This window comes from Capricornis sumatraensis, chromosome 15 (assembly GCF_032405125.1).
Source record: "Capricornis sumatraensis isolate serow.1 chromosome 15, serow.2, whole genome shotgun sequence".
In the NCBI taxonomy this organism is placed as follows: Eukaryota; Metazoa; Chordata; class Mammalia; order Artiodactyla; family Bovidae; genus Capricornis; species Capricornis sumatraensis.
Window position 1 is genome coordinate 71,387,502 of NC_091083.1, and position 72,089 is coordinate 71,459,590.

The following is a 72,089-nucleotide window of genomic DNA, read 5'->3' on the forward strand; positions in this document are numbered from 1 at the left end:
TGACACAGTGTTTGGCATGCAGTTTTAGCCAAATCAGAACACATCCTCTGTGGAGATAGAGCTTGGGAAAAGGCAAAAGGAGACTTAATTCTGTCGAGTGTAAAGATTCAAATACATGGCATGTATCCACATATCTAACCCCCTTCATTCTTTGCCCAAAACAGACATCACTGTCCGATCACAGAGCTAAAGAGCAAACAGTGTTCAAGGCAGCCACCACCCATGGGATTTGCCCACGAGATGAAATCAATTTGCCTACATTGTCCTTGTAATCTGAACACACCCCTCTGAAGTGGACTGATGGCTAAATCCAGAGCCTGCCCTCAGCCCATTGGCTCATCTGGGAGCTCCAACCCCAGCTGCAAGGTTCAGGGGGTGCTCTAGTTTTGTGATTCTATACAGAAGCTGCCAATAGGCCCCTCTTGGCCATTTCTAGTGGGATGGGTGGGTGAGGAGAACAGTGCTGCTCAGGCTTCAACAACAACAACAACAACAACAGAAACTGGTGAGAAACAGCCCTGAAATGCTTGAGAACTACTCAACTCTGGCATGTCAATATCTGCCTCGGCAGCATCCGTCTCTTCCACTGTTTTCTTTCTTCTACTTCTTCCGTGACTTTGGCAGATCATCCTTGGGCTTGTTAATGCTTGTTCTTCATCTCCTCCAGCCTTCCTTGCTCTAGACAACTCAGGCACATTTCCAGGTGGAAAGCAGTTGGCTAAAAGGAGCCAAAGATATTGATGTGTGTGCATGTATGTGCAATAACTTTTAACATGTGTCCATGATTCCACAGTTCACACAACAATTTCACATTGATCTCTTCACTTCTGCCTCACACAGTGGTGTCAGAAAGTTCTCATCTTTCTTATTTTATAGATGTGGAAACTGAGACCCTAAGGAGCTTGTTATATTTTCCTCTGTATTACACATTTTAGACACGAGGCTAAAGGGCAGATTGAGAATCTTGGCTCTGAAAAGATGTTGGTGTTTCACAGTTCTGGGTGTGCTTTAAGCTATGGAAACCTTTCTTTAAATGAAGGTTTATATTCATGGTCATTATCTAAAATTCTGGGTGAATTGAGATGGGAGGGTATGGTGTTCTGTCTACCATTAGTGTGTGGTAGGGGAAAAAGGAAGGTTGGTTTATGGAATCACTAGAACTTTGGGGAGCTCAGTTTAAAAACCACCGTGTTATACAAGCAGACACAGGGTATAATTTTACTAGCCTTGGGTATAATTTTACTCCTGAGAGTTTTGATAGAATGTCTGGGGAATCACTGATTATGGGAGTCTGTATTTCAAACCCACATTCTACTCATTAGAAATGTGAGACTTACTATGGGCTGGGAGCAGCCGTTAGGGTAAATGTGCTGGCTTCTGGGACCAGAGCTGAGCCAAGTTTAGACCTGCCAGATCTGCCCTGTCCTCATGGTGCCAGGCTTCAGCTGAGAGAGGAGTGAAGGAGAGAGGACTCCAAGCCTGCACTCAATAGCCTTGAGCTAAGGTCTTCACCCAAATAAGGCTGGGAATAATTGTGACGTCAGTGACAAAAGACAGAGATTCTTGAATATTTGCTTTCTCTGTGTTAAGCATTATGCAAAATACAGTTTAATTCCTACACAAACTGGAAGTAAGTATTTTTATCTCAGTTTTACAAACTATCAGGATGCGTAGGGCCAGGAAGAGATTAAACTGGAATTCAGACTCAGGTTTCCCCAGCTCTAGTTTCCACACTCACTTACGCATCCATCCTGACTCTTCCAGGCAATCCTTACCATAGTCCTTGAGATGGATATCTACCTCTATTTGCTCAAGGTCATTGGAAGGACTGTTGCTGAAGCTCCAATACTTTGGCCACCTGATGCAAAAAGTTGACTCATTGGAAAAGACCCTGATGGTGGGAAATATCAAAGGCTAAAGGAGAAGGGCTGACAGAGGATAAAGTGGTTGGATAGCATCACTAACTCAATGGACATAAATTTAGCAAACACCAGGACATCGTGGAAGACAGAGGAAGACAGAGGAGCCTAGTGTAAATGGCTAGGCTAGGTCTCAAAGAGGTGGACACAACTCAGTGACTGAACGCCACCACCCATGTAGGAAGGGAAAGCGCTTGAACACAAATGTATCTGATTCCAAATCATGGGCTTGATTGCCTCCAGAGAGGCGGGTAGTGCCTTGAGAAGGATATGTTGCTTCTGAGAAAGTCACCCATTTTATGGGGACTCTGGTTTACCCCCCTAAGTGTTGGTGAGAATGGTGTCTTTGTAGAAGCAGATGTAACCTCTGTTCTGCTATTTTCATTTGGGAAAGCAATGTATGTATGCATACATATATGTAAAAACACTCTGGATTAAGAAAGCTTCGTTTATGTCTCTATTTGTGTAGACTAGCATTCAGGCAGTCCTCTGGCAAGACTGAACAATAGGACAAGAAGAAAGGTAACCTTAACAGTATTGAAAATGAAAGGGGCATAGAGCTACAACTAAACAAGGGTTGTAAACAAGAAAATAATGGGAACAATGTTTTATCAATCAAATTGAAAGTCTAGATAAAAGAGGCAATTTTCTAAAAAGTTGTAAATTATCCAAATTATCTCCAGAGGAAATAGAAAGCATGAGTAAATTGATGTTTGTTAAACACATTGTACAGTAATAAAAATATTCCCACAAAAGTATTAGGCACAAATGATTTTATGGACATCTTTTATCAAATATTCAGTGAGTGGTTATTTCAGAGAATACAGAAAGTGGAAAGTTTTCCAACTAATTAAATGATGCAAATTAACATTGATATCAAGATGGAAAAGAATAGCAAAAGCAAAAGGGTGAAAAGTCAATCTCACTTATGAATATAGATGAAGAAACTTAAATAAAATATTAATAGACCAATCCAGCAAAATGATAGTAGCACTGACAATAAAGAACAAGACCAAGAACAATAAAACCACATCATGACTGAGTATACTTGATCATAGGAATTCAAGGATGGTTCAACATTGGAAAACCGATTAACGGAACTCATACTTTTATCAGACCAAAGAAGAAAAACACACGTTCATTAGTGTAGATGTTGAAAAAGGATCAGAGATATCTGATTTCATACTCCTCTCCTCTTTTTTGCAAGCAGCCTAAAACAACACAGAGAACCAAAACCAGAAGTATTCACTTTATCTCTGATGAAAGTAAAAGCTGTGTAATCATGAGCCATACAAGTTGGATAAAATGTGGACTGAAGTACAGTGAATGACTTAGCAGAGGAGAGGAAAGCCAGAGCTGAAGATGCCTGCGGAAGGAAGCTACACATAAAAAGCCAGCAGGACCACTATATGTTATTTATAGAAACATCCATATGTAGTATGTTTTTTCTTGATGTAAATATAAACAGATGTAGGAAAGTCTTAAAAACTCAGAAAAGAAGGCATCACCCCTGGATGTTGGTAAGTTTGGAGGCATAAAAAGAGGGAAAAGATGTCGTGGTGGAATGGGGAGTTTCTCATTTCAATTTGAAAAGTTTTATTTCTTAAAAAATTCGAAGCCAATGTGACAAAACAGTATTTGTTAAATGTGAGTGGTGAGTACCTAATTTTGATATATTTTCCCTCACGCTTATAAAAATGTTTCCAACAGGCCAAAGTAATTAACTTTAAAGTGACACATGCTCATAGTAAAAACCCAATAAGGAAAGCACAGAGCTGACAACAAAAATGTTCTGAATTTCTACTACTGATACTTAGCCCATATAGCCATTGCCATTTGTAGTATGTACACAATGTAGCAAAAATATATTTGTGACATCCACTGTTCAATAAAAGAAATTGATATATAATCTAATTACACGTAACTTAATGGTTAAGAGTTTAGGTTCCATAATCAAATGGCCTGGGTTCAAAAGGCATCTCTGTCACTTCCTAAATTTGATTCCTCTCTGATCCTCAGTTTTCCCATCTGCAAAATGGGGATAATGATAGTATTTATTATTATATAAATTCAATAATCCAATAAAGCACATAGCCCAACACATAATAGAACTTATGTTCTTTAATCTATAATAATATATACATAAATATATATATATAATATAAAAAGTGAGATTGACCTATGAGAACTCAATATAGATAGTAATCATTACTATTTGCATGCCAATTAATGCCATCTTAGGTGTAAGCATAGTGCAGATATTTTGGAAGAAAGTGGAGCTTTTACTAGTGTCTGGGCAGGGGATTGAAGGGGTCCTTAATGTAGTGAAATCACAATCCTGATCGGACTTGAGTCCTATGGATCAGCCATCAACTCTCAGTGGGGTCCAAGTATGGGGACTTGATAAGCCAGAAGAAAACTGGTGACCTGTTAGAGGATACCCAGCCATCATCCCATGATTGGTACTCCCCAGAGCAGACTTGCAGACTACATTTCTAAAAGTTGAGAGACAGGCTGGGGAGGATCTCTGTAGAACCAATCTTATTCACCTGCCATACTTGGGGTAAAGTTCTGGTAGGCAGGAGAAAGGAACACATTACTTGAAACTGGGATGTTGGGGGAGACTAGGGAATTCATTCAAGTTTCTTATGTATGAGGAGTAATGTGAAGCTTTCCTTCCCATTTCACTAGGGTGTTTTCAGTAAGATGTCTGGTTTCCATTAAAGCATTCTGCGTCTGGGTCTTTGGCAGGGCTCATCTGATGAAGTGTTAAGCATGGCCTTGAGATGGGTGTGGTGAAAACCTAGGGCACCTGAAGAATTGGCTCATTCATGTCTGTTTTTTTTCCAAGTACACAGCATGGAGTAAATGCTCGGTGAATAGTGCTGTTAATAGGAGCTACAGTTATGCTTGCCTCCTGGCTCCTCTTTCTCTTCCATACTAAGATCTTTGAGAGTGCAGGGGTTAAGTACCTGCTTAATTCACTTCTGGATTTGTACCATTGGCAGAATGCCTGGCCCAGAGCAGGGTTCCAATGAATATTCATTTTTGTGATTAAACAATTCATGTAATCTCTGTCATCAATGAAGTTCTATCCTGGGCTCTATTTCCTTCTTTTTCCACACACTTCCATCTTCAGAAAGCTCTCACTTTTACTGAGTAGGTTTCCACATCTGCAAATCCATTCCTGGCTTCTTTTAGTTCCCGTCTTAAATTTCTTGTATTAGGTTAAGCCATTTGGAGTTGATAATATTTAATGTGTTTGTTTTAAAAAAACAGAAATTTTGTAAGTTGCAAGGTAATGCTTTTGGGATTTCCATTTGAATGTTTTTACCTTCAACACGACACACCCACCCTGAGTTGAGTCACCTCTCTGTCTATGGGCTGTTGCTCTTACCAACCCTGATTTATAGGAAAATGCTTTTAGAATGGGAAGACATCACTCTATCCAAAAACATATTTTACCAATGGAATCCAGAAAGGGTAAGTGACTTGCCCAAGGTCACACAGTAAAATGGTAGGGAGGCAGAGTAAACCTCAGTGGTCAGGCTTTCGTTCTAGTTTTAGGTCCATCAAGCGCTGGGATTCTTCAAATTTCCAAGGCTTAAATCCCTAGCCTCCTCTTTGCTCTCACTTTCTGGCCATATTTAATTAGCCACCAAGTCCAGTGGAGCATCTTCTGTGTTTACACAGATCTACCCCAATCCATGGATGGCATGTTCAGTTCACTTCAGTTCAGTTTAGTTCAGCTGCTCAGTTGTGTCCGACTCTTTGTGACCCCATGAATTGCAGCATGCCAGGCCTCCCTGTCCAGCACCAACTCCTGGAGTTCACTCAAACTCACGTCCATCGAGTCGGTGATGCCATCCAGCCATCTCATCCTTGGTTGTTCCCTTCTCCTCCTGTCCCCAATCCCTCCCAGCATCAGAGTCTTTTCCAATGAGTCAACTCTTCACATGAGGTGGCCAAAGTATTGGAGTTTCAACTTCAGCATCAGTCCTTCCAATGAACACCCAGGACTGATCTCCTTTAGGATGGACTGGTTGGATCTCCTTGCAGTCCAAGGGACTCTCAAGAGTCTTCTCCAACACCACAGCTCAAAAGCATCAATTCTTCAGCTCTCAGCCTTTTTCACAGTCCAACTCTCACATCCATTCATGACTACTGGAAAAACCATAGCCTTGACTAGATGGACCTCTGTTGGCAAAGTAATGTCTCTGCTTTTGAATATACTATCTAGGTTGGTCATGCCATGTTAGTTCAGGTCCATCTCCTCTCACTTGAATGCCTGCAGAAGAACTTCATCGTCAATGTTGTCTCTGTTTTTCACCTAACGCCTTTCTAAAATCATGCACAAAAAATAAAATAAACAGCCAATATTTCTAAGTTAAACCAGCCAGTATTTCTAAGTTTAAGCAATGTTTTGTCCTAGGGAGAAAAATTTTATCACTTAAAATAATACTATATCATTTATAAATAATTATGATATATATTATCTATTTTTAATTTTTTGCTTAATAATTTCAGACATAGAAATATGGAAAAATAATAAAATGAATTCCTATGAATCCTCACTTTTATTTACCCAAATGTTAGCGTGTTCATATTTGCTTTATTTTCTCTTTATGAACAATTTTCAATTTTATTATTTCTTTATGAATCATTTTCACAGTAAAATGTGGACATAATGCTTCTTTACACCTAAAATGCCTTAGTTGCATTTTCTAAAAACAAGGGCATTCTCTTATGTTACCACAGAAGCATTATCAAAATCAGGAAATTGGTTAGCATTAGTATACAAAAATTAAATATTCTACAGACCTTATTAAAATGTTGCCGGATATCACTCTAATGTTCTTTATAGCAATAATAAATAAATAAACAATAAATAAATACACAATTATTTTGTATTGTATATATTGTATTTTTTGTTTGTATCCAGGATACAAACAAATACAGTTCATTGCATTCTGTTGTCATATTCTTTAGTCCCCTTTAATCTAGAATAGTTTCTCTGGGGTGGGAGGTGGGAGGGGGATTCAGGATTGGGAGCTCGTATACACCCGTGGCGGATTCATGTCAACGTATGGCAAATCTAATACAGTATTGTAAAGTAAAATAAAGTAAAAAAAAAAAATAGAATAGTTTCTCATTCTTTGCTTTGATTAACCTTGACATTTTAAAAGGAAGGGCATTTATTTTTCAGAATGTCCCTCAATTTATGTTTGTTTAATGTGTCCTCATGATTTTTATTAACTTCTTTAATTTTTAAAAAGTTAATATTTGCAAATTGCTTAAAGCAGAGTCTGGTACTTAGCTCTAAATGAGTATTCATTAAATATATTTTCATTTGTTCCTTCACAACTGAACATACAGTTGACCGATTTAAGAAAAGGGAGGAACTTGAAATGGAAGCTCTGCCTTGTTGAGAATGCCAAAGTATTATCATCTTTGCTTCAGTTGCTTCACTTTCCTGAAACCTGTGCTTCTTAGAATTGGAGGGAGGCTCAAGAATGAGGGGATATATGTATTGTTGTCGTGTTTAGTCGCTAAGTCATGTCCACCTCTTTGCGACCCCATGGACTGCAGCACACCAGGCTTTGCTGTCCTTCACTATCTCCCAGAGTTTGCTCAAATTCATGTCCATTGAGTTGGTGATGCCATCCAACCATCTTATCCTTTGTCACCCGCTTCTCCTCCTGCCCTCAATCTTTTCCAGCGTCAAGTATTTCCCACTGAGTTGACTCTTCACATCAGGTGGCCAAAGTATCGGAGCTTCAGCTTCAGCATCAGTCCTTCCAACAAATATTCAGGGTTTATTTTAGGACTGACTGGCTTGATCTCCTTGCAGCCAAGGGACTCTCAAGTCTTCTCCAGCACCACAATTCAAAAGCATCAATTCTTAGTTGCTCAGCCTTCTATATGGTCCAGCTCACATCCATACATGACTACTGGAAAAACCACAACTTTGACTAGATGGACCTTTGTTGGCAAAGTGATGTCTCTGCACTCATGAGTATAACATGATAAGGGCAAAGTGAAATATACCAGTAGGAGATGCTGGTGAGTGGCTGAAGGTGTAAATGCTGCCCAAGCTAAAGGATGGGTCACTGGGCAGGGCCATCTTGTCTTCAGCTGGAGGATCCAGACGTGGTGTCTAAAGGTGGTTAGAGTGTGCAGCAGCATGGACTAAAAATGTGAGTCCAGCCTATACAGGGTTCATATGGGAACCAATGAAATGTTTAATTTAATGCTCATCACAGAATAGGCTTTCAGGAAACCGTTTTGGTTTGTTGAATTACCTATTTACTCCTTCGTAGCACAAACTCTGGGGTTGGGGGCACTCAGCAGGCTAGACTCCTCATGCTCCCATGTCCCTGCCTGTGGATTTTTACCCTCATCGGTCCCATCTGGATGCCCCTTCCCCCAGCCCATCGCTGCCACCATCCTGCCCTGTTGTCCTTACAGCTCAGAATAGCCCCATCTCTACTGGAGCCTTCTCTCCTCAGCAGCTCCCTCTTCCTCCTCCTGTGGGATTTCCACTCTGCAACACTCAGTCTGGCAGGAAACAAGAGACTGATTTAATTCTAAATTAGCTGTTCTCTTCCTCATGGCTTATTTCCACCAATGGGCTGGCGAACTCTCTGAGGTCAGTATAATTGGAGATAGATTTAAAATGTTAAAACGCTGAATTTCTTTGACATTTGAAAGTTCAGGATATGATATTTAATTATGGAGCCGGAAAAAAGTTGTTTTCCCCCTTCATTTCCCTAAACATGGGCCTCGTGAAAGAGCCAGTATTTATTGAAAGACGACTTTCAACTATGGTTAGTACTTTATGTGTATGCTTTCATTTAATCCCTATAGGAATTCTTTGAGGTAGCTGCTGGCTACTGTTAAAATTCTTTTTATGAAGGAGGAAGCTGAAGCTCAGAGAGGTTAAGTAACTTGTCTAGGGTCACACTGCGATTAAGGGGGTAGAGTCAGAATTTGATTCTAATCAGCCTAGCGTCAGAGCCTTAGCTACTATGTTCGATGTCTCCATCATCATCAAAACGACAAAAGAGCATTTTTGAGGGAATCTCAGGAAAAATGGAGAAGGAAATGGCACCCCACTCCAGTACTCTTGCCTGGAAAATCCCATGGATGGAGGAGCCTAGTAGGCTACGGTCTATGGGGTTGCCAAAGAACTGGACACAACTGAGCGACTTCACTTTCTTTCAGGAAAAATAGGTTTATTTAGAATGAACTAATACTTGTTGAATGCCTCCCGAGTGCTGGACTCTGAAAAACACTTCGATATATATTATCTCAGATAATCTTCAGCACAATCCTAGAAGGGAAATATTCTATTCCTTAAATGAGGAAATCGAGGAACAGAGAGGTCAAGTGACTTACTCAAGGGAGCACAGCTCACAGGTGACAGATGTTTCTGGTATGTTAAGCTAAATCTAGTAACACAAAGCTCCAATCCTTTTTTCCTTGTCTTACAACAATGCCTCTGCTCTCAAATCGACTTTAACTCCACAGAGCAATTATTCTTGCACTGAATCCTTATTGCCTCATGGTGTCTTTTTGCTTCAGTGTCTCCTATAAGACCATCCCAGGACAGGCTTCTGGGAGAGTTTGTGAGAGAAGCAGGAGCCTGTATGTTCCTACCCTACCCTCTCCTCTGTCTGGCCCTTCCACACGCAAGTCCAAGGTTAAGGCAGCCCACCGGGGCCCGCTGTAGACTTCCTGTAGAGTAATGCTCTGCTCCGAGGTGATAGAGAGCTCTGTGGCTAGCCCAGCAGAGGTATTGGAGAAAGATCCATCACCTCTGAGTGATCGGTGACCCACAGGTACTGCTCGTGGAACCTAATGACCAGTCACTCAATTACAGGCTCAGTGACATGTTTATAAGGGTGAACTTTAGAGTGCTATTAGGGAGCAGACAGATGAACTATAGCTGTGCCTGCAGGGCTGAACTCACCCAGCCCAAATGCCTCTGCGGACCCATTACCCAGTAATTAGGGGATTTTTAAGTAGGAAGCAAGGAGTTAAATTATTGCTTAGATTATTGCTTCACTTGTCACTTGGAAAGTGCTGCTTTGGAGAAAGAAGGAAAGAAGAAAGGATGGAGGAAAAAACAGAGAGGGAGCAAGAGAGAAAGTGAGGGAACGGGGGAGAGTGAAGGCTCTGGAAAACGGGGATTTGAGATGAGCGCTCCAGTTGGTTGCTATAACCAGAAGCTGCCAAGGATGACTGAGGAGAGATGTAGACAGGTCTGGAGTCTGGGCCACCAGCTGTGGTTCCTATGAGTTACTGTGCCAGCAATATCCACTTGGTTCATGGTAGCTTACAGGGAAGATGAAGATAATTATGTCAATAGTTAATTGCGCGGTAAGGGCTTTGCTAAGCATCCTCCATGCATCAGTTCATCTGAGCCTCTTTATCCTGGGCAAGGGGGCTACTACTGTGATTCCCATTCATCAGGTGAGGACACTGGAGCACCTCTGTGCAACTAAGTAATGGAGCTGGATGACCTGCTTGATGCCAAAGTTCAGGCTGTTGAGTTCATCCTCTTGTGGCTCTGTGAGAGCCTCTGCAGATGCAAAGGATGCCCTGGACCGACTCTGCTTGCTCCAGACTTGCATCTGCCTAGCTCAGTTCCACCCTTTCTTCTCTGGAGCAAAATTGGCCACAGATATTAATTTTTAATGTGTGTGTGTAACTTTAAATTGTATGATGAAAAATATTAAGCAGAAATCAGGGAGGCAGGATTGTATAACACACCTCTATCCATGCACCCTTTGCTCTGCTTAAAAAATTATTAACTAGTGCCCAATCTTGTTTTTATGTAAGCTCTACACACTTCCTCTCTCCTCCTCGTATTATTTTGAAGCAAACTCTAAATATTATTTCCTCTCTAAATGCTTCAGTATATATATCTTTAAGATACAGACTGTTTCTTAAAAATAAACAAAACACTTTGATCATATCCAAATATATTAATAACCATTCTTTATTATCTAATCTGCTCAAATTCCCTAACCTTATTATATAATTTTGAAAGTAATTTGTTTGTTTGAATCAGTATCAAAATATGGTCTATATATTGCAATTAGTTCATAGGTATTTTAAGTCTCTTTTGACCTATTTTTTTTCCCCTTGAGATTTACTTGTTAAAAAAAAAACCAAACTGGGTTGTTTGTCTTAAAGAATTCCCCACCGTCTGCATTTTGCTGTTTGCATTTTAGTGGTGTGGTTTAACATGATGTTCCTTTGCCCCCTGGTTTTTCCTGTAAATTAGAAGTTAGATCTAGAATTCTGATCAGATTCAGGTTTTGGTTTTTGGCAGACATACTTCATACTTCATGGTACAGTGTACTGAATATTAGAAAGTCTGGTTGACTCTTCTGATGGTAGCAACCACCAATGATCGTTTTAATCAACAATACTTTTAACCCCATCATTCTTTCTCATTCATTTTCTGAATGTCTTTTTAAAGAAAAGCTTCTTCTCATCAACTATTTATCATCCAAAGATAGAGTTTATATGGGAAAGACAAGTTAATGATAGCCATTTCTTTCCCGTTATTTTCTAGTTTTCAAAATAATGAGCTGGTTCTCCAGCATTCAATGTGGGACACCAGTGAGCTTATTTTGTTATGACTCTCATTTTGCATGCATGGATTTGAAAGTATTGGATGGATTTCAACCCGTCACAGTTGTTCCCTCACTGAGATCAAATTCTCTTGCGGACAACGCTTTAAGTTCACTTCTGAGTCCTTCTGACATGACTGCATGATTTTCCATAGTTTCTTGCTGTCTGGTTTCATGATATAGTCCAGACTCATCTTGTATGGTTTCTCTTCCAAACTAGATAGTCCTTGTTTCTTTCAGTGAAGGATGACATTTAGACACCCACAATTTGGGTTTCAAGGTGTTCATTGCTATTGGGTTTACCATGGTTTCAAAGGCTTTTCGGTGAATGCATGTTGGGCATAACATACTTTTAAATGGAAAATACATCTTGAGTTTTCACTGAAACTTGGATCTAAGAAATGACATAATTTTTACTCACCTTTTTTGATCTTATATCTGCATTTCCTATTCCTTTTGTTGAATAATATTCCAGTTCCCAAAGGCAAACACATGTGTTTTATACCAACTCAACTGTCCCAGAATAACGCTTCCACCAATGGCATGATTATTGAATATACTCTAAATTTTATTTTATTTTTTAAATTTGCTTAGGCTGGGTATATCCCACAGGGGATGAAGAGTCTGATTACTGTATCTTAAAATCACTTGACATAGTTCTATCTGTGTGATTGTGAATGTACCGCTAGCTCAATACGTAGATGTATTTGCTTAATTTGTCTATTTTTTATAAGGATTGCCTTTAAAATTGCAACTGAAAATTATAACTTAATACATAAATAACACCCACTGATCTATAAAATTATTTATAACATTGTGTTATAATTATATAAAATGTCTTCACGGTTCCAAATCAAATCAACAAGACAGCATGTTCTACATGGACCCCTAAGTTCTCCAGAATTATGAAGCTCCAGTTACCCACCATGGAAACTTGCTTGAAAACCTACACTTACTGGCAGTTGTTTCTCCCCCATCTCACTTTCTCCTAGTCTTACTCATTTTCTGGGATTATCTCTCAAATAAACTGCTTGTATTCAAATCTTTATCTCCTGGTCTGCTTCTGAGTGTTAGTCACTCAGTCGTGTCTGAGTTTCTGTGACCCCATGGACTGTAGCCTTCCAGGTTCCTCTGTCCATGGGATTCTCCAGGCAAGAATACTGAAGTGAGTTGCCATTCCCCTCTCCAGGGGATCTTCTGGATGCAGGGATCAAACCCAGGTCTCCTGCATTGCAGGCAGATTCTTTACCATCTGGGTCACCAGGGAAGCCGCCCTTCTAGTGTAATCCAAATAAAAGTGCACACTTTTCTCTGGTTTTGATGTAAAAATGTGCCCTAAAGGTTGATCATTCCATGTTCTGTAGATCAGCACGGCTGCTGTTACTGAGGTTCCTTCCATGTTGCTGACAGGGACTTGAGGAACTGAAGTCTAGGCAGTCTCACTGGAGGAGACCCCACTGGAGGCCAGACTGTGGATCTGATGCAGTTTTTGCATAACGATGAACACCTGTTCTTTGTATAATAGGGCAATGGCTAAGAGACTTGCTTTTTGTGCCAGGTTGGTCTGGGTTTGGATCCTGACCCTGGTGGATATTGCTATGTGAGCTTAAGTTGCTTCACAACTCTGAACTTTGGTTTCCTCATTGGTTCAGTGAGCATAATGGTAGCACCTACCCTATGAGGTACATCGGTGTGAAGCACAAGAAATAAAGTGTATGGCACAGGCACACCTTCTGTAGATGTTAGCTCTTATCATCATCTGAAAATAAGAGACTTCTCTAATTCCTTTCTTCCTGAGCGCAGATCATCTCTTTTTCAGGATCAGAGTTCTTGGTTCTTTGACCAAGTCTTTGCACTATATATGTCCTAGACTCTCTCCATTTTGGTCTGCTGTAACCAGACCAAGCTGTACATCTACCATTAAGATGGCTTTAGGATATAGAAGCCATACTCCCAGTGTGATGCATCTCAGGGAACTCAGTTTTAATTGCCACTGATAAAATTTCCTCATTAGAAATTTGAGAGAAATTCCCCTATTTTGAATTTTCCTGGAGGTTCTCTGCCCCTCGAGATCAGGGGACTGTCTGTCTGCTCCCAGCTCCCCACTGGCCCTTCCTCATGTCCCCTGTCTGCCTTCCCAATAGCACAAATCTATCCTGGGTATCCCAGTAGAACTTTCCACTGTTTCTGAATTCTAGGTAGTTTCTCAGAATTGACCATGTCATGGTTGTAAGTGTTTTCATCCTTTAGTCTGAGTGGAAAGTCTGTCTTAAGGACTCGTTTGAGAAAGAAAGTGTGACATGACCTCTTTCTCGGGAAGCAAGCTCACCTGGGAGGCAGATAAGATGAAGGAATAAAAAGAAGAGTATTTACAAATCTAACAAGATGGAATGGAGTTTCCTTGCTTTGCCATAGTCTATCCTGCAGGTATTTTGAGGGTTGCATCCTTAGAGGGGTCTGTAGCTATCTGTAGGCCAGAGTTCTCAGACTGGGGAGAAGGTACCTCAGATACAAAGTGGGACCTCCTAGGGCTTTTGCAGACCCCATACCCCAAACAACACCCTCACATGCCAGAAGTGGAAGCAATCTAGAGTTTTAGCTAAAATAACTTCTCAGAGGCTGAGCAGGAGGCTTGAGAAATCATCCCCAGCAAGAAAGAGCTTTGCAATATGAAATAAATGCACAGTTGTTCCTGGGAGTGGGGGTTTTGGAAGTGGGAGTTTAGTTCGTAAGGGATGACAGTGGCCAGGCAGGACAAAGCCATTGGACATGTGTTTTATAAGATCTAAAGATTCTTTGGATAACAGATACAACACCCTAACACTCAGATAGATGAAAGGTGAACTCTTTGTTATTTATGGCTCCAAATAAGAAAAGGAGAGAAGGCTTCCATGTAGGGACACACGGGGGATTACACATGGGGGCAAAGTCACAGCAAGCTGGACCTGTAGGAGGGGCTTATGCATGGCAAGCGGAGTGGATTTTGAAAGCTTCCTGGAGATTGGATCTGTTGAGTAATTACAGGGGCACCTGGGCTTAGGGACTGTCCCTAGCTAGTTGGGCATCTGACCCTGGACCCCAGTAAGAGACAGGGTTGGTGTAGTTCTTATTACTGTTCAGTTGCTAAGTTGCGTTTGACTATTTGCAACCCTGTAAACTGCAGCACACCAGGTTTCCCTGTCCTTCACCTTCTCCTGGAGCTTGCTCAAACTCATGTCCACTGAGTCAGTGATGCCATCCAACCATCTCATCCTTTGTTGCTCCCTTCTTCTCCTGCCCTCAGTCTTTCCCAGCATCAGGTCTTCTCCAATGAGTCGGCTCTTCACACCCGGTGGTCAAAGTACTAGAGCTTCAGCTTCGGCATCAGTTCTTCTAATGAATATTCAGGGTTGATTTTAGGATTGACTGGTTTTATTTCTTTGCTGTCCAAGCAACTCTCAAGCGTCGTCTCCAGCACCACAATTCTAAAGCATCAATTCTTTATTGCTCAGCCTTCTTTATGGTCCAACTCTCACATCAGTACATGACTACTGGAAAAAACCATTGCTTTGACTATATGGAAATTTGTTGGCAAAGTAATGTCTCTGCTTTTTAATTCACTTCATGTAGAGGCTTAGCAAACTACCCATGAAGGGGAATTGAAAGTTTTTAGCCATGATTTCAAAACTAGGTCAAGGCAACACTTGTGAAATATTATATTATAGCATGTCAATTGGATTCAGGGCAGACTTTCTGCCTCTGGAGAAACTTAAGTTAACGTTGGGCTAAAACCCAGTCATAAGCCTTGGACCAAATTTTAGGAGTTAAAACAAGGAAACCAAATATGTGACATGTGGGCCATTACCACCCTTTCCCTTGATCGGAACAGACATTGCTAATCAAACACGACTTTGAGCAGTGAGCCTACTCAACACGGAATCCCTTTCAAATATCACCCCTGACAAGTAACAAAGTTGGCATGCAATTTGAAACCCACTAACCAGTCTTCATCAGAAGAAGATACTAGTTAAAGGGCAAGTAGATGTCTGGGTCTCATGTAATTTGAAATCGATGGATAGTGATATAATTTCAGTTCCCACCTGTTGGTGGGCTGAGTCCTTCTTCTTCTTAGCTTTGCTTAGGTGCTGAATAAGAAAAGGCTGGGCCCCATCCCAAAAGTTGTATGGAGCCAGAAAAGTCAGGGTCTAACACTCTTCAAGTGCGATGTCTAACCAAAAGAAAGTTAGCTCTAGTGGTGGAAATGTGGGCTGAGAGACCAGAGGTGGAGATCTTTTCAGAAGTCCATGCTCCCGCCACACAGACAGGCTAAGACTCATCTACAAAGCATGCTCTGGTGTGAAGTTTAGGCCAGCGTCTCAAGGTAGGAGAGAGGATATTTGATCTTTTTGGAAAACACAGCTGCCCAACCTCAACTTCTCCTCTAAGCTACGCTACATCTGTATCCTTTCCTGAACTATTTTATTAAACATTTCATCCATATTTCTTTTCACCTCAGACTTCAGATTTTGGTTTTCTCTGGTATTAATAGCAACACCTGTGGTTTCTCAAAGTGCAGAAGGCATGTTTTAGGATGAAGCTATTTTCATAGAGGCTGGCTGGATATCTGAGATCCACCAACAGGCAGTCAGTTGACTCAGGTGAAATGAAGCCAAAGGGAAACCAAGCTTTATTTTCTCAATTTCTTTTCTTGCAGTGAGAAAGGACACCACTGGTCAATTTCAACATACATCTCTTCTCCTTTAGTTATCCAGAGGTGATCAGTAAATATTTGTTAAGCCCCTACTATGATCCAGACTGTGTATGAAGCACTGGGATTACAATGCAGGAACGAGAGTAAATGTGGCTCCCACTCTCCTAGAGATCTCTCGGGAGAGAGAGACAGGTGAGTTAAATAATTCCAGAACAACATGTAAACTTGAGTCTGGTATTTTGAGAGAGAGGTGCATGGGGTTAAGAAAAATAGAGGATTTGATGTAGGGAGGGAAGACGTTCCGAAGTGAATGATGATGGAGACTGAAGGAGGATCTGAAGGAATCAGTGAAATGAAGAATTATGTAGTAGGGAAGAAACTCCAGGCAGGGGGCACAGCCTGTGCAAAGGTCTGATAATGGGAAAAACAAAAAGCATGAACATTAGGTGAAAACACAAAGGCTGAGTGGCTGGAGAAGACTGAACAAAGAGGGATGTGACAAGCAATGAGCTGGAACAGATAACCAAGGACTGTCAAGGCAGGACCTTGTAAGGTAATCAGATGGGAGTTTACTGAGAAGCTAGTAACGCTTCACTTTGGAGCCTCTTGTTTGCATGTTTTTCTTTTCCGCCAAAGTCCTGCTCCATGGATGTTGCTCATTCAAATAGCGCTTTACTTGTCGTACAGGAAAACTTTTGAAGATTCCTAAAATTTCATAGATCATATAGAAAATAACCTTGATAGAAGAATTCTCAAATTTATCAACAATCCAAAAATTTTTGGTGGCATTTCTAAGAAATCAGTAAAGCTGAAAGAATAACCCAGTTTCACTGTACCATGAGAGGGTGAAAATAATGCAGAAAGTCTGAGTTCACTTTGTTTTTTTCCCACAGAACTTATTATGTACTCATCAACATATGAAAAGGAGATCAAAGAATATGCAGCCAGCCAAAGTTAAGAATTATTGTAGTGTTGCATCTGTGTGCTATTTAATACAAATCTTATGTTATTTTCCAGCATTTTGTAATGTTGGTGTTATCTGTCACTTTTTAAAAAATGTAGTGTGTTGTAACTTATTTTTATACTCTAAATAACATGCAAGTTTGTGCCTAATTCTGAACCCAAGATTTTGTCTTCTTAGCTGATCTGCTCACTGTTAGTCATTGATCACTATTATCAACCTCCTTTCCAAATGCCAGGGTGACTGTGCAGGGTAAGTCTTTCTCAGGTCTTAAAATTGCTTGTGTTGAATCATACCCACCCAGAGATGGTCTATCTGTTTTCAGCTCTCAGAGCTGGTGGGTTCAGTCATTTGGAGCAGAGGGGCTTGGGGAAGACAAAGGCTGAGATGCAGGGTCTCTTTGTCTGGCCATCCCTATTTCAGGATCTTTCCAGCACATTTTGCTTTAAGCCAATAAAGACCCCTGAATGGGGTCCAGGAATCGACATTGGACTATAGATCTCAATTTGAAGTCTGGTTCTCTTACTTACCTTGCGGCCAAGTCTCTGAATGTGTCAATCTGACTAAAAGATGCTGTGATGTAGCTACGTGAAGACAGTGATTGACAGAAAGACAGCAACAGACTGCATTAAAGATATAAGATTTTCTTGATAGCAAGCGAAATGAAAGAATCTTTTTACTGAGGCAAGAAATACAGAGCAGGAATGATATGTAAGGTCCTTTTTCACTTTTGTAATGCGACATTTACAAAATTTAGTACATAAACATGCAGGTCCCTTTATTAGAGAAATTGTACCTATTGGTGAGTATGACCAGTACTCAGGCATATGGGTAAATTCTTTAACAATCAGAACCAATAATTAGGATAGATACTATGCTCTGCTTTCATTGTTTAGTGTCTGCTGCAGTTATAGTCTATGGTTGGAATGATGGTTTGTACACATTTCAAGAAAATTAGAAGATATATGTGAACACCCTTCCTTCCACACCAGTCTCAATGATTTTCTTCATCATCAGGCATGCCGGCCCAGCAGAACTGAACACACAGGAGGTGGTGGGTGGGCGATAGTGAAAAGTCAAAGAGTTATTCGCTCAGTCTTGTCTGACTCTTTGCAACCCCCATGGGCTGTAGCCTGAGAAGCTACTCTTTCCATTAAATTCTCTAGGCAAGGATACTGGAGTAGGTTGCCATTCCTTTCTCCAGGGGAGCTTCCTGACTCAGGAATTGAACCCGGGTCTCCTGCATCACAGGCCGATTCTTTACCATCTGAGCCACCATGGAAGATAGCAGTGATTTAAATGGTCACTGTTTTCTTCAAATGAACTTGACTTCACACGTGCTCAACTGATAAAGGCTGCTGTTGCTCACTGTGGCTCACCATGGCAGCTGTGGGATCTGGTAATACTTAGATAAGTGACGAAAAGGTCGTAAGTTCTGGTTTGCAAATGAGCACCATCAGTCTTAGCTCTATAAACTCCTACTGTTTTCCTTGCACTGAGGGAAACTTTATGCTTCCAGCAATCCGCTCACTCCATACTCTTCCGTCTCTTCAGCTTTCCTTACCTCCTCCTCCTCTCTCTCTCCTCACATAATGCTGAACAGACCTGGAGACTGAGACTGGTTTGCTGGTTTGCTGTCCAGGAATGGAATGGATGAGAAAGTAGAAGACAGAGAGTTGAGACACTGATGGGTTCTGACTTTGCAGTAGGACTTTTATTTAATCTTCACTCCTGAGAGAAGAAGGTACTCTTCCATTACGGATGAGAAAACTAAGAAGGGGGAGCTGACGTGAACAAGTTTGGATAACCACTAGGTGGCTGGACCTGGGTCCTAACCCGAGTTTTCTGAGTCTATATCTTAAGCTCCTTCTTCAATGCTGTGATTATTTCATCTTTTGGGCCCAGATGTCCCTATAAGGACTCAATGCAGACATTTCCAAACACATGTGTGCACATGTACACACATACACATGCATTCACACACATGTCACAACCTTACATACAAGCATATACACAATCATATGCACACTTATTCACATAACAGACAGACAGAAAGACACACACAATCGTACATTGTCTACGACTTGACACTTCCAGGCCTCTGATATCTGGTGTAAGGACCCTCTCCCTACACTATGAACAGGAAAGGTACCTGGCTTTTGCAGACTTGCACCTTTTCTTCAAGTACACTGAATTAACTAATTACTGCTTGTGAAGTCCTGGGGAAATACCAAGTGCTTGTTCAATCCTAAATATGGTTATTAGTGAAGTTTTGATTTTAGAGAACAGCTAGGGAGACCTGGAATAAGCAAATAATGGTTGTTCAGGGCGACTCGTAGATGACGGGTTTGCCACAGTGTATAATCAAATGCTGCATGGCTCTCAAAGGTGCTCCAGCTCATCGCTGCTACATATGTCTTCATGGGGCATTCACATATTTTCAGAGAAAAGGATGATTACTGTGCTGTGCTGTGCTTAGTTGCTCAGGCATGTTTGATGCTTTGTGACCCCATGGACTGTAGCCTGCCAGCCTCCTCTGTAGAATTTTCCAGGCAAGAATACAGGAGCGGGTTGCATGCTCTCCCCCAGGGGATCTTCCCAACCCAGGGATCGAATCCAGTTCTTCTGCATTGCAGGCCGATTCTTTACCTTCTCAGCCACCAGGGAAGCCCAAGAATACTGGAGTGTGTAGTGTATCCTTTATCCAGGGGAACTTCCTGACCCAGGAATTGAACCAGGGTCTCCTGCATCGCAGGCAGATTCTTTATGAGCTGAGCAACCAGGGACGCCCTATGCACTACTGATTGACTATTTTTCTGAAGACCCCTGTGCTTTACTTTTACAGGTCCATTTACCTTTTTTCTGTCCCTTCTGCTACTCCATTCCCTCATTCACAACAAATAAGTCTACTTCGCCTTTGGGAAATAGGGTCTCCATCTCAATTTATTACTGTCAGCCCTAAATGTTTCTATCATATGCCAGCTGTCCCTCCTGACCTTAGGTCTTAGAGGAACTGGCTTCCTGGGCATGTGACCTGGGCTGTCACAAAGGTCCCTTTGTTCAGATTTCTCCCCTTGTTTGGTTTAATTTTCTGCTGTCACCATCTTGAAATTCTTAATAATTAAAAATAAAAGTAGGGCTCTGCATTTTGCAGTGGGCCCCACCAATTACATAGCCAGTCTAACCTCTACCAACTGAGTGTTCGACGGGAGTCCCTCAAGTTGTACCTATGAATGTTGGCATGTATATACCATTTGGTGAGGAACATTTCCATTTGGGTTTTGATTGGAATTAAGCTTCGATTGACAGACTAATTTGGAGGTGATCTCTGTACTTCTTTCCAGAAAGGTGGGGAAAACGTGAACATCTTTTAAAAAAATATTAAAAAATTTTTTATTTATTTAATTTTGGCTAGGCTGGGTCTTCATTGCTGCGTGGCTTTTCTCTACTCATGAAGAGCACACTATTGGTCAGACAGGCAGATCTTGATTTCAATCTTCGCTCAACCACTTAGCAGCTGTGTGATCTTGGGAAAGACCAGTAACCTTTTAATCTTCAGTTCTTGCTACACAACAGAGTGTTAATGCCTGCTCAGCTGGTTGCTCAGTCATGTCTGACTCTTTGTGACCCCATGAACTGCAGCTTGCCAGGCTCTTCAGTCTATGAGACTTTTCAGGCAAGAATGTTGGAGTAGTTTGCCATTTCCTCCTCAAGGGGATCTTCCCAACTCAAGGATCAAACCCATGTCTCTTGCGTCTCCTGCACTGGCAGGAAGATTCTTTACTGCTGAGCCACCTGGGAATCCTGGGATGGGTGGGAGGGACTGGCAACTCTGAGGGAGGAGGCAGAGGGACACTGAGGCTGGGGCAGCAAGGAGGACCCAGGCTGGTCCCCACAGGGCCAGCTTGGCTCTGCCTTCCCAGGCAGTGACTTCAAAGCCCTTCATCGGAAGTGAGTCAAGATGTGTCGGTCCCTGGAGGTGTCCCTGGCCCTCGGAAGGCCTCTGCCAGGGTTTGATGAAGCACCTCCCGTGGCAGGTCTCATAATTAACTGTGGCCACGCAGTGTGTTCTTGCAGATGTAAATCATCGGCACATACTTTGGGGCTTATCTACTAATGAAAACTCCATGGCATTTCTGTAAGCATATTATGGTCAATTACAATTAATTCAGTTTGCATCGACTGCCTTTTTCCTTATGCAAAGATTGTGCAAATCAAGTGTGTTGAGCCGAGGGCTCCGAGGCCTGTAAAATCCATAAATGGTTAGTTCTCAGGGATGGTGCGGGGCGGGGGTGGGAGGGGCGGGGGTGGGTGGTGGGGGAGGGGGTGGGTGGACTAAAACCGTGGGTTGTTTGAAATTTAAATCAGAGCAAGGCTGGTCAATAGAAATGGGTTTGCTGCACTCACATTAGTGGGACCAGGATGTGAGGGGCTAGGAGGATGTTTTCCTGCTGCCTGAAGTTATAGTCACAGACTGTCCCCTCTTCCAAGCAGTTTTCTCCTTCGGGCTCCACCTCTGCATTCCTGGCGCAGACTCTCCAAGTCCCCAGGGACTCAATTTCCTGTCTGAAGACTCATAACCTCGTGATTCATGAGGACATATTACTGCTGCTCAAGGAGACATGAGGTTTCCTCTTTTTCTTTCTCATGGTTCCCAGAGCAAAGTTAAGAAAACAGCAGGTGTGAAATTAATTTTTGAAATTCTACTTTCTGGACCTGCTGCATTTGTTGAGTATTAACTCTGTGCCAAGGATTGTGCTCAGGGCTTTATGGGTGCTTTCTGAAAAGGTATGCGCATGTCATAGGAGCCTATGGGGTTCAGTTCAGTTCAGTTCAGTCGCTCAGTCGTGTCTGACTCTTTGCGACCCCGTGAATTGCAGCATGCCACTGGGGTAGACCTTCCCATTTTTTAAATTTCATAGCTGACGCTTAAAGAGGGAGGGACCTGTGTGTGTTATACACATAGGAAACGTTTGGTTTGAATCTAGGTTTCTAATCACCATCTTGTATGGTCCCTTGGATGGTTGAGTCCTGTAGAAAGTGATGCTTGGTGTTTATTGGTTTTGCCATTAAACTCGTCTGTTGCCAATGCCTGAAGATGAGAGAATGTTCTTTCCTGGAGGGGAAGCTGAGCCTGTGCGGCTTTCCGTGAAAGTCTAGGAGATGGGCTGGCTGAGTTTTCCTAGGCAGAAATGTGAGTCATGTGAAGCTCTAGCTATGAGCACTGTTGGGAACTTCTCTGAGAGGTGCCTCTCCTTTGAAAGGTAGCACCCACCTCAGATATCCAGAGAACCTCAGAGGCTGCCTGAACAGGGGATATAGCTATAGCTCTTGTAGATGTTGTTGGCTTCTTGTTCAAATTCCCTGGTTCTTACCACTTGCATGCGTGCCAGCCCAACTTCCAACTGCCAGCCCCTCATTTCTTTACATAAGGCTTTTCTCTGTCTGTGATGGTTCACTTGTCCAGCTGTGTGGCAGGTCGGAAGTGCCAGGGAATTAGTGTTCCTCAGAAGCATCCTTTAACAGAGAGTGATGGAATTTGGTGTACAAATACCCCATCAGCCTAACCCTCAGGTGAGATGCTCTTCAGCACATGGCCCCCAGCAGATTACACTGCAGTTGCCCATGGTGGGATCACTTCTTCCCTCTCTTATTGGTAATTTCTAGAATCAATTCCTAAGTAAAACAGTTGCACCTGAATCCTTATCTCAATGTCTGCTTTTGGAGAAATCAAATTAGGTTAGTTTTTAACATTAGGCATAAGCCTATTGCAAAGAATATTTTATGACTTAATGAATGGTTTATTTTGTATTGCACTAGGAAACATAAATATAATCTCACAAACTTTATAGTTACTTTCAAAGTCCCCCTTGACTTTCTTCCCCATTGACTTTTCTGCCCAGAAATGACCCTTGTCATCATTTTAATATTTCTCCTCCAGACACTTTCTATTCATTTACACACATGCACACACACCCACACACACACAAAATCCACTTTGCATATAGACCTGCAATGTACTTTTTTGTTTTGGAGTTCTTTCTCACTTCTTTAAATGCTGTATAACACCACACTATGAAGCTAACAGTTTACTTCACTTCTCTCTTGTGCTGTGTTGCACTTAGTCACTCAGTCGTGTCTGACTCTTTGTGACCCCACAAACTGTAGCCCACCAGGCTCCTTTGTCCATGGGGATTCTCCAAGCAAGAATAATGGAGTGGGCTGCCATGAGCTCCTTCAGGAGATTTTCCCAACCCAGGGATCAAACCCAGGTCTCTCACATTGCAGGCAGAATCTTTACCCTCTGAGCCACCAGGGAAGTCCAAGAATACTGGGGTGGGTAGTCTATCTTTCTCCAGCGTATCTTCCCTACTCAGGAATCTAATTGGGGTCTCCTGCATTGCAGTCAGATTCTTTACGAGCTGAGCAACCAGGGAAGCCCTTAACTTCTCCCCTCTTGTGGATATTTGGGTTATTCCCAGTTCCAAGGTGGCTTCAACTTTGGGGGGCTTCTTTTGAGTGTGAACTGTCTTAATGAGGGTCCATTTCCTCAAATTAAGGGCTCTTCAGTCACTCTCTCATGAATCCTGAAATAGCCACAAGGCTGGTTGTAAAATGAAGATATTATGAAAACCAGAAAGAATTTCTGGGGAATTCCAGACAATATAACATGACTTTTCCAAGTCCCTAGAGGACTCGAACCAGACTCTGAAGAGGTGGATTGGCACAGAATGCTGGAGAGAGAAGGGGAGGGGAGCAAGCAGGGGGCATAAGGACTGAGGCAGAGGAGTCTTTTCAATCCCAGACTCTTGAAGCTCCATTTGCTAATTTATTATAAGACCACAGAAAAATTGATCCCTCCTGCTCCATCCAGATGTTGCTTTCTTGAGTTCTGGCCTTGCCCCCATGGCTCTTACCACATCAAGGAGATGGATAGAAATTAAAAAAGAAAAAAAAGCTTTTGCTTTAGTAGGATTGAAATCCCCTCTCTTGTGCTTTTTTTTTGCACCATTTTAGTCACAGAACTTATTCTGGGAAGCATATATTAGGTTGAAACCATATGAAAGTGACATTTTCATAGGTCAAAATGGTCATATACCTTCAGTTTCATGTGGTTCAACTGAATTTTGGGGGAGCAATTCAAATTTATTTTTTTAGGTGATGGGGTTGGGATGACAGTGTGACTGAAACCTCATGATTGACCCTGAGCCAGAATCTCCCAGATTATCAAGTTCTTTTATCTCTTAATGCCTCAGTCTCTTCATTTCTAGAATGAATGTTAGAATGGTAGCTCACAGGACCAACATAAAGAAATCGAAATAATATATGTCAAAGATGTAAAATCCTGCTTCTCTCTTGGAAAATCTTTATAAAGGATAAACACCACTGTCATCAGCATTATTGAGCAATAGGATACCAGTGAAAAAAGGTAAAGGGACTTAATATTTATTGAGTAACCATTAACTAATCAACATTGGATCTACATTTTACACAAACTTCATTAAGAGAAAACAATACTGTGTGAGACTATGAATATCTGTGAATTTTTCAAAGGTTAAAATGAATCTCAGAATTATTAATTTATCAAAGATGAAAAATACAGAGAAGTATGAGTCATATGAGACGTGGTGAATACATATGTTTAGTTGGAATTACAGAAGATCAAAGAAGACAAACTGGAGCAGAAGCAACATTTAAGTGATTAATAGCCAAAAAATTTCCAAATGCAATGAAAGACATTATGTAATTAACCAAGAAAGTGAACCCAAAGAAAACCACACTTGGTGCATCACAGTGAAACTGATGAAAATAAAAACTGAGAGAAAAGAAAATTGTAAAAGCAATCCAAGGAGAAAAAGGCATATTGCCTTCAAAGATACAAAAATAATACTTAGAACTGATTTCTTAGAAGTTATGCAAGCAGGAAACAAGGAAAAATGACTTTCTTATAGTAAAGAAAATAATTGCCAACATAAAATTCTATATGCAGAAAAATATTATTTAAACTCAAAGGAGAAATAAACATATTTTCACATGAACAGAACTTAATATAATTTGTATCAGTATGAACTAAAGGAAATGCTAAAGGACTTTCTTTAGGCAGTAGGTTAAATAATTCTAGACAAAATCATGGAAATTATGAAAGAATGAAGAATGCCAGGAGGAGGAAATATGTGGGCTCATCTAAATAAATATTGACTATACAATAAATGGCAAAAGAGTTTTGTCACTGCAACATTAAAGCAGAAGGAAATAGAGATATACATAGAATTATTGTATTCTAAGGTTCTCATAATACCTGGGAAGAGATAAAAGTAGTAACTTCAATAAAATTAATAATTCAAAGATGTTATAATCTCTAGGATAACTTCTAAAAGAAGAGTAAAGGAAAGTATAGCTAAAAATGCAATTGAGGGGAAAATGGGATAATACAAAATACTAGATTAGTCCCAAAGAAGGCAAGAAAGGAGAGATAAGTGAACGTAAGATAGATGGGAAAACTGAAGACAAATAGTAAAAAGTGTTGTAGTTAGGTCAAAATATATCAATAATTCTATTAAATGTGTATGGCATAAATTCTGCAATTAAAAGGGAAAATTTTAAAATAAAAGCATATACAGCTTATAAAGTATTTGCTTCAAATATGAAGACACACAAGCTTTGAAAAGAAAACAGTGCAATAACTAACCAAAAAATAGCTAAAATCATTATCCTTATATAAGACAAAACCTACTTTAAGAAAAGTAGTGCTACGAGATCTGAAGACAGACATTTCCTAAGGATGGAAGGGTCAAATCATTAGGATGATGTAACAATTTTAAGTTATATTTGCTTAACTAATATAATTTCAAGATATATAAAACAGATACAACCATAATCATAGTGAGTGACTTTAATATAGTTTTCTCAGAATTGAGAGAAAAAACAGAAAAAAAATCTGTTATAGGCATACCTCATTCTGTTGTGTTTCACTTTATTGCACTTGGCAGATGTCACATTTTTTCAAATGGAAAAATCCTGGATTGTGACAATCCTGCATCAAGCAAGTCTGTTGGCACCATTTTTCCGACAGTATTTTCTCCCTTTGTGGATTTGTTTCACGGTTAGTTGCTCAGTCATGTCCCACTCTGTGACTGTTTGGACTGTAGCCTGTTAGGCTCCTCCGTCCATGGGATTCTCCAGGCAAGAATACTGGAGTGGGTTGCCATTTCCTTCTCCAGGGGATCTTCTGGACCTAGGAATCAAACCCACATCTCCTGTGTCTCCTGCATTACAAGCGGAGTCTTCACCCTCTGAGCTACCGGAAAGCTCTTATGTGTGCAGTAGTATTATGTCTAAAAAACCAATTACATGCCTTATTAAAATATATATATATATATACTTTTGCTAAAAGATGCTAACCATCATCTGAGTCTACTATTGTGAGAATTGCTAATTTTCACAATATTGTGAACTTTTAAAAATTATTATGTTTGTTATGGTGCACTGTGATCAGTGATCTTTGATGTTACTATTGTAATAATTTTGGAGGTGCCATGAACATTGTTGTCTTATTTTGAGAAATTGCCTCAGCCACCCCAACTTTCAGCAGCCATCACCCTCATCAGTCAACAGACATCACCGCTGAGGCAAGACACTCCATCAGCAAAATGATTACAACCTACTGGAGGCTCAGGTGATGGTTAGCATTTTTTAGCAAAAATAAAATTTTAAAGTAATGTATGTGCACCATTTTTTTAGGCATAACACTATTGTACATGTAAGAGACCACAGTTAAGTGCAAGCATAACTTTTTTTTTAAACTTTATTTTACTTTACAATACTGTATTGGTTTTGCCATACATCAACATGAATCCACCATGGGTGTACATGAGTTCCCAATCCTGAACCCCCTCTCCCACCTCCCTCCCCATACCATCTCTCTGGGTCATCCCAGTGCACCAGCCCCAAGCATCCTGTATCGTGCATCGAACCTAGACTGGTGATTTGTTTCTTACATGATATTATGCATGTTTCAATGCCATTCTCCCAAATCATCCCACCCTCTCCAAAAGACTGTTCTATACATCTGTGTCTCTTTTGCTGTCTCACATACAGGGTTATCATTACCATCTTTCTAAATTCCATATATATGTGTTAGTATACTGTATTGGTGTTTTTCTTTCTGGCTTACTTCACTCTATATAATTGGCTCCAGTTTCATCCACCTCGTTAGAACTGATTCAGATGTATTCTTTTTAATGGCTGATTAATACTCCATTGTGTATATGTACCATAGCTTTCTTATCCATTCATCTGCTGATGGACATCTAGGTTGCTTCCATATCCTGGCTATTATAAACAATGCTGCGATGAACATCGGGGTACACATGTCTCTTTCAGTTCTGGTTTCCTGGGTGTGTATGCCCAGAAGTGGGATTACTGGGTCAGAAGGCAGTTCTATTTCCAGTTTTTAAAGGAATCTCCACACTGTTCTCCATAGTGGCTGTACTAGTTTGTATTCCCACCAACAGTGTAAGAGGGTTCCCTTTTCTCCACACCCTCTCCAGCATTTATTGCTTGTAGACTTTTGGATCGCAGCCATTCTGACTGGCATGAAATGGTGCCTCATTGTGGTCTTGATTTGCATTTCTCTGATAATGAGTGATGTTGAGCATCTTCTCATGTGTTTGTTAGCCATCTGTATGTCTTTTTTGGAGAAATGTCTATTTAGTTCTTTGGCCCATTTTTTTGATTGGATCATTTATTTTCCTGGAATTGAGCTGCATGAGTTGCTTGTATATTTCTGAGATTAGTTGTTTGTCAGTTGTTTCATTTGCTATTATTTTTTCCCATTCCGAAGGCTGTCTTTTCACCTTGCTTGTAGTTTCCTTTGTTGTGCAGAAGCTTTTAATTTTAATTAGATCCCATTTGTTTATTTTTGCTTTTATTTCCAGTATTCTGGGAGGTGGGTCATAGAGGATCCTGCTGTGATTTATGTCTGAGAGTGTTTTGCCTATGTTCTCCTCTAGGAGCTTTATAGTTTCTGGTCTTATGTTTAGATCTTTAATCCATTTTGAGTTTATTTTTGTGTGTGGTGTTAGAAAGTGTTCTAGTTTCATTCTTTTACAAGTGGTTGACCAGTTTTCCCAGCACCACTTGTTAAAAAGATTGTCTTTACTCCATTGTATATTCTTGCCTCCTTTGTTGAAGATAAGGTGTCCATATGTGTGTGGATTTATCTCTGGGCTTTCTATTTTGTTCCATTGATCTATATTTCTGTCTTTGTGCCAGTACCATACTGTTTTGATGACTGTGGCTTTGTAGTAGAGCCTGAAGTCAGGCAGGTTGATCCCTCCAGTTCCATTCTTCTTTCTCAAGATTGCTTTGGCTATTCGAGGTTTTTTGTATTTCCATACAAATTGTGAAATTATTTGTTCTAGCTCTGAAAAATACTGCTGGTAGCTTAATAGGGATTGCATTGAATCTGTAGATTCCTTTGGGTAGTATACTCATTTTCACTATATTGATTCTTCCAATCCATGAACATGGTATATTTCTCCATCAATTAGTGTCATCCTTGATTTCTTTCACCAGTGTTTTACAGTTTTCTATATATAGGTCTTTAGTTTCTTTAGGTAGATATATTCCTAAGTATTTTATTCTTTTCATTGCAATGGTGAATGGAATTGTTTTCTTAATTTCTTTTTCTACTTTCTCATTATCAGTGTATAGGAAAGGCATAACTCTTTTTAAAGTGTACTTTTTATATGCAATGGGAAACCAAAAAGTTGGTGAGACTTGCTTTATTTTGATATTCACTTTGCTAAACCTGTGATACCCAAGAGATACCTGTAATGATGAAGAAGATGTGGTTAATATACATATCCTAATTTACATAAGCTAGCCTAGTTTTCTTAACTGACTAGACCTAATTGACTTGATTAAATAATAATTGAATATGAATAGCATGCTTTCTAACATCACACATGGACTATTTGCTAAAGTTCATTGTATATTGGGACAAAATCAAATTTCACCAAATTTAAAGCACTAAAGCTATGGAGCACATGTCCTCTGACCAGAGTGAAATTGAACTAGAAATAAGTAACAAAATGAAAATGAGAAATGCTCAAATACTCAGGAATTAAACAATTGATTTCTAAAAAATCTGTGAATCAAAGAACAAATTATAGTGGAAATTATATATTATTCTCAAATGAATGATAGTAAAAATAAGATATATAAAATCATGGGGAATATACCTAAAACTGTGGTAGAAGGAAATTTATAGTCCTATATCTACATAAGAGAAAGAGGAAAATTTAGAAGTTCATGATTTTATTTTCCATATCAAAGGTTAGAAAAAAAAATTAAACCCAAGGAATGTGCAATAGAGAAAATAATTAAAAAATAATACATTAGAAAACAAATATACAATAGGAAAAAACTCAAAAATTGATTCTCTGAAAGACTAATAAAATAGACAAATCTCCAGCAAGGCTAATTAGACAAGAATTAGAAGGTGCAAATCATGATTTTATAGTGGGAAAGAGGATATTACTATGGATCATACAGATATAGAGAATAAAACACACACTTTATGCTAGTATATATTTTTAAATGGGGAAGAAATATGAAAATTTCAAGAATGACATAAATAATCAAAGTTGACCAAGGAGAGACTATCTGAATAGTCACATGTAAATAAAGATATTTAAATTGCAATTTAAAATCTTCCAACACACACAAAATCTTCAAGGGCTAATTGGTTTACCAATAAACTTAAAACTACTTATGGAAGAAATAATATCACTATAATACAAATACTTGCAAAAATTATAAACAGAAAAATATAGATACTATAAGATCAGTAAAACCTGACAAGAACATTATGCAAAAGGGAAGCTATAAAAAAATCATTCTGTATGGGTATAAAAATCCTAAACAAAATATTGGCAAATTAAATCAAGTTGTATATAAAGACCTTATATCTAGATAAAGTTGTATTTGTTCTAAGAATACAAGTAGATTTAACATTAAAAAACAATTATGTTATTTATCACACTGATGACATAAAAGAGAAAAAAATTTTGATCATCTCAATAGATGCAGTGAAAGCATTTGAAAAATTCAATACTTGATCATTATAAAAACTCTCAGCAATCTAAGAACAAAAGGAAATTCACAAAACCTGATAAATAATAGCTACAAAAATTCTTACAGCATATATCACATAATATTTGATAGTGGTATGTTGAAAGTTTTTTCCCTTCAATTGGTAATGAGCTGAGGATGGCCACTATTGCCATATCTAGACAAAATTGTGCTGGAGTTCCTATCCAAAGCAGTAAGTCAGGTAAAAGAAATAGGAAGAATAAAGATTTAGTGGAAAAAAAGGAAACTATCATTATATGTAAATGACATAGATGCATTGAAACGTAGAAAAATCAAAATACTGTACAGAGATACTAAAATATTTACTAATTAGATTTTGCATGACCTCTGAATAAAAAGTTAATAGTAAAAACCAATTATGTTTCTATCAATATGAACAAACAGAAAAGTAAAAAGTTAAAGTGTTTACAATGTTTACAATGTCATCAGACCTCTCAAATATCCAAGTATAAGTCAAAAGATTTACAATACCTACCCATAGAAAACAATAAAACATGGTTCAGAAAAATGAAAGAAGTAAATAACCTAAGTGACTTAACATACTCGAACATTGGAAGATTCAGTGGTGTAAAGACATCAATTAAAAAAACTGTCTATGGGTTTAATGCAATTTCACTCATAATCTTAGTGGGTTTTTTGGGTACGTCTGCATGGAATATGTGTGCATGTGAGAACGTGTGTATGCAGAATTAACAAGCTAATTCCAACATTTATTTGGAAATATAAAGGGTCCAGCATTGCCAAGTTAAATAATTGGCAATCAAACAAAGTTGGAAGACTTATACTCTCAACATGAAGATTTATTTTAATGCTACAGTAACTAAGACAGTATGGTATTGGGACAAGACAAAATGGAGAACAAATAGAGATCTATAAACAGATTCAAACATATATGTCCACTTGATTCATGACAATGGTGACACTGCATTGTAATGTGGAAAGGATGACCTTCAATAAATTATATTGGATATTCATATGGAAAAAAATGAACCTGGTACTCTATCTCACATTATACACAAAAATCAATTTCAGATGCATTATAGTTCTAAATGTAAAAATGATAAAACTTTATAAAGACAAATTTGAGAATATTTTCATGACTAGTAGTAAGTTGACATTTCTTAAGGAAGATAGAACACTGTCCATAAAATTTTTTTTTAAAATTGATCTTCATTACAGTCAGACTTATGTTTATCAAAATACACCATCAAAAGAGTGAAAATGCAAGCAACAGTGTAAAAGATATTTAAAATACACGTATTCAACAATGGACTCTAAGCCAGAATATAGAAAGTGCTTCTAGAAATCAATAAGAAAATAAATTGACAACCCAAGAGGAAATAGAGCTTGAACATAAAATTTGAACAAACTGTTTACAAGAGAGGATATCTAAGTAGCCAATAATCGTATGAAAAGATGCTAATTTGTCATTGGCAAAATGCAAATTGAAATAACCATATCTCCACACTACTGCCAGAATGGCTGAAATGAGAAAGACAGACAGCTACCAAGTATTGGCGAAGATGTGGAGTATTTTAAACTTATACTTTTAGTAGATTCAATTAATCTCTCAGTTGTAATGCTGAATGAAAAAAGGCAGACACAAAGGTTAGCACACTGTATGATTTCTTTCATATAAAGTATTAAAAAAGGTAAAACTAATTGATGGCAAAGATGTAAAAGTGATTAAGCTGTAGACGGAGAAGGCAATGGCACCCCACTCCAGTACTCTGGCCTGGAAAATCCCATGGATGGAGGAGCCTGGTAGGCTGCAGTCTATGGGATCGCTAAGAGTTGGACATGACAGAGCGACTTCACTTTCACTTTTCACTTTCATGCATTGGAGAAGGAAATGGCAACCCACTCCAGTGTTCTTGCCTGGAGAGTCCCAGGGACGGGGGAGCCTGGTGGGCTGCCGTCTATGGGGTTGCACAGAGTCGGACACAACTGAAGCGACTTAGCTGCAGCAGCAAGCTGTAGAGATGTTGGTTCTAGTCTGTTTCTTGATCTGGTGGTGATTCCATGGGTTTATGGAAGCTTTTTTTGTGATCTCTGCACACTTCTATGTGTTTGTTATGCTATATTAATTATTTAAAATAAAATTATCACTAAGTACAGAACTTCAGACAGTTGAAGGAAAGGAATTCGTCAGTTTCAAAAGGCTGAAATCTGGGACTTCCCTGGCTTGTCCAGTGGTTAAGAATCTATGTTTCCACTGCAGGGGGCACAGTGGGCATGAGTTCAATATCTGACTGGGGAACAAAGATCCTGCAAGCTGTGTGGTGTGGCCAAAAATTAAAAAAAAAAAATATTAAAATAAAAGGCTGAAATCTTTGTTGGAGAAATGCAGCCCAGGGGACATTCAACTGTGTGTCTGGGGAGGCAGCTGTTATCCCCAGACCTGTTGCCAATACTTTTCCATTATAACAAAACTCATCTGACTCACTTACAGCATTTTGAAGGCAACATCCTTGGAAGTTTGACAAGATCTCACTGCCTAGTTCTCCCAAGGCAACAGCATTATTTGGTACAGAAGGGAGGGACCAGGAGGGGGAAAATGGAGAGCTCTGCTTGCTAATCTAGTGCAGTGTTTCTCCAACTTGAGTGCCCAACACAGCCTCCTGGAGGTTTCTTATCACACGGGCAGCTGGGCTCTGCTCTCAAAGTTTCTGACTCAGTAGAGGTTGTGAACTAAATATTTGTGACCCTCCCCTAAGGCCACAATTTGTGTGTTGAAATCCTATCTCCCCACGGGATGATCTTATGAGGTGGAACTTAGGTGGTGTTAGTGGTAAAGAACCTGCCTGCCAATGCAGGAGATGCTAGAGATGCAGGTTTGATCCCTTGGTTGGGAAGATCCACCGCAGGAGGAAACGGCAACTCTCTCCAGTATTCTTGCCTGAAGAATTGTCCAGGCCTTGTCCATGGGGACATGGACAGAGGAGCCTGGGGGGCTATACAGTCCATAGGGTTGCAAAGAGTCGGACACAACTGAAGTGACTTAGCAGTAGCACTAGGTCATGAGTGGAGCTCTCAAAAATGGGATTAGTGCCCTTAAATGAAGAGGCAAGAGAACTCTCTCCCTCTCTGTCTGCTCTCTACATTGTGTAGACACAGTGAGAAGAAAGCCGTGTGCAAATCAGAAGAGAGCATCCCTAGACACAGGATTTGCTGGTGCCTTGATTTTGGTCTTCCAAGTCTCCAGAACTATGAGAAATAAATGTCTATTGTTTAAGCCATCCAGTCTCTGATGATATTCTGTTATAGCAGCCTGAACTGACTAAGGTAGGTCTGAGCTGGCCTGCCAAGTTTGCATTTGTGCCAGTTCCCAGGGGATGTTGACACCAATGCTGCTGGTCCAGACACCACACTTGGAGACCCACTGATCTAGAGCACCCAGAGTGAGTCCTTTACAGGAAGAGCCAGATATTATTACTGGTGGTGGAAACTGGGTCATTGTTCAGAGATATCCAGCCATGAGGCCCCAATTTCATTCATTTCATAGCCAGTTCTCCAGAAAGTCTCTTCCACCTCCAGAACTGGATTTTATGAGTTAATTACATGTGTTTTTAAAAGAGAGTTTCATTATAATGTCTCAATGCCTTGCTCTTATACCTGGTGAGTCACTGTGGGCAGAGAAACCTTTCATAAGTGAACATCCCTCCCTGCTCATGATTTCATTAGAAGTTTGGCATTTTGAATAGTTCAGCTGCAAACCCAGGGACATCTGAGCAGGTGACATAGTCTCTGTCTCTGGTGATGACTGTCCCCCATGGCAAGATGACTGTGACTTGATTTCTCTTTGTGTTAGAAAAACTGGCTTTATACTTGGCATAAGCACTAGGGTTGGGAGCAAGGGGTGAATGGGAATGGACAGGGAACAAAGAGGCTGCAGATCCAGCTGCCTGTTTCCCTGTCATGAGGTTTACTATGCAGTACATCATGTGTCTCAAAAAGATCAGCTGAGGCCGTTACATTTTCCATCCCCAAATGACTCTTTTGCTTTGCACATGCATTTCAAAGGCTTAGGGTTGTTTGCAAAGCACTGTCGTAACCACAGAATTTCCCATCTTGCAGCTGGAGAGTCTTCTTTTCAAAAGGGTCTGGGACTTTCCAAGTGTGCAATGTCTTATCTTAGCAGTAGTCATCTCTCCTCTCTTGGGATTGACTTGCCATGAGACATTCTTAGCTTAAGATCAGCCATGGTGTCTTTGTTTGCCTGGACACTGCCATTTTCTTTGGCACTCCAGTGTTGCCAGATAAAAAATTATTTCCCCTGTTTACTCATCCATCCACAGCCATAAAAAAAAAGTCCTCTTTCCCAGAGACCTACTGTCTGTTGGTTCTCATCTGTTAAGGTAATCTAGCTTGGAGGCTAGTAGAAGAAACTATTAGTGCCCCACTCCAACTTCAGTCTTTAAGTGTACTCTTACTGACTTTGAACTGCTAGGATCTGCTTCTCTGTGCCTAGGGTCTTTCCCTCCTAGAACCCTGAACATTTGCTCTGCCTGTTTTAACAGCAGACCTGGTGGACGTTCCAGAAACAGCTCTCAATCAGTGACTGTCAGGTACTGGTACGCAAATGCCCCAGACCATTTGCTTCTAGGGTGGGATAAGCTGTACTGTTTCCCAAATTCTCCCAAGGTAACCAGTTTAAAAATGCATTGTTTATTGGTTTCCTTCCAAGCAATTGTGTATGCAACAGCTATTGAGTGACCATGGTTTGCCAGGTACTGTTCTAGACTCAGCATATAAAGGATGAGTGAAGTTGATGGGGTTCTTGCCATCTAGAGGGAGAAATGGATAATAAACAGCCTCACAAATACATGTATAATTTCAAAGTTGCACTCAGTCCTATTAGGACTCAAACAAGGTGCATGGTGGGTGGATTAAGTGATCAGTCCATATGAGGCGGTGGTGGAGGAAGGTCCCACTGGACAGGTGGTATTGAACCTGAGGTCTGAAGGATCCAAGAGGGTCAGCCATGTGAAGAGCTCGGGGAGCAGAGAGTGCGAAGGGATTAGAACAGGAAAGAATTGAGGATTTTCTTGAAATGAAAGGAGAGCTAACAAAAGAAGAAGGAAGAGTGGTACTCAATGAAGTTGGGGAGGCAGGTAGGGATTAGGGAGCATCCATGACCTTGAAGAGTGCCTAGGTGGATAGGCATGTGTGTGTATGTGTGCTTGTTTGCAGATGCCTTGTGAGCATGTGTGTGTAGCTGTTTTTTGTATTTCTGTACACCCAGTGGTATGTTATTGAATAGCAAGGATTTTCATCTTGCCTATGTCTTCACTCATGTGACTGCCTCTGTGTGTGTGTTTTTATTTTTAAGCACCATTCTGTTGATGTTTCCAAATGGAATTTCTGATATTTAGCTACAAATATATTTTTGTATATTTTAACCATGGTGACATCTGGAGCAGTGGGCCTGGTTATTTATGAGTATGTTTGTGAAACTATATGGATGAATGTATTATTGTGCATGAGAGCATGAACACTGGTGTGCATATTTGTGTGTGACTATATCTGTGTTGTGTTTTGTATATGTGAATGTGTAGCTGCCATGTGTGTGTGTGTCTTATGAGTATAGGATTGTATGGGTGTTTGTGTCTCTGTGTGAAGTTCTGGAAATAGTCTTGCCCTCAACCAGACCACAGAATCTTGGAATTTTTATAGCTCACATTTGCTAGCAAGATGTAAACTTTATTTGCAGTTACCATAATGGCTGGTTTTATTTTATATTTTCAATATTTCTGGCCTTTTAAAATCTGGATTCTGAATACTTTATGTGAATGTGTGACTATGTGTGTGCATGTGTTTATTTCTCTTATTTCCAGTAAGTCAGCTTCAGCAAGGCCAAAATCCTTACCCCTGTCTTTATGAGTTAATATCTTTATTTAGAAGTGAGTTTCAGACCTGAAATAGAGTGATTTTCTTAGGCAGCATTTTTTTTTTCAGTTAATATCCCAGTTGTAAGAGGATACAGCAGCTTGATTATTGGAGTCCCATGGATGTTCTCCCAGACTGATGTCAGAGAACTGGAGACAATAGCTCTCAGGGAAAGAGAGTGGTGCTCAGCTTTTTGAATGGATGGTCCTTCAGTTCCTTGGTCCTGGGAATACATTCAAAATAATTCCTACATAATCATGAACAACAACTCTGGGCAATGACAAGGGCTCTGGATTAACTCTTCTTCATGCAGCTTCTCATGTGGGGGTGCCCTATTTGTTCTTCCAAGTAGAATTGTTGAGTGTGACAAGACTTATAAAGATCAGGCATTCTAGTCTGCACTACAGATTCTTATCTCATAAGTGGTCATTCATCTTCAATACAACTGTAATAGATTGACTATATTGGTGGCCCCAGTTAATGCCCTCCCTGTATCCATGCCCTTTTGAATTCTAATTTCATAGTCCCCTCCCTTTCTGTCTCTGGGCTCAGCCATGTGACTTGGTTAGGCCCATGAGATGTTAGCCAACTTAATGCAAGCAGAAGTGTGAAGAAGCACTTATGAGTCTTTGCTTCCTCTTTATTGTTTTCTGTGATTACCTTAAGAATAAGCCCATGCCATCCTGCTGGAGGATATGAGGCCACATGCAGGAGAGATGAGTTGCCCCAGCCTAGGCAATTTTAGACCAGCCATCTGTCAGCAAACTGACAGACTGAGGACAGACACATCTCACACTGGAGAGAGCCCAGTTAAGATCAACCCAGCCCAGCCCAGAATAGAACCATCCAGCCAACCCATAAACTCAAGAGAAATAATAAATGGTTGCTGTTTTAAGCCACTTGGTTTAGGGATGGCTTGTTATGCAGGTATAGCCAACTGATACAACAGCCAATGATAGTTGCTTATTATCATTGGAAGAAGTCCATTTCATTGTATGTCAACTATGATTTGTTATAGAGGTAGGGTTGGAATCTGCTTCTTATAATTTCTGACTCTGCCCTTTGGGTGTCTGTGGAAGAAGCCCATTTCTTCTTCCACCATGACCTTCAAGAATGTGATGAAAATGATCACAGCAGATGACCACAGCTGCCTCCAGTGTGGATTGCCCACTTCTTCTTTGGTCTACCTCTAATCCATTTGTGACAGAGCAGAAATGATCCTCTTAAACACAGTTATGTCACAGCTTGTTAAAAACCCTCCCATCAGTTCAGTTCAGTCGCTCAGTCATGTCTGACTCTTTGCAACCCCATGAATCGCAGCACGCCAGACCTCCCTGTCCATCACCGACTCCCAGAGTTCACTCAGACTCGCATCCATTGAGTCCATGATGCCATCCAGCCATCTCATCCTCAGTCGTCCCTTTCTCCTCCTGCCCCCAATCCCTCCCAGCATCAAAATCTTTTCCAATCTGTCAACTCTTAGCATGAGGTGGCCAAAGTACTGGAGTTTCAGCTTTAGCATCATTCCTTCCAAAGAAATCCCAGGGTTGATCTCCTTCAGAATGGACTGGTTGGATCTCCTGGCAGTCCAAGGGACTCTCAAGAGTCTTCTCCAACACCACAGTTCAAACGCATCAATTCTTTGGCTCTCAGCCTTCTTCACAGTCCAACTCTCACATCCATACATGACTACTGGAAAAACCATAGCCTTGACTAGATGGACCTTAGTCGGCAAAGTACTGTCTCTGCTTTTGAATATACTATCTAGGTTGGTCATAACTTTTCTTCCAAGGAGTAAGCGTCTTTTAATTTCATGGCTGCAGTCACCATCTGCAGTGATTTTGGAGCCCCCCAAAATAAAGTCTGACACTGTTTCCACTATTTCTCCATCTATTTCCCATGAAGTGATGGGACCGGATGCCATGATCTTCGTTTTCTGAATGTTGAGCTTTAAGCCAACTTTTTCACTCTCTTCTTTCACTTTCATCAAGAGGCTTTTGAGTTCCTCTTCACTTTCTGCCATAAGGGTGGTGTCATCTGCATATCTGAGGTTATTGACATTTCTCCCGGCAATCTTGACTCCAGCTTGTGTTTCTTCCAGTCCATAGTTTATAGCTTTTCATTATACTTAGGTTAAAATTTAGACCCCTCTCTATTACCCTGCAGTTTTCTGTCTCAGTTTACCCTCAGCCTCACCTTGACACACCTCTGCCTTTGCCTCTCTACTCTTGCCACTCAGCTTTCTTTTAGTTTCCTGATACAGCTCAGATTTTTCTCACTTGATGGTTCTATTTATCTATCTACAATCTATCTACTTATCTATAGAGTTTCAGCTATTGCAACCCTATCTGAGATGAATCCCAGTTTTTGGTGAATCCCATACAGTGTTTGGTAAGAGTTGGCAATTCTCTCTCAAAAGTCATTTAGCATTCAAGATAAATTCACATTGTTTAACTTCCAGTAAATAGACTTTAAATTATGTAAAACATAATTGATTGTCTAGTTCATGTATTGTTTTGAGTGCTTTATTTTTGAGAATAGAAAAAATATATAAGACCTTCAAAGGGTTTAATACTGTTCTTGCTTTTATTAACCTTATTCTCCTCACAAGGCAGTAAGTTTTTCTGTTGTGAATTCTCTGACCATAGAGAGCTCTTGACAAGTCATCCTGGCTTTTGGGGAAAGCTTTCTAAAAAATGTATTAGTTTAATATATAAGCACTTTTTAGTTCTCTTTCCCAAATTCTTTCACTACTTCAGCTCATTGAGCAAGAAAATATTCCTATGGGGTTGATATCATTCCTATTTTACAGATGATAAAACTAAATCAACTTGAAATCATATTTGTTTGGACGCAAAATGAACTCACTATAGGCCAAGCATACTGAGAAAACTGTGAAGAAAAATGAGGGAGATTAACACTTTGACTCCATTCCCTGTCTCTTTCCAGTTAAATTACCTTGTTTTCCTTTCAATGCTACAAACTTGGCTTTGCTAGTGCAGACTTGACCTGAATCTGTCCATGTTTGGATCTGTCCATGCTTTTGCATAGAGGGATGGCCTTAATGTATTTGTGGAATCTACCTGCTGTACACTGGAGGCCGTCTGGCAAATGCAAACACAGCAAATGGAAAATGCACTTCAGGTGCGGGTCAAACCTGCCCCAGCAAGATAAAATAGCTGCAGTGACACGGACGCTGGCTGTCCAGATACATGCAGAACGTCTCTTTGAATTAAAAGCAGAGTGTTTGATGATTTCATGCCTTTCTCATCTGAAAATTTAATCTTCAGTGGGTGGAGGAAGTCATCTGGGTCACTGACTTTCTCAGCCAGATTCTCACCAGCAAAAAGGCATTATTTGGTTGAGTGGAAGTGATGGGAACCTTGAGAGAGGTGACAGAGTGAGGAGTTAAAACTGGGGACAGTCAGATGATGGGAAAGGGGAATTTAAAACAATTGAGAGAAAAAAAACGTCAGCTTGAATCTGTGGGTTAAGGCTTCGAAATGCAGGGTGACAATGGCTGGAAAATCTCTCCAAAGTGCAATTCTGCCTGTGCAAATTTTTCCAGCAATGGAGACCATGGAGAAGTAACCAGAGAAACCAGTGTGGTTAGCCAGGGAACTCTGATGAATGCCAGTGCAGAAGAGACACCCAGAAAGATGGAAAGAAGGACTCAGGATCAAGAACAATATAGATGAGATGGCAGGGAAACAAGAAGACTGTCTCGGAGAGTCAGTTCAGCAGGATCTGAGGGTTAAAATTTGTCGAGGAAAGCATAACAGTCATCTTCCAAAAGGTGGTCTTTAGAAGATGCTCTTAAAAGCTGTAAAAGACTTTTTTCATGGAGGCAGTAGATATTTGAAGGGATAAACTGGCTTTAGGGTACTGATGGGGGACTGGAGAGAGAATTTAAGCCTGAACAATGTGGAAGACATCATGATGAGGGGAAGAGGCACCAACCTCAAAATAGGAGAAGGGACTTGGAAAGAAGTCCCATGTCTTCCACCACCTCAGGTCTCATGGTCTCCTCAAATACCCAGAGGACTTAGCAATGGGGTCCTTGAACATCACTAATGAACTTTGGAAGAATTCATGGAAAAAGGTAAGAGTAGTGGAAGACTGGAAAGAGCTAAGTGAAAGTGAGTGAAAGTAGCTCAGTCCTGTCTGACTCTGTGACCCCATGGACTATACAGTCCAGGGAATTCTCTAGGCCAGAAAGCTGGAGTGGGAAGCCTTTCCCTTCTTCAAGAGATCTTCCCAATCCAGGGATCGAACCCAAGTCTCCTGCATTGCAGGCAGATTCTTTACCAGCTGAGCCACAAGGGAAGCCCAAGAATACTGGAGTGGGGAGCCTATCCCTCCTCCGGTAGATCTTCCTGGACCAAGAATCAAACCAGGGTCTCCTGCATTGCAGGCAGATTTCTTTTTTACCAAATGAGCAATGAAGGAAGGCTGGAGACAGCTAAATGTCACCCCAAATTTCAACAGAGGAGGAGCAAGGTTTCCATGAACCTCCAGGGAATGAGTTTGTTGTTGATACCAAAAGATTTTAGACTAGATTATTAAAGGAGTTAATTTGTGAACACATGGAAGAGGAAAGTATGGTCACAGGGGCTCAGCTTGTGTTCACTCAGAAGTTATAGCAGATCAGTTCTAACCTTTTCTTTTATAGTTACACACTGGTAGACTATGGAAGTGATTTTGTTCCTAGAATCTAGGAGGTCAGCTGGACATGTGAAAACACATCTTATAAAACCTCTTTGGGCAAGATGGTAAAATATGGATTAGAAGACAATACAGCAATGATAATAGTGTTAACATTAATTTAGTGTTTGTGTGCTGTGTGTGTGTGCGCGCAGTCACTCAGTCAACTCTTTGTGACCCCATGGACTGTCTTGCCTGCCAGGCTCCTCTGTCCATGGAATTTTCTAGGCAAGAGTACTAGAGTGGGTTGCCATGCCCTCCTCCAGGGGATCTTCCTGACCCAGGGATCAAACCCACATTACTTGCATGGCAGGTGGATTCTTTACCAGTGAGCCACCCAGGAGGCCTAGTGTTTACTGCAACATGTCAAACACTAAAGATTCAAGGCAGGAGGAGAAGGGGACGACAGAGGGTGAGATGGTTGGAGGGCATGACCAACTCGATGGACATGAGTTTGAGCAATCTCTGGGAGGTGGTGATGGACAGGGAGGTCTGGCATGCTGCAGTCCATGGGGTCAAAAAGTGTTGGGCACGACTGAACAACTGAACTGAAACACTGTCAGGTTACTAAGAGTTTGGTAGTCTTCTATGTCAGTCAGAGCTTGCTAGGAAACAGAACTATCTATCTACCTACCTACCTATTTCCAGTCTCTATATGTGTATCTGCATCTAATCTACCTATCTATCTAAAGTATAAGAATTGTCTCATGTGCATATGGAGGCTGAGAAGGGCCACGATACTCTGTCTGCAAGCTGAAGAACTAGGAAATCTGGTGGCATCATTTAGTCTGTGTTTGAAGACCTGAGGATCTTGTTGCTGATGATGTAATCATGGTTTGAACTGGGAGCACAGCGTCTGAGAGCAGGAAGAGGTGGGTGTCTCGGGTCAAGCAGAGAGAGTGAATTAGCATTTCCTCCTCTGTTTCTGCTCAATTCACACCTTCAGTGGGTTGAATGATGCCCATCCATACAGATGAGGGTGCTTTACTCAGTCTACTGATTCAAGTGCCAATCTCTTCTAGAAACATTCTAGCAGACACACCCAGAAATAATGTTTCACCTGTTATCTGGACATCCCTTTTTCCCAGTTAAGTTGATACATAAAATACACCATCACATCTGTGAACTACTGTCAAACACAAATAGACTCATGTCAACTGGGAGAGCGATCTCCAGTGAGTCCCAGTGTCATGTCCTTGACCTTAATCCAATCAGCACTGTGATTCCTTCATCGAATGATTCTTCTTAGGAATGACATGAAGCTGGGAGAGAGGGAGAATAAACACTCCGGATGACAGTCAGAAATGGACAAAGAACTTGACAGGCAGGAATAATGGAATGAATCTAACATGAAGGAAAGTTCCAGTAGTAACCACTCAGTTAGAAAAACTTCCTGTTTCACTGTAGAATAAAGAAGTGGGTGAACAGTTGCTCAAATTAAGAAGCTAGAATTTCAGATGAAGACACAGTTTGTGTCAAAAAACTGGGATATTCCCCTGACAAAAATTGTTAATGAGAGTTCAGGCCATATTAATAGAAGTATAGTATCCATAATGTGGGAGGTGATAGTTCTCTGCTTAGCACTCATCATTTCTTACCTAGAGTATCTTGTTTGTGTTTTAGTGACAATACAAATAGTGATGGGGTTACACTTGTTTAATATCATTTCTCTGGTTTCCTTTGATAGTTTCATTATCATATTTACAAATCATACCCAAATTCCTTTCTGTGACACTTTTGAATCTTTCCCCTGTCCTCCCCACATCTACTACCTCAATCCATCCTGCTTCTCCCCTCATTCATTAAATTCTTTTGCTCCAAACAGGCTGAGTGTGTTCTCATCTTAATAACTTTTCAATTACTCTGTTCCCTACTTAAACACATTTCCCCCAGAAATTTCCCTGGTTCTATCCTTCATTTAATTCAGGTCTCTGCTTAATATCATCTTCTCAAAAAAAAATAAAGATTTTTCTGACTTGTTTGTTTACAGAAGGACTCCATCATCTGTCTCTTTCCATGCTCTTTCATTTTTCACCAAAGCACATAACACACTTACCATTACTCTACATGTTTATGTGTTTATTATTGTCTGGGTCCCTCATTAGAACATATGCTGTAAGAAGTTGGAGACATAATGGTTTGAGTCACTCCTAGCACAGTGCCTAGTGTATTGAAGGCTCATAGTAGCTGCTCAGTAAAAACATGTAATGAATGGTGAATAAATAATGAAATGAATGAACATCCGGTAGAACTCATGTTTCATGGAACACATTTTGGCAAATGCTGTGTAAGGTGTTTAGAGCTGTCTACTTTGCACATAAGACAGAAGATAAAGCAGCAAAATAGAAAACGTCTGGGGAATTCTCTGATTTGCACCTACTGTGCTTGGCTTTAGTCCCTAACCCCTATCTTATACGTTCCTAAAATCCCCCTCCCAGGAATTCTCTCTCACTTGGGCCCTGGAGATAGGTCTTGCCCTTTCCTTTGGGACCCTCATAGGATGAAGACACTGTCACCTGCCATCTCTCATCATCTTGCAGCTCTTCTGAACTTGACATCGAAAGACCCATTTTCCCTAAACCTGTTTTTTCCTGTTCTGGGAAATTCCTCAGAAGTGAGTTCACTAGCTGATATTCCTTTGGGAAAAATGACAGATTACTCTCTATTTTTTGTTAAGTAATGATCTTAAGTCTTCCAGTTTTATGATGTCAATAAGTTGCTTAAATGCACATTTAAAAAATCCAACTCTTTGACTGCAGGAAGATGCCGTGTGTGTGTGTGTGTGTGTGTGTGTGTGTGTGTGTGTGTGTGTGTGTGTGTGTAAAATACAGTGTTTAACATAAAGTCTTAACAATAGCAAGGGTTGAGGATGTTTTTGCTGGCTTTCAGAATGGTTGGCGAAGCCTGTCTTGGTTAAAAAGATGATTCAAGTATACTTAGGTTTCCCAGAGAGATCGGTTCATGAATGGATCTTCATTCCAGAGATATTCCTTCATTGATTTAACAAACATTTACTGAATAGTTCCATGCGCTTTCACGCCCTGGCCTTATCATCCTGACTTGTGGCCTGTCCTCACACTTTCTCTTCATATCAGCTTGGTAAGAAAGGGACCCTTTTTTTTTTTTGAACATTACAAGAAAATTTTTGTGTTTAGTATATAAATTTCTCAACATACAAAAAATAAAATGCTGTGATTTTGTTAAATGACCAGTAAGAAGTCCAACCACATAGACCCTACCCCAGCTTAGTTCTTCATAATCACTGTGATGATTGCTATACAACCCTCAGAAAACCTGTAGCAAAAACTGAGATTGAAAACTGATTTCTGAAATGTTTGTATTATGCCTTTTATTTAGGTGGTTACTTTAATAGCTTTGGCATTAAAAAAAATAATTTTGCTTTTTAATTTTAATTTTGTTATGTATATTTTTTATTGGAGTGTGGTTGACTTACAATGTTGTTAATTTCAGGTGTACAGAAAAGTGATTCAGATACATGTGCACACACATATATGTTCTTTTAAATTATAAGTTATTATAAGATATTGGATATAGATCCCTGTACTACACAGGAGGTTCTTGTTATTTATCTATTTTATGTATAATAATGTGTATCTATTCATCCCAAACTCCTAATTTATCCCACCCTCCTCCCAAGAAAGGAGCCGGTTTGTTTTTTTTAAAATTTTTACTTTATTTTACTTTGCAGTACTGTATTGGGTTTGCCATACATCAACATGAATCCCCCTTCCACTTGGACTCTGTGGGAGAGGAAAGGGCTGTTTTTAAAGAATCAGTTTTTCTTTGCTCACGGTCCCACTGAACACTGCCCAGAGAAGATATGATTTGCAATTATGTAAAAGTAATTACTGAACTCAGAAATTACTAAGCATCTTTTCTGTAATCCTCTGGTCTCATCCATTGGTGTTGTTTGGTTGATGAACATTTATTGTCAATCACCACTAATTAATTTCCATGGATCTCTTGTCACTCATGGGTAGAGTTAGGAGCTGGAGTTAGATTGAGGGATTCAAATCCTAGTATGGTTGTTTCCTATGTGACCTTAATCAAGTTGCTTTCTGTCTTTTTTTTTTTTTTCTCCAATTCCCTTATCTCTAAGAAGCGGGAAAATGATAAAACTTCTCTCGAAGGTATATTAGGAAAGCGGAAGGGGACAGAACATAGGAAGTACTTCGGAAGGGCAGTTGTAGTAATTGGTATGGCTCTTACCCTTTTGGAGCCATATGACATCACCTGGGGCTGATCAGAGGCAGTGGGAGATGATTTCTGATAGAAAAAGAAGAGGCCTTCGTGGTACAATCACTTTGAAAGAAGTTTGGTGGTTTCTTACAAAACTAAAATACTCATCATACTGACCAGAGATCATGCTCCTTAGTATTCATGCAAAGGAGTTGAAAACGTACGTCCCCACAAACACCTGCACGTGGATGTTTGTAGCAGTTTTCTTCCTAACTGCCAAAACTTGGAAGCAACCAAGATGTCCTCCAGTAGATAAGTGGATAAATACATTGGATGTAGTATATCCAGACAATTCACTGCTAAAGAGAAGTGACCTCTCAAGTCACGAAAAGACAGGGAGGAATCTTAAATGACTATCACTAGACTTCTGTGGTGGTCCAGTGGTTAAGAATCCACCTTCCAATGCAGGGGGCATGGGTTCAATCCCTGGGATCTGGGAAGATCCCACATGAAGCGGGGCAACTGAGCTCACACACCACAGCTATAGAGCCTGCGCTCTAGAGCCTTCGAGAGCTCCAGCTACTGAAGCTCATGCATTTTAGAGCCTTTACTCTGTAACAAGAGAAGCCACCGCAGGGAGAAGCCCAGGCACCACAATGAAGAGCAGCCCCTGCTCGCCGCAACTAGAGAAAGCCTGCTCACAGCAAGGAAGACTCGGTGCAGGCAAAAATAAATAAATAAATATATAATTAAAAAAATGACTATCACTAAGTGAAAGAAGTCAATTCGAAAGGGCTACATACTATACAGTTCCCACTAAATGACATTCTGAAAAAGGTAAATCTATGACAGCAAAAAGATGTGTGGTTGCCAGGGGTTGGGGGGAGGAAGGTGAGTAAATGGAGCTCAGAGGATTTTTAGGGCAGTGACAATACTCTGCATGATGTTTGCAGTGATGGATACATGTTATTATTACATTTTTCCAAACCCATAGAATACAGAACACCAAGAATGAACTATGAGGTAAACTATGGACTTTGGGTGATTCTGATGGGTCCGTGTGTGTTCCGTTGTAACAAATGTACCACCATTGAAGGAATGTTGGTAATGGCAGAGGCTATGCATGTCTGCAGACAGAGTGTATACACGAAAAATCAGTACCCTCCGCTCAATTTTGCTGTGACTCTAAAACTGCTCTAAAAAGTTCTTAATAATAATAAAAAAGCTTTTCAAGGTATTGTCAACTTACTCCAGCAACAAAATCCATATGATCTGCTATTATTTCACTTGCGTGTGTGTGTGTGGAGGGGGTCATTTCCCAAGCTCCTCACTCTTCAAAGTCTTTATCCAACTTAATCCTGAAGGTATGTTGGTTCCATGCAACAAGGACACACTTGGTAATGAAGCCTCAAGGGATGGGAAGGAGTCTTACACATTCAGGAAACTGTTCATCCGTCCCTTCCTTCCTTCATAATTGGTTTCATGATTGATGGATAACGACTTCATGGCAGGCGGTGGAGTGCCCTCTTCCGGCTTCCACACATGTACATGTAGCTCACAGGCCATTTAACAGGATGCACATCTGTCCCCAGCCTTCACCCCCTACTCTGTACCCCAATCCTTCCAGATGTGCAGCTGTACTAGTCCCCATGGGCAAGAGGAACTATTCTAGAGTGTAAGCAAAGTCGTGATTTCAAAAGACTAAATGGGCAAGGAGATAGGACTGAAACAGGAGCCCGGAAGACCAGATTAGTCCCAGTTTCAAAGCCTAGTTCTTTCTCTTCATGGTTGTATAGACCTATTTGTACTGTCTCTCAGTTTCCCTGCCTTTAAAATGAGAGTCATCAACCTCTATCACATGAATACTACGTGAATCCAGTGAGAAAACAACACACGAGACAGTGACTGCAGGGTCTGGCACAGCTGAGATGTTCAATAATGACTTCAGCACCTCTTCTTGTAACACTTTCTATTTGAGGTTTTTTTCCTGGCTGCACCACAAGGTTTGCAGGATCTTTAGTTCTCAGATTAGGGATGGAACCCATACTCTTGGCAGTGAGGGTGCAGAGTCCTAACCACTGGACCACCAGGGAACCCTCAATACTTTATACTTGATTTAGGATGAGAGATGAGAAATGAGTCTCCCTGTGGCTCACCTGAGAGCAAAGTGGCTTTATTGCAGCTAATCTTCCAAGAAGACAGAAGAAGTTGTGTTCTCAGAGCCTCTGATCCTTGACTGTTTATTTAGGTTGGGGGGGAATTTGGTCAGGACATGGAGTCCTCTTGCTCACTTAGCATTTGAAAAACACTCATAGAGGGCACTGCTAGCTCTGGAAGAAGAACCTGGGGAGCAGGGAAAACACAAGGAGAAGCCGAAGACTCTGAGCCCGGCTATCCCAAGGCCACAAATTCCAGCTGCAGCCCTGTTCTTGGCTGGCCCCACCTGCCCATCTATAATTAAAGTCGTGTCTACAGTTAGGCAGATTATAAGGGGAGTGAAGAAGGATGTCAGCAAGTCATAATTTCCAGAATCAAAGCCCTTTCCCCCCCATCTTTTTTCCCTCCCTCTTCTGGATTTGGCAGCAGGATTCCTCAAAAGTAGGCCATGATGTCCTTTCCTCAAGTTCACTGCAAGTGGGCAAGGAGTGCCCCACAGGCTGCCAAGGCCTGGATTCTGGTTCTTGCAGGCATTGAGCAGGGAACTTTCCAGAACTTTCCTTGGACGCTCACCTCTGGCCAGGGAGGCAAACATTTGTCATGGAAGATTTTTCTTTCCTTTTTTTTCCCCCCTAAACAAGAGTTTGTAATAAATAAGGAATCCTTTGCAAATAGCCACGTCTTGCCCAATTTTATTTTTAATTGTTAAAGGGCATGTGTGCTAATGCACAGTTGATGTAGGAAATAGGTTCAGATGTCAAGTTGGAAAGGTCTTTTGGGGAAGGGTCTTGGGATTTGAAGGTTTATTTGGAATCATCATCCCTTTGGTTACAGCCATCATGGAAAGAGAACTTTTCAGACAGAGTGCATGAAAAATATTGGATCTGGGTCGGGGGTCTATTGTCAATATTATTTTCATTAAAGTAACCACGAGCCTGACCTGGCACTATGAGGCCACAGAAATGTTTCCTTAACAGAGGCTGCTGCCATCAAGAAAACGATAACCTTTAGGACACCCAAACAGTGGGCCAGTGGACAAGGCTGAGCCACCTTGAAGGTTCCTCTTTCGGTCAGGACACTCTGTGTGTTTGACATCATTAAGGTAGAGACATAAAGGCTATAAAGCAAGTTTCGAGAGAAATTTCAGACGATAAATAGATACCTGTGAATCATGGAGATTTCCTTCACTAAATTGCAAGCCTAGCCTGAAAGTTGTATGTTGATCACTTCTCCCGTATCCATGCTGATTGATTAATAGTGGCTGCCTGAAAGTGGTCATTTAGGGATGTCTGCTTTAGAGATGGAAGAGGGCAGGGATGGCTCCTGTGCTGTGTGTTCCAACCTGAGTGTGTCCCCAAGTGCAGTCTCTGGGACTTGCGGGGTCCCCGTGACAACCAGGGATGACCTCACTGGTTGCCTTCCTCCTCTGCTTCTCTTCCTCCCCTCCTCCGCTCCCTCCTCCCTCTCCCCTCCCCATCCTGTCGTCCTCCTTCCTCTCTCCTCCCCCATGTCTTTCCTCCCCTTTCTTCTCTGTTCCCTTTCTCCCTTTCTTATCCTAGAAAGGAGACTCACTTTGTGCCAAACACCACTAAATCCTTTTACATTTATCATCTTATTTAATCCTTAAACAACCCTGAGATTGATAGTAATTCCATTTCTAAAGACTGGAGAACAGGAGCACAGAGAGATCTGCCAAAATGACATAGTGTCAGAGCAGGAAGGGGCGCCAGGACTCTCTGAAGGTGTAGCTTCTGCCCGCCTTCACTGTGTCTGTGGTCCTGCCACTGTGCTCTCCACGGCCCCAAGGCTGTTCCTCTCCTGCTGCCCCATAGCTGTCAGCAGTGTTTTTGGTTCTTGAGTCACGAAAGATTGAGCTGGTTAATGAGAACTGTGGGAGTGGAGGTTTGTGATTATTATTTTTTAACTAAACAAAATTTCTCCTCTTGCATCTTCTTTGCTTCTATTTAAGCCGTGCTGCTAAAGGTAGCATTTTGACCAAATTAGCCCTCTGGTGGGAGCTTCCAAGAAGAATATTCTGGAGCAGCATCTGAGCATCTGACAATTCCCTGATCATCATGTTGGATGATGATGTTAACCAGCACCACTGGAGAGCAGATTCCCAAAGTTCAATTCCCCAGGACAGAGTTGGGGTGGGCAGCTGGAAGAGAGTTGGTATTTTGGTTGATCTCTTCCAGATGCTGCTGGTTGGGTAGAGCAGCTGCCCTCACATGAGCTTGCTTTGCATCAGGGTAGATTTTGGGCCAGGAATGGACAGGCTCAGGGCTCTGTCAGATGAGGAGAAGGGCAGGTTGGCTGAGCTCAGTTCTCTAGAGACGTCATGGCAAGAGTGGTCCTATCCCTCCAGATTCTGTGTTGGCTCATGGCCTCGCCCCTCCTGGCTAGCAGTTTGCTTTCCAATTGCCTCAGGTGAAGTTGAGTGACTGAGCGTTTCCTGTCAGGGCCAGAGGGAACGCATGTGCCTTCTGTTCCAATATTCTGATTTGTAAGGAGCACCATCTCAGTATCTGAGCCACGAGTCACGGTGCCAGTACACGTGTGTTCCCAGGTCTACTTTCTCAGTTGGCAGGATGGCAACGTTCCTCTCCAGAGGCACAGTGCGAAGGGGCCAAACAGGACAAGGGGGCAGGAAAGATCTCAAGTAACTTACAAGATATACACTGCAGAGCCTGGTTGTTGGCTTGCTTGTATGTTTGTTTTGTTTTGATTTATAATCACATATCAATGATTCTTTTGCCAATATTCTAGCTCCAAGAAGCCAGATTAATAGAGAAAAAAGCTATCCTGCTTTCTGGGTCTATTTCAGTGGTTCTTTGTTTTAAATGCATGTTGGTAATCTTCTAAGGGAGATTTGAAGAATATTGATGCCTGGGTCCCATCCCTAGAGATTCTGATATAATTGTTTAGGTTGAAGCTTTTATATCATGATTTAAAAGCTCCACAGGTGATTCCAAGGTTCAGCTAAACCTTGAGAACCCTTGGTTTATATGACACTTGATATTTGAGTGCAGGCAGAAAGTTTTAGAAGTCAAAACAATAGGGACTATCCTGGTGGCTCAGTGATAAAGAATCCACCTGCCAAAGCAGGAGACACAAGTTCAATCCCTGGTCTGGGAAGATCCCACATGCAGCAGAGAAACTACACTCATGCGCCACAACTATTAAGCCTGTGCTCTAGAGCCTGGGAACCACAACTACTGAGCCCATGTGCCACAACCACCGAAACCCATGCAGCTGAAGTCTGTGCTCCCCAAAAGAGAAGTCATAGCAATGAGAAGCCCCAATACCGCAGCTAGAGAGTAGACAACACTTGCCCCAACTAGAGAAAAAACCCATGCAGCCAGAAAGACCCAGCACAGCCAAAAATACATAAATGAATGAATAAATAACATTATGTAGAAAAGAAATCAAAACAGTAACCTAAATAGATAACTTTTCTTGCATATCCATATGCCAGACACTGTGGGAGGTACTTGGCCTCCATTATCTCATTGACTTTTCAAAAACTGTATATCTGAGTCACCTGCAGGGCTTGTTAAAACACAGGGGTCTGATCCTCACCTCTGGAATTTCTGATTCAGTGGGTGTGACAGGCAGACATCACAATAGTCTTCCTTCCTGGTATTCTTGCTCTTGTGTCCCCTGGAGTGTGAACTGATCTTATTGATTGGCTTCTAAAGAATGAAATATGGGAAAAGAGATGGCGTACCATTTCTGCAATGAAGTTTTAAAAAATGCTGTGGATTCTATCACTCTCTCTTGCTCTCTCCTACACCTCTCTTCCTGGTGGAAGACTGCTGTGTCATGAGGCAGTCCTAGGATGAGTTCCATATGGCAAGTGTGTCTAGATTTCTGACACACAGAAGCTGAGATACACTTGATTTTTTTAGCTGCTAAATTTTGGGGTCATTTGTTAAGCAGTGGGTCAGGGGATTTTCATTTCTAACACACTTCTAGGTGATGCTGAAGATGCCAATCAAGGGATCATGCTTTGAGAATCACTGCCCTATAGCAATTTGAGGAAAATATTATTACTCTACCCATTATACAGGTGGAGAAACTGCTGGAAGCTTTTTTTTTTTTTTTAAAATATAAATTTATTTATTAACTACTTTTTCTATTTATTTGAAGCACAGTAAAAAAAAATTGGTACACTTTGGAAATTCAGTGGCACAGGTACACTGCTGTAACTTGAGGGACATTATACAGTTTAAAAAAAAAGGAAAAAAAAAAGGAAAAAAAATTCCCCTGTTGCAAACACCTGCCCCAACAAACCATTTACAAATATTAGGTCAATAAACGGACAACATCCATAAAAAGGTTGCTTTCTTACTAAAATGCAAGACTTTAAAAGATTGGTTATCTAAACAAGAAAAGACAAAAACAAACTTGAATGAAAGCCTAGGGTCAGGGTCCTGGAGGAATGGGGCCTGGAACTCCAGCAGGATATGGTAGAGGGAGAGAAGAGTATGAAGGCCCAAACAAAAAACCCCAATTTTAGATGTGATATCTAGGCTTTCAAATTTATTTATTTTAATTGGAGGTTAATTACTTTGCAATATTGTATTGGTTTTGCCATACATCAACATGAATCCGCCACAGGTATACATGTGTTCCCCATCCTGAACCCCCCTCCCACCTCCTTCCCCATACCATCCTTCTGGGTCGTCTCAGTGAACCAGCCCCAAGCATCCAGTATCATACATCGAACCTGGACTGGCGATTCATTTCTTATATGATATACACAATGGAGTGTTACTCAGCCATTAAAAAGAATACATTTGAATCAGTTCTAATGAGGTGGATGAAACTGGAGCCTATTATACAGAGTGAAGTAAGCCAGAAAGCAAAACACCAATACAGTGTTCTAACACATATACATAGAATTTAGAAATATGGTAACAATAACCCTGTATGCGAGACAGCAAAAGAGACATAGATGTATAGAACAGTCTTTTGGACTCTGTGGGAGAGGGAGAGGGTGGGATGATTTGGGAGAATGGCATTGAAACATGTATAATATCATATATGAAATGAATCGCCAGTCCAGGTTCGATGCATGATACTGGATGCTTGGGAAGCTTTTTAAACATAACCTTATGCAAGGCCACATACTTGAGTGGTAGTGGTGATGCTGGGATTCAAATGAAGAAAATCGGAGTCCCATACTGCATCTGTATCTGTTATTCTATCTCTTTTTCTCACTGGGAGGTATGCCTGTTGCCTTCTGTGTTGGTCATATTGATTGAATTGTACCTAATGGTGATGGATTGCCAATGGGGAACTTTGATTTTGGTCTTTGTTGGGGATTATAATTGAAGAGTCTTTTATCTAGGACACAAATGTTCTCCAAAATTAGGATTAAGGCTGGAGTGAACCCAAGGACCACTTTATCTTTTGACAGAGAGGTTCTCAAGCTTTAGCATGCTTCAGAATCACTTGGAAGTCTTGCTGTAATACAGAAGGGTGGGAACCATCTCAAGAGTTTCTGACATAGCAAGGATGGGGTGGAACCTGAAAATTTGACTTCCCTGGTGGCTCAGATGGTAAAGCATCTGTCTACAATGCAGGAGACCCGGGTTTGAGCCCTGGGTTGGGAAGATCCCCTGGAGAAGGAAATGGCAATCCACTCCAGTACTATTGCCTGGAGAATCCCATGGACAGAGGAGCCTGGTAGGCTACAGTCTATGGGGTTGCAAAGAGTCGGACACGACTGAGCGACTTCAGTTCAGTTCAGTTCAACAAGCTCCCAGTCAATGGATCCAAGGACCACCAAGAATCACACTTATAGAAGCCTTGCCTAATCAATGGGCCATGATACTTACTGCATGTCAAAAGTCTTCAGGCTGAATCCTTTGAGCTGTTTAGTTCAGAGAAAAGAGTGGGCAAATGCAGAGCCCTGTCTCCCCCACCTACCACCCCCACAATGCATAATTTTACCCCACATGCCTTTTTGCTGTGGGTGGGACTTACAGTTGTAGGAACTGTGTTGCTAGGCTCTTTTCTACACCTTCTATGCATTCTAGGGCAGGCTCAGATTTCATTTAAATGATTGCTGGCAGAGGGTGGTCATACTCAGCCAACTGTGTTGCTTTGAGGGAGGTGTTGCTATTTGGATTAGATCTTGAGAAGCTGAAATGAGAACATTGGCACGTGACCGCTCAGGCTTGTCTCTCTGCATTACCTGTTAATACAGACAGGCTGGCCAGGTGGAGGTGATGGATGTAGGCAAAGCCAAGATCAGCCAAGCCAACTACAGAACAAATGTTTCACATTGCAGATGCCAAGCAGCATTTCCCTTGCCAATGGGATCTGTGTTTTTCTTTCTTTTTCCTCCAACACTGATTATCCCTTTCACTCAATCTGCTGCTCTGTGGCCAGTTCTAGCCTGGCCAGGGTGGAGCTCAGGATACCGACATGTGATGGTTGTGCCTTGGCCATACTGGAATGTAGAACTGCTTCAAGGCATGGGGTGAGGAGATCTTACCTTCTTTGCACCAGCAGTGAACATGTGTAAGAGACACAGTTGCTGGACTAAACTGGGTGTGCCAACAAAAAGTTTGCCCCTCGTACTATATCAACCATTCAGGAGAACCTAGAGTAGATATTAAGTTCTGTTTTTGAATGATCTTTAACAAATATATAGCCAGCCTTCTAAAGCACTAACAGGCCAGTGGTCATGTAGATTTGAGAGGAGACACTGTGGTAGAATGTATTATTTATTTACAATTTTTCAGGCCCTTCTAACCTTGTCATCCTTCCTTGTGGACAAAATATTCTCTTCATCCCATTAACTTTGGGTCTATCCAGTGTTCTTGCCTGGAGAATCCCAGGGACGGGGGAGCCTGGTGGGCTGCTGCCTATGGGGTCGCACAGAGTTGGACACGACTGAAGCGACTTAGCAGCAGCAGCATGATGTGACTTACTTTGCCCAATGACCTGTTTACTCTGACTGCACAGAAGATTTTAGAACCATTGAAAATTTCCACTGTTCCTCTTACTCTGTCCCTCCACCATAAGACAAGCATTCAACAACCAGATAGAGACTGCTCCTTTAGCTTGATTCCTTAATGATCAAACTTGAAACTTACCCACAGTTTGGAACAGTCTCAGAGCCACAGCCAAGCCATAGCTAAAGTGTGAGGTCAGTGGCAAATATTTGTTTTCTAAGCTAAGACTTGAAGGTTGCTTTTTACATAGCAGAGCTTAGAAAAATCTGTCTTACACAGAGACACAGTCAGATCCTAGTTTAGAGTCTTCCCTGACTTCTCAAGGATCAAGTATTTCAAGTAGAGTGCTGAGCGTACTTTGTTTTATTAATTCAGAAACACTTACTGGAGTGATCTCTTTGAAATGTGATCTAAATATAAAAAGTAAACAATTTTTAAATCTTCAAGGGAAAATACAGGAGAATACTTATCTAACTTAGTAGTAGGAAAAGTTTTCAAAAAATAGGAATGATTGATATATTGAGTAAGAGGAAATGAGAACTTTGTATAACAAAGATTACATAAGCAGAAAGAAAGCCTAAGAAATGGAGAAGCTATTTTATATTTAATGTATATATAACATATAAAGGATTTCATATATAATGAAATCAGAATATATAATGATATAATGTGCTGTGCTGTGCTTAGTTGCTCAGTTGTGTCTGACTCTTTCCGACCCCATGGACTGTAGCCTGCCAAGCTCCTCTGTCCATGAGGGTCTCCTGGCATAAATACTGGAGTGGGTTGCCATGCCCTTCTCCAGATTTTCCCAACCCAGGGATTGAACCCAGGTCTCCCACACTGCAGGTGGATTCTTTACCAGCTGAGCCACCAGGAAAGCCCAAAGTCACTCAGTTGTCTCCAACTCTGTGACCCCATAAACCCCATACAGTCCATGGAATTCTCAAGGCCAAAATACTGGAGGGGATAGCCTTTCCCATCTCCAGGGATTCTTCCCAACCCAGGGATTGAACCCAGGTCTCCTGCATTGTGGGCGGATTCTTTAACAGCTGAGCCAGAAAGGAAGCCCAAGAATACTGGAGTGGGTAACCTATCCCTTCTCCAGAGGATCTTCCCGACCCAGGAATTGAACCAGGGTCTCCTGCATTGCAGGAGGATTCTTTACCAACTGAGCTATTAGGAAAGCCCAATGATATAAATAGTTCCTGCAAGCCAACAAGAAGAAAAAGCAATAGGAAAAAGGGCAATGTCATCAGAAATTCATGGACGAGATAACAAGTGTGGCCCAAACCATGTCCAATATGGTTAGTAATTAGAAGAATGTGAATGAGACCACAACAAGACATCATTTAACAACCATCAGACTCCCAAATTTAAAACTATGTCGGGTGTTGGTGAAAGTATCCTTTGTGCCAGTGACGAGTAAGGCTCTGATACACACCTTGATCTTGAGGGACTTAGCACTGATTGCAGATAGCAGATGTATAAAGAGATGGCTATAAAACCTGTGGTCACTGAACTGATGGCATTTGTTACAGAGGAATCTGAGAAGGGATCCCGTTTCATTCAACCCATGGAAGTCTATCTAAATTCTACATAAAATGCACATGTATGAATAAACACACTTGTACAAATATGTATACAAATTGTATACAAATATGTGTACACAAATATGTGTACACAAATATGTGTACACAAATATGTGTACAAATAGGTGTCTGTGGATATGTATGTATATATGTACCTTTACACTTGCAAGTTGGAGAAGGCGATGGCACCCCACTCCAGTAGTCTTGCCTGGAAACTCCCATGGACGAAGAAGCCTGGTAGGCTGCAGTCCATGGGGTCGCTAAGAGTTGGACTCGACTGAGCGACTTCACTTTCACTTTTCACTTTCATATATTGGAGAAGGAAATGGCAACCCACTCCAGTGTTCTTGCCTGGAGAATCCCAGGGACAGCGGAGCCCAATGGGCTGCTGTCTGTGGGGTCGCACAGAGTCGGACACGACTGAAGTGACTTAGCAGCAGCAGCAGCAGCACACTTGCAAGTATGTGTGAATACATATATACGTATTTGTACTAACAGCTCGTTCTTTTTTACTTAATTTTTACATTTCCATGTATATAGAAAGACTAACAAAATGACATAGAAAAGAGAGCCATCTGAAGTCTTAGCATTTTTAGTTATATTTTCATCTTTATTGTTTCTTTTATTACAATAATTTCCAAAATAGTCTGAATTTTCAGTTTTGATTTCTTACACAAACTAATCATTACTGTGGAAGGTTTTATATTCTTCTGAAAGTTTTTTACATTTTGCCTTTAGGTCACATTTCCAAGTGACTGTTTTTTGAGTTCACATTCTAGAAATGAATCTGGTTTTCCTCTGCTATGGTTGGAGAATAGACTGTAAGAGACTTTTCCTCTTTGGAACGTTTTGAGGTTTTCATCAAGGCCTAATTATGTAATCATATTTTTGTAAATGTTCTAGGAAAAGTTCTGGAAGAGAAAGCTTTTTTCGGTTGTTTGATTTTAAGTACTGTATCTTCTCTAACACATGGTATCATCAGACTTTTAAAATTTGTGTAAATCTGATGGTTGCATAACAGTATCTCACTGTAGTTTATTTCACGTGTCTCTAACTGCTGAGAAATTGATCATCACTCAGATGCTTTTTTGGCTATTCTTACTTTCTCTTTCATGGCTTTCTGATTATAGTCTTTGCCCTTTTCTTACTGGTTTGTCTTAAAAAAATTGATTTAAAGGCATTCATTATATCTTCTGGACTTGATTTCCTATTAAATGAATTAGAAATAACTTCTGCATGTCTGCACCTTCTCTTTTTGCTTATATTCTTTTTTTTCATACAAAACTATACTTTAGTAAATTCATCAATCTTCCATGTTTTGTGCTTTTTAGCTTTTGTTTAAGAAAATCTTTCTTACTGATCATAAAGGCATTTGCCTACAGCTTTCTTTTGAAGGTTTTAAACTTGCTTCTCACAACTAAGTTTTTTAATCCATAAAGAGCTTATGCTTACATATGGTGTGAGGTATGGAGTCTACTTTTTTTTTTCCCGATTTGGATGGTGGGCAGTTGCTTCAATGTAATTAAAGAAATCTTCTCTTCTCTAAATTTATAATGCCACTATATATTGGTAAATTTTTCTTGGAGCATTTTCCTCAGTTCTGCCAGGTCAATTTATCTTTACCTGTAGCAATGCCACACTCTTTTTGTTCCTGTAGCTTCATAATAGGTTAGATAAATAAATTACACAGCAAATCACCCATCAGTTTTTCTTCAAAATCATCTTGGTTTATATCGAATTTTTATTCTTTCATTTGCATTTTAACATTAGTTTATCAATCACCTGGGGATCTCTATTGTGACTTCATTAGAAAAATATATTTATAAATTATTTTAGGTGTCATCATTTCCTTTGCAAAAGTGAGGTCTTTTATGTATTGACATAGTATAGCTATCTCTGTATTTAGAATTGTTTTTTATGCCCTTAAAAAATTTTTATAATTTTCTTCATAAATGTTTTCTTTTCTATCTTTCCTTTGCTACACTTATTCTTAGATATACCTTTCATAGGTCTTAAGAATGATATTTTAAATTTTATTATAGTTTCTACTTTTATAGATGTGATGTTAATTTTAATATACTACTCTGGCAATAGTGATAAATATTTTTAATAGTTGTAATACTTTTTTTCCTATATTGCCTTGTATAATCAATGTTGTCTATCTGACTAGCAGGAAAGTTTATTTCTGTCTAATCCTTAAATGTTTTCTTGCTTTTCCTTGCATCCCTGCATTGACTAGAATGTAATGCCGTGTGGGTGCAATGATAATAGCATTCCTTTTCCTCTGTCCTAACTTTAAAGAGAAGGCTGCTGAATTCACATCATTCCATATGATATGTGATGGGCTTTTTAGTGCAAGATGTTACATACGCTGTACTGGGAAGCTATCCTTCTCTTCCCTCATCCCTACTTTGCTAGGACCATTTTTTTTTTTAAATTGAGAAAGGCTATTAGATTTTATCCAATGCTTTTTGGGGACTCTTTTGAGATGCCTGTATGATTTACTTCTTTAACATGCTAATGAGGTGAATTTCATTAATGGATATTTCTAGCATTTAATTATGCTGGAATTCCTGGCATAACTCCAACTTGATACACACACATACATATACACACTGCTGTACCTGTTATATACTGCTGCGTTCAGTTTCCCAATGTTTTAAGAAGCTACTGTATATACAATCCACTATCTATATTTTTAATTCTAGAAGTTTTTTTCCAGAAAGGAATCAGGGAGTCTTTTTCAAATTTGCTTCATCTTTTTTGTATCCTCATCTTTTCTTTCATCACCATTTTCTTTAATCATCTGTAATATATTTAATTTACTCATCTCTTTCGTAAAACTAGCTGGTACTTCCTATTTCTTTTGTTTCTTAGATCTGAGGAGTCACCACCACTGTGGTCCCAGTTCTTCATTTGGTCTGTGATTTTTGGTTTCTAGCTCATCTTTAGCAATGGTTGAGAGTCTTCTGTCAGAATCCATCATGTCTTTGCAGTAGAAGTTTCCTTGCTGAATCTGCGCAGTGATGCCTGAACTTCAGAGTCTGAACAGCTTTTTGAGGATCTTGACCTTATGAAAGAAAGTGAAAGTGAAGTTGCTCAGTCGTGTCCGACTCTTTGAGACCCCACGGGACTGACTGTAGCCTACCAGGCTCCTCCGTCCATGGGATTTTCCAGGCAAGAATACTGGAGTCGGTTGCCATTTCCTTCTCCAGGGGATCTTCCCGACCCAGGGATTGAACCCGGGTCTTCCGCACTGTAGGCAGATGCTTTACCATCTGAGCCGCATAGCTAATTCTACCCCTTGGTTTGTCTTCAGTTGTGTATTCCCATCCTCCTGTGAACAGTGAAACTTCTGGGCACCTGAAACCTGTTTCCTAAACCTGAACCCCTTCTGGACCATTGCCACATCAGCTCATAGACCTCCCTCCCTTATCTTGGAACCATAGGGTTTCTTTTCTTTTCTTCAAGGATTTCTATGCATTAAAAAAAATCTTGCAATTTATCCAGGATTTCTATCCATTCATTGTAGGAAGAAATAGCTTTGCATCATTCTTAGTCTGTCATATTTTCAGAAGTTAAAAATCTTTTCATTTTATTTCAGATTTTAAAGTCATGTTGTTTATCTCTGCAGTTTTTCCAGATCTCATATCATCTTTGTATCTGACTGCAATAGTTTTATAAATTCAATGTCCTTTTGATTTTTCTTATGAACAAAAATAATACTCTTGCCTTGTTTATTAGTGATCTACTTTGATTCTTCTGAATATGCCCAGTTTTTTGAATCAGAGTATATTTTCTTAGATTTAGCATCTTTCCACTCTTTATAAAACATTTTAGGAGAGTGTTCAACATATTGGCCACAGGTTGTCAGCAGTAGAATCATCTTGATTATTACATTTTCCATGGCCTTCCTTTCATTAAACTGACTCAAGACCTTGGAAACAGAATCTTAGAATCTACAATTTAAATGAAAATTTTATACAACTGAAGAATTGCTATTGAAGAAGATCAATGCTTGTCCAGCATTAGATCCTAGTTAAATAAGATATGACAGAAGTTTTCTCATTTAGAGTCTCCTAAGTTTCTATATAGTCCTTTAGGTTGAAAGTTGAGAAATATCTGGGTTGCTCTCACTTTCTGTTCCTGACTCAGAAGTTTCTGGTGATTCAGGAAGGAGCAAGAGCTAGAGACACGAGTGGGCCTGGTGGTGGCACAGAAAAGGTCTTCATCAGTGGGACATACGATGTCTTCTCCATGTTGGCATGGCAACCAGAAATTGGCAAGAGTAGCACCCCACTCTCTGGTCTTACATACCAGTTGCTCTACTCTACATATGGCAGCTCCCAGGGCCAGGAGAAGGTATAGAACCATCTAGAGCTGCAGTGGAGACAATCTTGCTAACCTCTTCTAGTGAGAAACTCCAAATGGAACACCCCTACTGCCTTTTGACTTGTCTTGTCTCTAGTTTGCAGCCCTATGAGTAGATTTCAGTTGAATATCTTCTATTCTCTCTCCAGATGGGCTGCCATATTATAGAGGAAATTGGAGCCTGGTTTCTTCTTGGCTCCCCTCCCATCTAGAATATTTCTGGGGCTGGTGCAGACTTTGCTTCATATTTACAATCTTTTGGGGATTTTATTGGGAATCTGAGAAGGCAGAGGCTTTATCAGATGCCTTTCTGTATGTGACTGAGTTTCTGGAAATATTCCCTTTGTTCTATAGAGTATGGGCAGGAGGAGGAGCTAGGAGAATTTTCAATATGAAGTCGAGCGATTTTTGCAGCTGAGTCTGACATCAATTAGAAAGATTTCTCTTATCTCTCATTATGACACCACCCTTATGGCAGAAAGTGAAGAAGAACTAAAGAGCCTCTTGATGAAAGTGAAAGAGGAGAGTGAAAAAGTTGGCTTAAAGCTCAACATTCAGAAAACTAAGATCATGGCATCTGGTCCCATCACTTCATGGCAAATAGATGGGGAAACAGTGTAAACAGTGGCTGACTTTATTTTTCTGGGCTCCAAAATCACTGCAGATGGTGATTGCAGCCATGAAATTAAAAGACACTTACTCCTTGGAAGGAAAGTTTTGACCAACCTAGACAGCATATTAAAAAGCAGAGACATTACTTTGCCAACAAAGGTCCGTCTAGTCAAGGCTATGGTTTTTCCAGTGGTCATGTATGATGTGAGAGTTGGACTATAAAGAAAGCTGAGCACTGAAGAATTGATGCCTTTGAACTGTTGTGTTGGAGAAGATTCTTGAGAGTCCCTTGGACTGCAAGGAGATCTAACCAGTCCATCCTAAAGGAGATCAGTCCTGGGTGTTCATTGTAAGGACTGATGTTGAAGCTGAATCTCCAATACTTTGGCCACCTGATGCGAAGAGCTAACTCACTGGAAAAGACCCTGATGCTGGGAAAGATTGAGGGCAGGAGGAGAAGGGGATGACAGAGGATGAGATGGTTGGATGGCATCACTGACTCGACGCACATGGGTTTGGGTGGACTCCGGGAGTTGGTGATGGACAGGGAGGCCTGGTGTGCTGTGGTTCATGGGGTCGCAAAGAGTCAGACACGGCTGGGCGACTGAACTGACTGAACTGATGGCTTCTCAAATATTCACAAATCTAAAGTATGCAGGACTTCCATGGTTGTCAAGTGGTTGGGAGTCTGCCTGCCAATGCAGGGGACATGGGTTCGATCCCTAGTCCAGGAGGATTCCACATGCTGTGAGGGAACTGAGCTTGTGTGCCACAACTACTGAGGCCACACTCTGCAACAAAGAAGAGCCCCCACTTGCAGCAACTAGAGAAAGCCCTCACACAGCAATGAAGACCCAGCATGGTCATAAATGAATGAATAAATAAAATTTTAAAAAGTTCTTAAAAAACCAAAGTATGCAAATCCTTTAAATTTTAGCCAAGTATAACTTAATGTATATAGAAATTCAGAAAACTTGAAAAGGCATTCAGTTAGTAAGTTTGTACTTATTTTCTAGGAAAGTAGTCAAGCATATTATAGTTTGGATCCAGTAAAATTTTCACATCATGACTAAAATAATAAAATGACTTTTATCTTGAAATAGAGGATATTAGCATTTCAAGAGACTCTAGAGAAAATTTCATCCATCTAGACGTCAAAAAATAAACACTGCAACTGGTTCAATTTCTCAAAGTTTTCTATATTTTTACTTCTTTTTTCTCATGGCATCCACATTTCTGGACATTTTACTGTGAGTTGTCAAAAAGCCATTTGGCCTTTCAGCTCAAATCACAAATCCTCAACTCTTACTTCCTTTCGGCTGCAATCCGAACACCTGCAATCGTGGCCAACTTCAAGCCAGAGTGAAAATGTTCTTTTCCTTTCATGCCTTTTGACGTTGTCCCAAATAACAGCCCTGTGAGAGGGAAAATGTCAAGCTGAGGTGAACGGCCGGCTCAGGTCTGATCTCTGAGCCATATTCCCTCGTACCAATGGGGAAACTTGGACAGCGGGCGTGATAACTCAGCCATTTCTAAAAGAGGAAAATGATAACAACCATAGGAAGGCCTGCCATGGAAAACAGCCCCGAGGGTGTGTGTGAACCAGTCAATCTGCTTCTGCTTAGGGGGATATCTTGGGTCTGGTTCAAAGGGAGGCCTGCTCCGTGCCATGTGTCCTATGAAAGTGAAAGTGGGTGGGAACTGGAGGCTGGTCTCAGTCTCCGTGTTTACTTAACAAGAGCCTGGCTTCCCAGAGAAACAAGCCAAGGCTCAGGGGTTCCAGGAGAGAGTCCCATGGACCTGAGTTGGTTGTGGCTTATGTTCAGCTCTTCTGTTTTCCCGGAGACTTTAGTTCATTTGCTCAGCCACAGTGGTCTCACAGAGGTGAGACCACCCATCTCTGCCCCCTGTTTGTACCCCATCCTTGCCATTCCTGTTGCCTCTGTACTTTCTTCATCAGCATGTTTACAAGGCCTTGAGATGGAGATAATCATGCTTATTTTGGAAAGGAAGAATGTCAGGCTTAGGTAAAGCCTTAGACCACCCTGCTTCTGAATCCTGAGTCTGGCTTAAAGTCCAGACCCAACAGCATGTGAAAAGATGCTCATCATCACTAATCATCAGGGAAATTCCAATCGAAACCATAATCAGATATCGCCTCAAAGCTGTTAGAATGACCAGCATCAAAAAGAACACAAAGAGCAAAAGTTGGTGAGGATGTGGAGAAAAGGGAACCCTTGTACACTCTTAGTAGGAAAATAAATTGGTCCCCCCACTGTGGGAAACCATACAGAGGTTTCTCAAAAGAGTAAAAATAGAGTTACCATATGATCCAGCAATCCCACTCCTGGGTATATGTTCTCTCAAAACAAAAATACCAATGCAAAAAGATAAATGCACCCCAATGTTCAAGACTTCCAAGTGAAGTCTTTAGCTGGAGGAAGTCTGACACTTGCAAGGAAAAGCAGGAAGATACTGTGGCTGAAGTAGACGGAATGAAATGGAGAGTAGGAGAGGACAGGATATTGTTGGGGTGAACAGAGGGCATTGTCAGATGACAGAGATCTGGGGGGTCTTTATAGACCCACAGATGAAACATAACAATATGCTTTGTTTGATGAAGGCCTGTTCAAATGTATGTGCTACAATGTGAAGAAAATACACAGCACCTGTTCTGGCATTTTGGTTCTAAAATCAGTCTCCATTATAGATGTTCACATCTTATTATTAGTTCTGAAGTCCTGGCTTACACAGAGCTTGTAGTTCCCAAATGGGACACCAGGGTTTGTGGTTGTCCAACCATCCCATTGTAGGCATGCTACCAAGTCTTGTCAGCATGTAATATACATTTTTGCTACAACTGGGTTTGTGGCTATCATGGCTGTACATGGATTTTTAAGGCTGAATGGAATGATGATGACGTTTAATATCTTATGGTTAAGAGCTAGGAGTTACAACTTCATGCCAACCAGGAAAGACCTTGTTCTCCTGAAGTGCATGAGAATGTCACCTAGTGAGAAGGCCAGAGGGTGAATATTGCATTTCCAGGACATTGCAGTAATGAAGGGAGAGAAAAGGCAATCCACGGAGTGTGAGTGCTTTTATAGATGTTTCAAGACAACGTTACAACATGGGAGTGACTCTGATATTTTTATGGTTGATGTTAAAATCCACTATTCAGAGATTTCAATCCTGCTAAGCACACATTTCAAAGGATTCAAAGGGCATTCAAGGATTGGGAAACCTTGCTTGGGAACCTAGAGGCCGTATGCCTGCACCTGCTGTGGGCGGATCACTTTTGGTACTGTGCAGTTTAGATCCAAGTGATGAGTTGGGTTTGACCTTTGCATTAAATGGATTATTTCCCTTTTATATTAGCTGGGTACTTGGTTTATAAAATATTCTACCTTTCATGATTCCATTTTATATCTTCCCCAAGCCCTTGTGGGATAAGTAATATAGGGAATATTAACTTCATATCATAAGTGAGAAAAATGAGAAAACGCAGATGGTGTGACTTGCCCAAGGTCACACTGCTATTTAGTGGCAACAGAGATGGGACATGAGTCCCAGTGACCCACAAATCCACCCTTCTTCTCTGTTCTAGACTGACTTCCAATTGACAACACCATAGAGGAAGACGGCTGGGCCAAACCGATTGCTTGCTTTCGTGTAGAAAAATAGCATTCCTATAGGTAGACACTTTGGATTTTAGCCAGTTAATAACCCCACATCTATGTGGAAGACCCAACGCTGCTCTAAAAATGTATTTTCTTGATACAGTTGGATCACCTGGTATGTAGCTAAGATTCATGCTCACCAATGTCCTAGAAGTTTCTCAAGTGTAAGGGTAAGCTGAACTCCAAAGACCTGATGAAGTCCAGGAGGGGTGAGTGAAGGGTTATGGTCAATATAAATACTTTACTTGGGGTTCTTTTATTTAATTATCATTAAGAAATGATCATTTCTGCCTTGTAGCTTTATTTCCTCAACTAGATTGACCTGTCAGAGGGCCATGTCTATTATTATTATTTTTTCAATATTAGAAACCTCCCACCACGGTCTATTCTCTAGTGAGGCACTGTCCAGTAGAACTTTCTAGTATGATGGAAATGTTCTATATATGTAATTACCAGTAGGTTAGCTAGCCACTAGCCACACGTGGCTACTGGGTGGTTAGTAGTGCAACTGAAGGGCTGATTTTAAAAATTTATTTAATTTTAATTCATGTAAATTTAAATAGTCATGTGTGGCTAGTGGTGGCCGTTGTATGAACACAGGCAGCTCTAAGGACATTAAGATTTTGTGTATTTTATTATTTTTTTGGCTATGTTGGGTCTTTGTGGCTGCTCGGGCTTTTCTCTAATTGCGGCGAGTGGGGGCTACTCTTTGTTGCGGTGTGTGGGCTTCTCATTGCGGTGTCTTCTCTTGTCTCTGAGCACAAGCCCCAGAGTGTGTGAGCTTCAGTAGCTGTAGCCTGCGGGCTCTAGCTTCGGGCTCAATAGTTGTGGTGCATGGGCTTAGTTGCTCTGCAACATATAGAATCTTCCCAGGCCAGGGGTCAACCCAGAGTCCCCTGCACTGGCAGGTGGATTCCTATCCACAGAGCCGCCAAGGAAGTCCTCGAGGCAAAGCTTTCAAGACTCTTGGGGAGTATACTGTCTTTTTAAAACCTGTTATTTATTTTTGGTTGAGCCAAGTCTTCATAGCTTCATGTGGGCTTTCTTTAGTTGGGGTAAACAAGTTTCTTATTGTGGAGGCTTCACTTGTTGCAGAACATGGGTTCTAGAGTACTGAGTACTTGTGGTGCACAGGCTCAGTTGCCCAAGACATGTGGGATCGTTCCAGACCAGGGATGGAACCTATGTGCCCTGCACTGGCAGGCAGATTCTCAACCACTGGACCACCAGAAAAGTCCTGTAACTTACTCTTATAGGTACTGGTGGCATTGGCAGCGGAGAGTCCTCTAGTGAATCCTTAGGAAGTTGCCGTCAGCCAAAGAAAGCCTCTTGGTCCAGGGTCGTGTCACTTTTTGTGGAAACTTGCACCCAATGACCAATCAGTGCAGGCTGTAATGGTTTGTCCCTCTCACCCCAGTTTGGAACAGCTCTGAAAAGCGATCCCAGTTCCAAGACTCCTTATGGAACTGACTGATGCTTCTGTTGCAACTGCATCACAGTGCAATTTCTCCCCCGGCCAGTCTTTCTTCCTGTACCCCTCACAAGTCGATCTTGAGAGCACTCGCCAATAAACTGCATGTATGTGAATATCCATCTCAGAGGTGACTTCCTGGGAACTTGATCTGTGACACATCCCTGGTTCTGTGCATCTCAGATACAATCTGTTAAAAAAAATACATTAGAAAATTTTAATAGCTTTCAATTTTGTGTCACTGGATATGGTAACACAAAGAATAACAAGCAAACTCTTCTGAATGAAGGATTCATTTCTGCAAGTCAGTGGAAGAAAATATTTTATGAAAGATACCCTAGTCTGGATTTTGTCTCTTTCACTTCCTCCCAACCCTGCTATGTCCTTCCTTCAACAAACATGGATTGTGTATCTCCTGGACTGTAGACCCAAGTCAGGAAAGATGGAAATTTTCAGAGGTGAAAATTCAGTATGATTTCTGAATTTTCATCTCTGAAAATGACTCATGTAGTGGCAGAATGAAAGATTAAGCCATTTCGGTGCTTGGGTGCTTAGTCCAGCACCCAGATGGCTGTGTTTATGGTACCCTAGGACACTGGAAAAGCAGAGGAAGGAGGAAGTGTTTAGTGTTGGGGTCAAGAAACTATACCTTGTGGGCTATTTCAGCCCAATGCATATTTTTATACAAGTCACGCATTCAAAATGCTTTTTAAATTTTATTGGCTGAAAAATAATAAAAAATAATAGTATTTCATGTTACATAAAAATTATATGAAATTAAACCTTCAGTGTCCACAAATAATGATAGGCACTCAGCCATCCCATTTGTTGGCATATTGCCTATGGCTGCTATCACACTAAAATAGCACAGCAGAGTGGTTTCAACAGAGCCTGTGAAACCCACAAAGCCTAAAACATTTACTCTGGCCCGTTATAGGAAAAGTCTGCTGACTCCTGGATTAGTGCAATCAAGGAAGATCTTCCTATAAAGTATTGCAGTTGAATTGGGTTTTAAAGCATCCAGAGGAGTGTGCCAGGCAGGAAGGGGCCAGTTCAAGGTCATCCTGGCAGGAGAATTAGAATGTGCAAAGCTATAGAGGCCGGAAGTAGAAAGAGGAACAGTGGGTTTATAACTAATAAGAATCTCAGTGTGTTTGGGACTTTGTGGTCAGTGGCCAGGATGATATTTTGAGGTCAATAGAAACTAAATATGAAATGCTTAGTTTTTAAAATCAAGTTATTATTTATAATTTTAAAAACGTGAGAAAAAAATGTCAAACAATAGAGGACTGGTTATCATAGATTTAGCAATGGAGTACTATGTGACCGTCAAAAATCAAGATTTAGAAGAGTATTTACTAAATGGGGAAATGTTCACAGTATATTTTTAGCAAAAAAGCAGACTTACAAAACCCCATGCATATTATCCCATTATATACTCATTTATCTAGTATGACCTACATAGACATCTAAAATATACACATAGATACAGACATAAACCATATGCTTTGTGTTAATATTTGGTTTCAAATCATATACATTCTAAATATACACATGCATGCTAAATATATATAATATATTTGAATAATATATATATTATTGTTTAAATATATATAATATATATATTTAAAATCAGTTCAGTTCAGTTCAGTCACTCAGTCGTGTCTGACTGTTTATGACCCCATGAATCGCAGCACGCCAGGCCTCCCTGTCCATCACCAACTCCCAGAGTTCACTCAGACTCACGTCCATTGAGTCCGTGATGCCATCCAGCCATCTCATCCTCTGTCGTCCCCTTCTCCTCCTGCCCCCAATCCCTCCCAGCATCAGAGTCTTTTCCAATGAGTCAACTCTTCTCATGAGGTGGCCAAAGTACTGGAGTTTCAGCTTTAGCATCATTCCTTCCAAAGAACACCCAGGGCTGATCTCTTTCAGAATGGATTGGTTAAAATATGTATCATTAAAACCAAATTATAATAATATTATTAGGTAGAAAGTAATAAGTGATGGTGCTGAAGAAGACTCTTGAGAGCCCCTTGGACAGGAAGAAGATCAAGCCAGTCAATCCTAAAGGGAATCAACCCTGAATATTCTTTGGAAGGACTGATGCTGAAATTGAAGCTCCAATACTTTGGCCACCTGATGCAAAGAGCTGACTCATTGGAAAAAACCCTGATGCTGGGAAGATTGAGGGCAGGAGGAGAAAGGGATGACAGGGGATGAGATGGTTGGATGTCATCACTGACTCAATGGACATGAGTTTGGGTAAGCTCCGGGAGACGGTGAAGGATAGGGAACCATGGTGTGCTGCAGTCCATGAGGTCACAAAGAGTTGGACATGACTGAGTGACTGAACCACAAGAACAAAATCTCCTGAATTTTAACAATTTTGTGCAAAGAATATATATTAGTTTTGCAACTTCAGAAAAAAAAGCAGTGAAAAGAAAAATAAAAGCAATAAGGAATTTGCCCTTTATTTCCTACAGAATGGGGACTCATTGCAGGATGGGAAGCAGAGGGGTGGGTAGACTGATCCTTCTGAGTTTTGGGGAGATGATTCCAGCAGCCCATTGGAGGAAGTCCTGCAGATGGCAAGACCAGCATAGGCATTGTTTAACTTAGCTAAGTTAAACAATGGTGCTTAGTTAAGCACCAAGGCTTAACTTAAGAGAGCGATGCAAGAATTCAAGTTCCTCTCTGAGGGCAGGACCCCAGAGTGTGAGGAGTTGAGGGAAAGTTTGTTGTGAAAGACTGGTGAGGGAGCAGGCCAGGATGTGGGGCAGGAAGAGGTGACGGAGGGAGAGTGACTCAGAGGCGGAGGTGCTGTGTGTGGACAGGAAGCGAGACATGGCTGGGGGAGTGGGATGATGGCTCGGAGATGTTGGGTTACTTTATGGGCTTTGCAGTGGGCAGAGCAGAGGAGTGACCGTGGAAACCCTGAACAATGGGGCCTTGGGAAATAAGGAGGTGGGATGCAGGGTGGGCCCAGGTTGGCAGTGGTCACGGTAATGAGGATAATAGAATAACAATAGTAGAAGGTCAGAGGAGCTTCCTCTGAGACTGGCAAGATGAGGGAGGGGCTTAGTATCCTTCTCACTTTCATTATATGGGGTTGAAAGCAGTGAAAACCCAGCTTTGTTTGGTAGAAGCAGAGGTCAGCTGTTGCCAGAGGGGAAAAGGAGGTGGAGGCTGAGGTGGGATATTTTCCAAAGACAGGAACCAAGGTAAATACAGGAAATAAAATATAGGAAGAAAAATAAATATAGGAAATGGAAATTTCATGCTACTTGGGCTCAAACAAAGGGACACCACAATGACTTTGGTTGAGTTCCAATGATTCGTAGAGTTGGGTGGAATCATGGAGCGGCTTCTCCAGTCATGGGTCTATCTTTAAGCCAGAGCCTGAGAATGAGCTGAGGGCTCAGAGGCCCCCTTCTGGCTCCCTGAACAAACTTGTGCACCTCCATTTTGGGAGACAGATGTAGGGAAAAATTTACTATTTTCATGATGAAGACTTGTCCATACAAGGCAATTGCATCAGAATCAATCCAAGACCAGAAAAGCTTTTCAAGAAACCAGGGGAAGCTGCTGTTTTGTGTCAGTTTGGTGATGGTGTCTGGTGGTGGTGGTGGTGGTGGGGGGGCTGTGAACAGGGACTTATGTGGAGGATAACATGGAGAGTCTAAACCCTTTTTAACTTCTTTCTCATGGAGATGCATACTTGATATTCTTATCAAGTGGTAGTAGATAATATTGTCTCACTGAATCCTCCCTAGCAACAACGTTATGCAGTCAAAACAAATATTAGCCCCATTTTACAGCTGGAGAAACTGAGACCAAGGGGAGGTAAAACTATTTGAGTAAGTAAGTTGGAAAGCCAAATTGAAGCGAAAGTGATGGCACTTAAGGGAGACCCTGCTCTTTTGCGTCACGAGGGGAGTGTGGCATACTGGAGAGCAGCTGTCAGGTGAAGGTGATGGGACCCAGACACTCCTCAGAAGGCAAGATGGGCAGCGGCCCTTTGGTAGGCTAGTTTGAAGAGCAGTGTCTAGAAATGTCATGAGGGCTTGCTAAAGTGGAGAAGAGAATCTCCCCCTTTTCTGTCATTTTCTGTATTTCGATATGGAGGAGGGTGGCTGGGCTGGGAGAAACGGGCCGGCTCTTGTGCTGTGTTGAGGAACAGAGTCGGAGTCGGATGTGGGAGGCGAGTGTGCACTGCGCGTGACTCTTTGATGGGCATGAGCTTTGCAGACTTGGTCTCGTTTGCTCCTCCCTCAGTGCACTGAGATAAGGGTTCCTATTGAAAAGTTCCATTTTACAGGAGATGAGACAGTGACTCAGAAAAGATCTGTCATAGTCTAACAGCATGCAGGCAAATGATGGAGGTGGGATTCTAACCGAGGTTTGTCAAGCTCCAAGACTTTCCCCTAGTGATTATACACACAGGCTCTTAAGCCAGACTATTTGGGTTCATATCCCTGATCTGCTAGCTGTGGGATTTTGCATAACTTTTCTGTGCATTAGTTTCCTTATCTAAAAAATTGGCTATTGGTGTCTACCTTATAACGCTGTATGAGAACTAAATAGATCAACAGTTTTCAGGTAAAGACCCAGGATATGTAACAATACATGACACGGTTATATTTAATGCTGTCACCACCAGCACCTCCATTATCATCATCATCATTATTTGATTGCGTTTCCTTCCTCCCATGTTCAGGTTGTGCAGAAGCTGTGAGTGGCTGGGGAAGGGAACCATCCAGGAAGACCTGAGTGAAGAGTCCAACTTAGAGAAGGTCTGGGAAGCAGTGAGAAATAGCTCCTATCTGGTTCTTCTGACAATTATCTTTCTCCTATAGTTTCTTTTAAATACTTGTATTCATTTTTGGCTCTGCTGGGTCTTTGCTGCTGCACAGGCTTTTCTCTAGTTGCAGTAAGCAGGGGCTACTCTCCAGTTGCTTTGGCTCACGGGCTTAGTTGCTTCGTGGCATGTGGGATCTTTTGGGATCGAGGATCGAATCCACCTTTCTTGCACTGGCAAGCAGATTCTTAACTACTGAGCCACCAGGGAAGCCTTTCTGCATGGTTTCTTTCAAAGACTAAGAGGTTTCATTTCAGATTTCCCGAGTTTCCATACAATAGTGGTGACCTTTCTTTCATCTTTTACTTTGGGTGGAAAAGGAGAGTGATGAGTTGAAGACCTTATTAGGAAATGAGCACATCGAAATAACACAGGTTGGGACAGTACCTCGGGAGAGTCTCAGAGATGCCCCAAGGAATGTGAAGGACCAGGCTGGAGCTATGCCCTAAACTAACACAGAGTCTCCAGCTGATCCTTTAGCAGAATTCAAGGTCCTTCTAGGGATGTTAGAGAGGAGGTGGGGTAGGGGGCTGTGTGAGAGAGGACTCCTAGACCATCTGAAAGGGGTCTTTGAAGTCATACTTTATATCCACTATGGAGCACCTATACATGTTCATGGCCAGCAACTCGGGATTGTTTTTCATTTTCTCTTAGTGAACTGTACCTGTACCTCTTTCTATTTGGGCGGAACTGAGAGGTTGTGTGGTGACCTAATGATTCTTGGGAGGTGAAGAGTCACTCTTTGGATTTTGTTCTGAGGGAGAATATGTTATTAGGGCTCTGGGGGCTCTGTGTGTCCATCCCTGCCAGCTCTCTGTTCTAGGACGCCCGGTTCTCTCTTTATGTTGACCCCCACTGGAGCTAGAGCTTTTGATACTAGAAATGGTGACAGATTGTGTCTAAGATAAAAGCACCAAGACCAAAAAAGTGGGCTCCGGAGCTGGCCAGAGTGATGCGGGAACTTCAGTAACCTCCCACCTTTCTCATCCGGCTTTGAACTCTGTACTTCTCCAACCTCAGGACATCTAAAACCCATCTTCTCAGGAGAACCCAAGGGAGAAATGCTGGTCTCCCTCCAAGGCTGCTTGACTTCTTCTAGAACCCTCCAATACCCAGAATCCAAGTCCCACTATAATGCATCAATTCAGGAAAGAATTGTGTGGTTTCTTTAAGAAGAAGCCAGCTCTGTGTGGAAACAAACAACTGCTGGGGGTT

General features: G+C 41.0%; 1 pseudogene; it reads right to left on the reverse strand.

Annotated features, from left to right (window-relative positions):
- Positions 1 to 18,061: 18,061 nt before the first annotated feature.
- On the reverse strand, positions 18,062 to 19,616 carry LOC138091181 (ubiquitin-like-conjugating enzyme ATG3 pseudogene; annotated as a pseudogene).
- Between the last annotated feature and the right edge of the window lie 52,473 nt (positions 19,617 to 72,089).